Genomic DNA, 72,089 nt, shown 5'->3' with positions numbered 1-72,089 from the left:
GATTGGTGGGAGTCAGTGGGTGACTCGTTGGGAGCCTCAGCTATCGAGGCTATGACTTGGTCAGACTTTGTGACCAGGTTCAGGGCAAAGTTTGCGCCGGCTGTCGAGCTTCAGCAGTTGGCCAGGGAGTTTCTAGACATGAGACAGACGACGAAGACTGTGGCAGAGATCACCGCCAACTTCCGGGAGAGGGATTTGTTGGTGCCCCAGTATGCTGGTGACGAGGATATGAGGAGGACCCGCTATCACGACATGCTCCGGGATGATATCCAGGAGCACGTTAGTTTTTCAGCTTGCCCCACCTTGGACTCCATGATTACCAGGGCGAGGGAGAGGGAGATAGATTTGGAGTACATCCGGAAACGGAAGGCAGAAGAGGGTCAGTCAAGAGGGGCTTCGGGGAAGAAGCCCAAGGGATCAGATGCGGGGTCGAAAGGCCAACAGGGACGGGTACGCTACAGGAAATGCGGCAAGACGCACGAGGGAGCGTGTCGGTTGGGATCATCAGGCTGCTACAAGCGCGGCAAGTCTGGGCACTTTAGCAGGGATTGCACTGCTCCGACAGCAGTTATTTAGACATCGGAGTTGCTGTGTTTCCACTGCAACCAGAGGAGCCACAAGAAGGCCAATTGCCCCCAGTTGACAGTTTCAGCGCCGGTGAAGGTGCCAGCTCCAGCGACCCTGCGGATCATGGATGGCCGGCAGGGCAAGGCAGAGGCTCCGATGGTGAGGAGCCGAGCATTCCAGTTGACTACCGAGGAGGCACGCGCCGCACCCGATGTGGTGATGGGTATGATTCTTTCCCTCTCTTTTATTTTTATAATGTTATGATATTGATATGTGCTCCGTATGTATATGTATACATTAGGATCGTTCCATGTGAATGGCATCCCAGTTCAGGTGTTGTTCGACTCGGGTGCATCCTGATCATTTGTTTTCCTTGCGCTTAGCAAGAAGTTTCATGAGACTTCGGGCGAGTTAGATTGCTCTTTAGAGGTAGAGATTGCTGATAATCGATCGGTGCGAGCATCGATGGTGTTTCGAGATTGCGTGTTGCGTTTGTTTGAGGAGTGCTACTTGGTAGACTTGGTTCCCATTCCGTTGCGCGGGAACAAGGTGATTATAGGCATGGATTGGTTAAGCCCTAATGGGGCGGTGATAGATTGCGCGCAGCAGCTAGTGCGGGTTAGGACCCCAAGCGGGGGAGAGTTAGTGATTCATGGCGAGAGGCCGCAGTGTGGACCCGCAGTATGTTCAGCAGTGAGGGCGAGACACTACCTTCAGCAAGGATGCACAGGATATGTCGCGTATGTGATGGATACCCGGGAGGCGGGTAAGGCGACAGTGAGCGAGGTTCCGGTGGTGCGAGATTTCGCAGATGTTTTCCCAGAGGAGCTTCCTGGGATACCTCCGGAGCGACAGGTGGATTTTAGGATTGACCTCGTTCCTGGTGTGGCTCCGATAGCCAAGGCACCGTATCGGTTGGCTCCTCCTGAGATGCAGGAGTTGTCTACATAGCTGCAGGAGCTGTTAGACAAGGGATTCATTCGACCGAGTAGTTCACCCTAGGGAGCCCCGATTTTGTTCGTGAAGAAGAAGGACGGGTCACATCAGATGTGTATAGATTACCGGGAGCTAAACAAGGTAACGGTGAAGAACCGTTACCCGCTCCCGAGGAATGATGACCTCTTTGACCAGCTTCAGGGAGCATCTTGGTTCTCAAAGATTGATTTGCGTTCGGGTTATCATCAGATGAGGGTCAGGGAGGAGGATACGCAGAAGACCGCGTTTCGGACGCGCTATGGCCACTATGAGTTTGTGGTGATGCCGTTTGGGCTCACCAATGCTCCTGCCGCGTTCATGGACCTCATGAACCGCGTATGCAGACCGATGCTGGATCGGTCTGTGATAGTCTTTATCGATGACATCTTGGTTTATTCCAAGACTCAGGAGGAGCATGAGCAGCATCTGAGAGAGGTGTTGGAGACCCTGAGGAGGGAGAGCTTGTATGCCAAGTTCTCCAAGTGTGAGTTTTGGTTGCGCGAGGTGCAATTTCTCGAACACCTCGTCAACCAGAACGGGATTCTGGTCAATCCAGCCAAGGTCGAGGCCATGATGAGATGGGAGATTCCGAAGTCTCCATCTGAGATTTGGAGTTTCCTGGGATTAGCAGGCTACTATCGGAGATTTATTCAGGATTTCTCCAAGATAGCCGTACCCCTGACGCGGCTGACGAAGAAAGTCGTGGTCTTTCGGTGGGGACCCGAGCAGCAGGCTGCGTTTGAGACGCTGAGACAGAGACTGTGCGAGGCGCCGATCTTAGCCCTGCTAGAGGGCATAGAGGATTTTGCGGTATACTGCGACGCGTCCATTTCTGGGTTGGGTGTGGTACTGATGCAGAGGGGGCATGTCATTGCCTACGCTTCGAGGCAGCTTAAGCCTCACGAGGCGAACTACCCGATGCATGATTTGGAGTTGGGGGCGGTGGTTTTTGCCCTCAAGATTTGGCGGCATTACCTCTATGGGGTTCGATGTACCATCTACACGGACCACAAGAGTTTGAGGTACCTCATGGATCAGCCGAAACTGAACATGAGGCAGCGTCGGTGGTTGGACGTGGTGAAGGATTATGATTGTGAGATCCTTTACCACCTGGGGAAGGCCAACGTGGTGGCCGATGCGCTTAGCCGCAAGGCGGCGCCGATCAGGGATATGTGCATGAGGATGACCGTAGTGACTCCCTTGTTGGAGTAGATTCGGGAGGCCCAACATGAGGCTATCAAGGAGGAACATCGGAAGAGCGAGCGTGTGGTGATTCAGGTTTCCTCCTTTGATTATGGTAGCCGAGGACTATTGACACTACACCGTAGGGTGTGGGTGCCGTATCACGGAGGTGTGCGCTAGATTTTGATGGAGGAGGCGCACAACTCCTGATTCTCTATTCATCCCGGGGCGACGAAGATGTATAGGGATCTTCGTCTAGATTATTGGTGGCCCTGCATGAAACGGGATGTGGCATGGTACATTGAGCGCTGCTTGACCTACAGGAAGGTCAAGGCCGAACATCAGAGACCGCATGGCAAGATGCAGCCGTTGGACATTCCACTGTGGAAATGGGAAGATATCACGATGGATTTTATCACGAAGCTTCCCAGGACCGCGCGTGGAGTGGATTCGATTTGGGTCATCGTGGATCAATTGACCAAGAATGCTCACTTTATCCCGATTCAAGAGAGCATATCGGCCGAGAAATTGGCCGACATCTATATCAGGGAGATCGTGGCGCGGCACGGGATGCTAGTATCAGTTATCTCGGACAGGGATGTGCATTTTACTTCCAGATTTTGGAAGAGATTCCATGACGAGTTGGGCACTCGTTTGCATTTTAGCACCGCCTTTCACCCGCAGACAGATGGTCAGAGCGAGCGGACCATCCAGACTCTAGAGGATATGTTGCGGGCGTGCGTGCTAGACTTCGGGGGTAGCCGGGATACCTATCTTCCCCTGGCCGAGTTCTCCTACAACAATAGCTACCACGCGAGTATTGACCGTCCCCCATTCGAGATGTTGTACGGTCGGAGGTGCAGGACCCCGATATACTGGGGTGAAGTTGGCCAGAGGGTCATGGGGACCACCGAAGTGGTGCTCAAGACGACCGAGAGGATCCAGCAGGTTCGGAGCAGGCTTCAGACTGCTCAGAGTCGACAGAAGAGTTACGCCGACAAGCGTCGATCTGACTTGGAGTTCCAAGTTGGGGATATGGTTCTCCTGAAGGTGTCGCCTTGGAAAGGCATCATTCGATTCAGGAAGCAGGGCAAGTTGGGCCCGAGATTCATCGGACCGTTTAGGGTTGTAGCCCGGGTGGGCAAGGTGGCGTATAGGCTGGATCTGCCAGCCGAGCTCAGCCAGATCCACAGCACTTTCCATGTTTCTCAGCTGTGGAAGTGCCTAGTGGACGATTCAGCAGTTGTGCCGTTAGAGGATATTCAGGTTGATGACAGCCTGAATTACATTGAGCGCCCAGTCGCAATCCTTGACAGGAAGTCGAAGAATTTGAGGAACAAGAGGGTGGAGCTAGTGAAGGTGCAATGGAAGCACCGCAAGGGTTCAGAATGGACTTGGGAGCCGGTGGACGAGATGATGGAGCATTACCCCGAGCTGTTTCAGGATCGAGCAGCAGACTTCGAGGATGAAGTCTAAAATAAGTGGGGGAGATTTGTAGCACCTGGTTCCTGGTGCGTAAATTTTATTTGAGTATTTCTCTTCTTTTAGCCTTGGACTCGGCGAGTCATAGGTTCGACTCGCCGAGTAGATACGGGACCCGGGACACGTTTAAGTTGGTGACTCGGCGAGTCCATATTCCGGACTCGACGAGTCACCGTTGTTGGATGAAACCCTAAGTTTCAGGGGTTTGCACCCTATTTAAACTCTCTTTCCGCCCCAATCTCACCGCCATTCACCCTCAGAGCCCTATATCTCTCTCTAGCCTTGCTTCCTTGTGAGTTTGAAGTGTTTTTGTGGTGTTCCTGAAGTTTTTGAGGAGAAGGAAGAGTGAATCAAGAAGAGGAGAAGGAGGCCAAGCATCTCTGTGTCATTCCAACGTTTCCCCTGAGGTATAGCTCGTTTCCCCTCTGTTTTTAAGCTTATTTTCCCTTATAGCTCCATTAAAGTCATCTTTGAGCCATTTCCAAGATTGTGTATGTTTGAGGGCTTGTAATAAGCTGATTGAGCTTTAGATCTAGGCACGGTTGAGCTCCAGCAGCTCAGATCTACTGTCTTTTTGGAACCATATTGCATGAAAGCCCTAGATCTACCCCTTTTGGTGCATTTTGGACCTTAAAACCCTCATGGTGGTCTATTTACACGTAAAGTTGGAAACTTTACGTGATAACCAGGCCCTAGGAGCCCAGATCTATGTATGGCATGAGCTGGATTCAAGCATAATCGACCATATAGTAATTGCATGGTAACGACTCGGCGAGTCGTTCATCTGACTGGGCGAGTCGGTTCGCAAGTCTCCGAGTTTGTCCCCTTTTCGTAGTGTCGAGTGAGCAGTGAGGTACGGGGTGTGACTCTGTGAGTCGGAAGCTGAACTCATCTATGGAGGAACTCAGCGAGTTCAAGGCAATCTCCTTAGATCAAGAACGGACTCGGGCGAGCTGTTCATACAACTCGGCGAGTCGCAGCATAAGTGTTCATCGGATGAAGATGAACTCGACGAGTTGTTCATACAACTCGGCGAGTAGGATGAAGGATTTGAATATCAGTTTAGAAGGAGAACTCGTCGAGTCATTGTCTAACTCGACGAGTAGAAACGGGATTCAGGACAATCGTTTGGGTAGGGACTCGGCGAGTTGGAGAGCCAACTCGGCGAGTCGGGTCAACTAAAAGTTGACTCTGACTTTGACTTAGGGCATGATCAGGGGTAAAATGGTCATTTTACACAAAGGGCAGTTAGCAATGTTTGATTGAGTATGTTGTCGGAATTTCAGCCGGAGGATTTCCGGGGTAGCAGCAGCAGCAGCAGACAGTCAGTTCCCGATCAGATCAGCAACTACTTCGAGGTGACTTACCTTGCAGTAGCGGTGGGTCTACGGCCACAATGCCGGCCCACCAGTAGCAGTTGTATGTAGATGATTGTCTCTGTGATATTCATCTAAGGATTACTACTACCTGTGTTGTGTTTATGTGCTAGTATGATATGATGCTATGTGCTAGTGACAGTAGGGGGAGATAGTCCCCGAGATATCCTGTCGGTAGGGCCGAAGGGGTAGTCATACCCAGCCATGTTAGAGAGATACTGATATTGCGATACATGTTATGTAGTAGTAGTAGAGGGGAGAAATAGTTCCCCAGTATCCGGTCAAGAGGACCGAAGGGGAGGCCAGCACCCAGATATGCTAGGCAGTATCCGGTCGAGAGGACCGAAGGGGAGGCCAGTACCCAGATATGCTAGGCAATGTCCGGTCGAGAGGGCCGAAGGGGTAGGTCGGGCACCCAGATATGCCTGACAATATGTGTATGTTATGTGATTATATGGTATGTGGTATAGTGGGGGAACTCACTAAGCTTCGTGCTTACGGTTTTCAGTTTTGGTTTCAGGTACCTCCTCAGATAGGGGAAAGGAGTCGGCGCGGTAGCAGCATGTCACACACACTCACTCTCTTGTTTCCGCAGTTACAAGTTTATTCTGGGATTGATACTCTGATATTTGATTGATCGAATGTTGTGGTTTTCAATTTGATTTTCGATGTGAATGGTTTAATCAAACAATGTTTTAAATTTTAATGCTCTTATGTAATGTTTTATAACGAAATTTTTGGACGTGAAAATTGGGTTGTTAGAGTCTAAACAATTGAGACTATGATTACGACATCCCTTTTCATAGTTCTTAAAATTGTTTAGACACACAAGTGTGCTATCTGAGGGAGGTGTATGATTTTGATAAAGTTTTATCAAAACAATCAAGTATCAGAAATTTGAACTTTGGTAAGAAAGTCAGCTGATTTCTGAGTACATGTCAAAGCTAGTGGGAGCATAAGTGTTATGCTAATAATCATCATGTTAGTGGGACCATGATAATTATGATAAGTATTGCAAGTTAGCCATGTTAATTATAGAAAACAAAAGGTTTCAATTGGGAAAAAGTTGTTTTGCTATAATTAAGGGAGAGGAAATTATACTTCATCTCAAATCTAAAAGCTTAGATTGAGGTTTTAATCATATTTAGTCAAGAATATATATATATATATATATATATATATATATATATATATATATATATATATATATGAATGTTATGTTGGAATGGCTCAACATAAGAAAAATCTATATATGGGTCCATTATTTGCGTTCTAAAATTCGATTATGATTACGGTATCCCTTTTCATAATCTGAATTATGAGAACTTGGCAAATAGAAATGGAAATGTTATAGCAGAAGACTGGTTTAGTCTTTATGTGAGACATCACGAATCGTGTCCCATATGCTTCGGATATAGGATCGATTACATGTGCTATATTCATCCTTTCTAAAATTTTCCAAATGCCTGGGGCATTAAGAAGGGAAAAGGTCTAGAATTGGATATGACTAAAAGGATTAAACAATTGTCGAGGACAATCTAAGGTTTACCAAAGATTGGTTGGTCAAGGGCAGTTGGAAGTATAATGATAATTCTGGAAGGACCATATTGACATAATCTGTAAGGAGGCAACTCTTGTTCAGAAGTGATAGTCAAAATGGAATCTGGAAATGTTTCAAAGTTAGAAATTATTCAATCTGTGTAAAATTAGGAAACTTAATGCAAGAAGGATGCTTCCAAGGAGCTGATCTCCTTTGGAATGCTCTTTAATGTTTGTTGTCAAGTCCTTCTGACTTTGTGCATAATCATTACAAGAGGATCAATGCATATAAGTTTAGAATCTAACAGATTTCAGTAAATGGCATGAATTTGGAGTTCTTGCATTTGCAGTAAAGATTTGGGACTGTGAAATGAGAATCATTGGAGTTATGTTCAATTGATCTATTTCACAAAGTAAAGATCATAGACAAACATAATATGCATACTTGGTGTATGGCATGACTAGTGTTTAGAAAACATAGTGTACATGCTTGGAGCATGGGACAACTATTGTTTTAAATTCAAGAATAAAGTTAATAGCTGAAATAGTATACAATGAATAATGTGTAATCATATGGTGATTAATAAAAGGTGTTTTATTTATATTCATAGGTTTTGATACCATATTGGATTCAATTATTCTTGTGTTTCATTTTGCATGTTTTGACTTCCAGAATAAACTAGGTTATTCTTTCAGAATGACTAAGTTATTCAAACCATCCACAGTCGGTCATATGTTGGAAGTAGATATGAATTAAGACTGTCATGGGTTGGCTTGTAGAGGTCTAATGTGTTGGATAAAGGGCTACAACACTCATGAGTGCTCATAAGTTCTGAGTATTGGATTCAACCCGCGCTCATTGGAATCACTTCATGGATTTTATCACGGGTGATCATGAGACGATAATATATTATATTCTTCAAACCTAGAGATATGAGTTGTTACTATGAGTTGGTTGTACATTGATTGCACGAAAACGCATACGGTAACTCGGTGTTATAAAATGTGCCTTTGTGTATGATTCAACAAGTAGTAGAACTAGCCATATGAGTCGAAGTTTATCCATTCCTTTTACCTTCGGGATAAAAGCGATATCTGTGGGGCCCTCGATGATTTGATGATGACAAATGGAAGTGCTCGGCCGGGCCAGGACAGATTTGATTTGTTCAATTAGTCAGTCGTCATAAATCGGAAATCAGGAAACAACAAATGGACAGAGAGAATCATTATAATCCATGTCTCAGTCCATATGATATCTAGAATGCAGGAATATATGATCCCTTATCTAATGGACAAGTCATTGACAAAGGTGAGAGTTCACCTACAAGGTCAGAGTTCGACAGAAGCTTTTGAGAGCTACGATTGCCAGTCGGTTCCTGAAGTCATACGCAATAATAGTTTTAGACTTATCCAAGTGGGAGACTGTTGGATTAATGTCTAAGTCCATAACTATAATTGGTAAGACTTGACCCGACCCAGCATGGTCCATTTGGGTTGCATGGCATCATGCACTTGGATAGATTAAAATGAGAGAAATAAGATTATGCAAATCATGCACTAGTATATTAATAATAAGAATAATAAGATTATTTAATTAGTATTGATCAAGAATTAATCTAGGATTAATTAAGTGATCAAAAGAAGGCTAATTAAATATATGAGTTGATTGTGCAAATCATCCATAACTTATATAGCGGGCCAAAGCTCCATGGATAATCAAGTTGGGTTAAACCCATAGGATGCTCCAGGGATGCTCCATGGAGGTTACATAACCCATGGGTCATGGAAATGAAAGGTGATGACAATTAGGGTTTACATGGTGTAACCCTAATTGTAACACACTATATAAGCATCATATTATTCACGAAAATCGGCTACTAGTGAGTGTAAAAGAAGGGCTACACGATTTCATGGAGTGTTCAAGTTTCTCTCAAGTTATTCCAAGTGTATTTGGTGATGTGTGAACAATTTGAGGTGTCACACTTGGGGCACTAGGCACTCAAGCTTCATGAAGACTTTCTACATAAATAGGTATGTATTCTATCTTGTTATATTCATTGTTTTGTATGCTAGATTAGGATAATACCTTGGACGTTCATAATTGCATGTATAATAGAGAAAACATAGATCCAAGGTATTTAGGGTTGCATGTACACTTAGGAGTGTTAGAATGCACAAAACCCAACATATATCTCCTTTGCGGGTGGAGAAGGTGGTAAAATCACTCAACGAGGAACTTTCTCAAATGGGGTTTTAAGTTTCGAGAATGTTAATTTTGGTCCCGAGCTAAAGCATAGTTTGTTAAGTGTTTCTCAGATCTGTGATAAGGGCTATTCTACGCATTTCACTGATAAGGAATGCATGATTCTCAAGCCATGCTTTGTTATCCCAGAAGAGTGGATTCTTGTAAAATCTAAAAGGGATGGAAATGCCTATATCGTTGATATGAAGAGCAATCTTCCAGAAAAAGTTACGTCCCTTTTCTCCAAGATCTCCGAACAAACTGCAATGCTGTGGCACAGAAGACTAGGTCATGCTAATACCAACAATCTGAATCGTCTTGCGAAAAATGAGATGGTGTGTGGATTTCCTGTCAAAGACTTCATCACGTTTGAAAATTGTGTGTCATGCACACAAGGAAAGCATCATAGAAAACCACACTTGCCAAAACAGGTCAACTCAATTAGCCAGGTGCTTCAATTGCTACATATGGATTTGTTTGGTCCAGTAAACGTTCTCAGCATCAACAAAAGTTCTTATTGTCTGGTTGTGATTGATGATTTCTCTTGGTTTACATGGGTTTTCTTTCTATCCAACAAAGCTGGAGTTGCTGATTTGATCAAGAAGTTTATTGTATTAGTAGAGAACCAAACTAACGATCGTGTAAAGGCGCTTCGTACCGACAACAGAACAGAGTTCAAGAATTCTATACTCGATCACTTTTGCGTAGAAAAGGGTATCCTGCGTCAATTCAGTTCTGCTCACACACCCCAACAAAATGGTGTTGCTGAAAGGAGGAACAGAACTTTAAAGGACGCTGCAAGGACGATGCTGTGTGATTCAAAGCTACCGGTTTTCTTTTGGGTCGAGGCGATAAACATTGCCTGTTATGTTCAAAATCGAGTGTTGATCAACAAAGCTCAGATGAAGACCCCGTATGAGATTCTCTATGGTCACAAGCCATCAGTCAGTCATTTCCGTGTATTTGGTTGTCCTTGCAATCTTCTTCACTTAGATGCCAACCCGAAGTTTAATGCAAAGGTCGATGATTGTTACTTCATAGGGTATGATCCTCGCACTGCCTATAGAGTCTACAATAAGAAGACAAAACATATTGTGGAATCGCATGACATGCGTCGGTTGGAAGAAAATGAGACGGACGCTAGAGTGGGTCCGGATTGGCTGTTTGATTGCACATCGCTATTCAAATCAATAAATGTGTCCTCGAGTGGCTCATCTGGATCTGTTTCTAGTTTGAAGAATTTTATGAAGTCGAAGACAAAGAAGTTGTCTACAGACCTCCATCTGCATCCTCTTCTTCATTCAAGAGGAAGTCTCCGGTTTCGTCTGAGGGGTAGTCCTCTGTTATGTCTGAGGGGGAGTCCACTGCTATGCCTGAGGGGGAGTCCTCTGCTACACCAGAGGGGGAGTCATCTGCACAACTTGATAGTCCTAAATCTCCAGTCCGAAATGATACTCCTGATGCTGAAGCTACACCATCTACACCTATGGAGAGAGAGTTCATGCCTAATAACGCTTCCGCAACCACCTCAACCTTTATGGAACTACTCTTTCCTGAATTTATCTCAAATGAGTTTGTGGCAAAGCCTTTTGGAGCGGATCAATCAGGAAATTAAGGAGGTATCAACATTCACACTCTTCCTGTCTCTCTCAATGATATCAGCCAAGAGATACCTTCAAGAATTCAATGCGATCATCCGATCGATAACATCATTGGTCAGCTGGGTGACGGTATTAAAACAAGAAGTCAGAGTGGAGATGTTAATACTTGTCTCTACTTTGCTTTATTTCTCAAATAGAGCCCAAGAATGTTGAAATGGCTCTGAATGAACCCAGCCGGGTAGATGCAATGCATGAGGAACTGCATCAATTTGAAAAACTCGGTGCTTGGAAGTTAGTTGAGTTACTAAAGGGCAAGAAGTCTCTTGACACAAGATGGGATTATCTCAATAAGCAGGACGATTCAGGGGTTATTGTACGAAATAAAGCTCGATTGGTAGTTCGAGGGTTTCGGCAAGTCGAGGGTCTTGATTACACTGAAGTTTTTACTCCAGTAGCTCTCCTGGAGGATATTCGTATCTTTCTAGCATATGCTTCTTACATGAACTTTACCGTGTATCAAATGGACGTCAAGACTGCCTTCTTGTATGCCAAGGTGAAGGAAGAAATCTATGCTGATCAACCTCCTAGGTTCGTTGACTCAAAATATCGTAATCATGTATACAAGTTGGACAAGGCATTGTATGGGTTACATCAAGATCCTCGAGCGTGGTACGTAACTCTAACTAAGCATTTGCTCGAGCATGGCTATTCTCGTGGCACCATCGATCAGAATTTGTTTATCAAGCATGTCGGCAATGATCAAATTCTTGTGCAAATCTATGTTGACGACATTATCTTTGGGTCGACCAGTCCGTAGCTCTACAAAGAATTCGAAGGTGTAATGAAGAAGCGGTTCGAGATGAGTTCATTGGGAGAAATGACCATGTTTTTGGGGCTTTAGGTTAAACAGAATTCAACCGGAATCCTGCTACATCAAGCCAAGTATGTAGAGGATATTCTTGAGAAGTTTGGGTTTCACGATGCTAAATCTGCTTCAACACCAATGGCTGAATGACCTCTTCTGACTCCAGATCCTGAAGGCGAATCCATAGATCAGACTCACTATCGATCGATGATCGGATTGCTGATGTATCTTACTACAAGCCGACCTGACATCATGTTTGCAGTTTGTCAATGCACACGTTATCAGGCTAATCCTAAACTTTCACATCTTATTGCTCTCAACTGAATTTTTCGGTATATCAAAGGGAGCCCAAAATTGGGTCTTTGGTATCCGAAGAATTCTGAATTTGATCTTTACGCTTTTGCTGACATTAATTATGGAGGCTGCGATCTTGACAGGAAATCAACCTCTGGAGGATGTCAATACCTAGGTGACAGACTAGTTTCGTGGCAATGCAAGAAGCAACACACTGTCTCAACTTCCACAGCGGAGGCGGAATACATTGCTGCATCGGCCTACTGCTGTCAAGTTATCTGCATCCAACATCAGCTGTTGGACTACGGTTTGAATTATTTAGAAACACCCATCTATTGTGATAATGAAGCTGCTATTCAAATTGCCAAAAACCCAGTCCAACATTCTAAAACCAAACACATCGACATTAAAATTCATTTCATCAGAGACTGTTATGAACGTTTGCTAATCTGGCCGGAACAAGTCCACACTGATAATAATGTGGCGGATTTGTTCACAAAGCCATTTAACAAAGCTCGCTTCGATGTGCTTGTGGGTTTTCTAAAAATGATTCGTTTTGAGGATAAAGTTTTTTATTTATTTATTTTCTCTTTCTTCATTCTTCAATTTTATTTGTCATTCTTATTTTTGTTTTTTATTTTTTAATTTTTTATTTCTTAGGATAGATTAAATTTGAGCATTTCGTTTTCTTTTATTTTTACTCTCACCCATGCACAAATTTAGGGGGAGAAATAACCAAAAATCCAAAAACAATAAAAATTTTCAAAAATCCAGAAAATTAAAAATATTACTGATAGTTTTGTTTGTAGGAGTTGTGAAGGGAAATGAAATTAGTAAGTGATAACAGCCAATCTGATTCCGTGTAACGTACCTAAGTTGAATTGTCAATGCTCTGTGCCCGATGCGCTGGTAGGCACGAAAGATTTTAAATGGACTTGACTATGGAGAGTTGAACTTAATGAATTCAAGGACTTGACAAACTTTGACCTAATTAGATCCATTTAGCCTGACTTCACGACGCTCGAATAGGTTGAGCAAGGAGATATACATGGGAATCTACCGGTCACATTAAATAACCCGTATCTAGAACTGTGGATTCACTTTTCCTCGATGTGTGGATTCTGTCCTTAATTCCGGTTGGATGGGGCAACTGGTAAATTCCGGTGAATTAGTTCTGTAGAAAATTGTTTTCTTTCTTTCTGTCTGTTAGTCATATGCGTGATCAGGAGATCCATCCTAGACTGTAACATATGCAACTCTATTTCTCTGCATATTATATCTATGAAATTCTTCTTATCTGTTAGCCATATGCTATCTCCTTTGCGTGACTAACAATCCGACCTGGTACACAACATATGCAACCTTCTACTTTTCAATCCCTCTAAAACTATAAATAATAACAATCTTAATCTATCCTCTTTCCTAATGATTGTCTGCTCACCCGATGTAAGGAGTACTCTGGAAGTCCTTGATGGCTGGGGCATATCAGGAAGCGGGAAACACGTTCTAGGACAATTAAAATTGAACACATACAGATTGTCTGTAGATCTCGCTGCTCGATTTAGGTGGACAACAATATCCCTAGTTGTAGTTAGTTAAATGGTCATAAGAAAAATCTATTTAAGAATTAGGGCCAATCATGATAATAAAGTTATAATTAAATATATACATGTATCATGTCATTGGTAAATTGTCCAAATCTTGTAACAAATGTTTCATGTTTAAATGGACCACAATACTGCCGATCGATCAGATGAAGATGTGAAGATAAGAGTACCGACAAGTGAAATAAGGCTGTCCAACAACTTTGATCCCAACGTCACAAATTCCGTCACAGTAGTTAAATTTTAAGATTATATTTTAGTTGAAGTTAAATTACTGTAATTTTATTTTTATTTTTAATTTTTATTTTTATTTATTTTAAATTTATTTTTATTCTATCTTTAATTTTTATTTTTATTTATTTCATTTTAATTTAATTTTTTTGCGGTTAAAACTTATAAGTTTATTTTATTTTATTTTATTTTTATTCTTTTATGCATAGTTAGTTTATTTTAATTTTACCTTTAGAAAAATCCTCAGAAAGAATTGTTTTAAAATTTTTTACTGTGTTGGACTCTGCTCAATACTATGTGGTTATCAGGTAAATGGTAAATGAGTATAAAAAGGTGTTTACCGTCGGAATCTCCTTCATATCCTTGATTCCGGCCGCAAACGTCCCTCCCCCTCTCTCTCTCTTCAAAAAATTTCCGTCAAATCTTGCAAATCTAATCTGATAGTCTCGAAGGTAATGAGTTATGGATCAGGAATATGTATTTTATTGTGTGATTAACCGATTTGTCGAAGCAGAAATCCAGAAAAATGACACGACGGAGCTTACGGCCCAAGCTTACGGCCGCAAGATGCTTGCTGCCGCAAACTCCGAATGATTGATAGTCTACTGTCCCGATTTGCGACCGTAAATCCTTATTAACCGCAATCTTCATGTGTTGGTCATAAAATCTGTTCATCAACCGTAAACCTAGTTCATCGGCCGCAAACTAGGTTCTTGGACCGCGAACTGGTGTTGACCGCAAATTGGTGTTGACTGCAAATTTAGACTTGATTTAAATGAGAGTTTTTTTCATTTTTGACCCAAATTTAAAAAAAATTAATTAATTAATTAATATTATTATTTTTGGGATCAAAATTAAATTAAAACTCTTGTTGTTCGTTTGTTTTTTTTTTCTGTCTTACTTGGTATGGTTAAGTGTAGGATAATGATGAACCTCAAATTTACAGATATGCACAATCTTGCTATTGTCTTGGCGGATCCTCCAGTTGTTCACTCAGATCTTCGGTTGATGATTCACAGACTTCGGGAGTGCTGTTTGGCATCTGCTATTACAGTAAATCCTGTTGATTACCAAAATTTAATTAGAGAATTTCGGGCGACTGCCAACATGGATATGAGTGATGCCGGTCATTTTACTGTTAAAGCTATAGTTCAAGGACGCGAAATTGTGATTAACCTAATTTCCCTACGGATATTGGGATTGAAGACACTCAGAGAATTATAAGGAGAATGAGTTATGAAGGCACTTCACCTCCAACTTTAAAGAAGCTTTTACATCCGTATTGGACATTTTTAGCACACGTGTTCATTAGCTGCATTTCAGGGAGAAGATTGGGAGCAGATGAGATTTCTCAAAGGAATACTGGTGCAATTGTTTCTCTCGCCGCAGGAGTGAAGTTCAACTTTTCGAGATTCATCTTGGATGAGTTTGTTGTGAACATTCGAGCTTCAACTCGGGATACTTTCTTATTGTATCCCAGATTCATTCAGCTGTTCATTGATGCTCAGTTTCCGGATGTGAGAAAAGAAGGTGATATTTTGGATATGAAATCATTGGGTCCTCACACTGTAGGACTCATCAAACAGAATCGAAGAGGAAAGGTTATTTTTCAAGGAAAATACTCGCTTGAAAAGTTTGGAAAGTTCACTCAACTGAATGAACCTATAGAATCTTATGGTTCATCTGACCAGACTTCTTCTGAGAAGTCATCTCCAAACAACGCTATTATTGATGTATCTGATGATGAAAGTACTTAAAAGGAAGATACTCCTACTCCTGACGCTCATGTGGTAGAAGAACATGGCTTAATGTCTAATCGTGCTCAAGGTGATGTTTCGGGAATGAATGTGGAGTTTGAAGCAAATGTTGAGGGAGATAAAAATGATTCCTTTAGTGATCTTGATCTCACTGGTATTGATCATGATGATATTGCAGCTTCTCTAGCCAGTAGTGCTAATTTGGTGTCGAATGAGAAACTTTACATAATCTTTAACAGTGTCGATGAAGTTGTTCTTCCAAAAACGGAGACAAGGGAGTCTAATGAAGTTTTTGAAACTGCAACCCCTACTTCAAACCAAATGGCAAATATTTCCACTCCAATGGAGACGGTTATGGGATTTTCCCCTCCTGTTTCTGTTCCTCCTACTTCAGATCTATTTGTGAGTGATTCTGCAACAACACAGACTGGTCAACCCCCATTGAAAAGAAGAAGAATGGATCCGAGGCGAGTGAGCTAATTGCAAGTCTCGTTAGCGGCCTCCCAGTACCACCTACTACTACTCCCAGTCTTACCACAACCAAACTTTTTACTGTGGGTCCAGACACTGCATTTGATGTTGGTGGTTTCTCTAATGATCTAGGGGATGGTGGTTCTGGAGGAGACAACCTAACTATCTCAGGGCTACATAACGAGATATCAGTGTTGAGTCAGATAAACATTGAGCTTAACATTCGTGTGTCAGATCTTTAAGCTGAAAATTCAAAGCTTAATGATCTAGTGTCTGAGCTTCAATCTGATAATTCAAAGCTTGGTATGCAAGTAGCTGATCTTACTAAGGAAAAAGATCTAAAGTCAAAACAGATTTCTGATCTTCAAGATCACTTCAATCTCTTGACTTTAAGCTATTTTGAGCTAAAGAAGAAGCTTGAGGAAGAACTCGGTGATAAATACCAGACGTCTGCTGATGAATACAAGATCAATCTACATGTTCAAGCCTTTCCACTTACTTTGCCAACTGGTCAAACATCTGGAGCAGTTAATCGTGTTGAAGATGAGCCTCCTCAAGCCCCCCATGTTTCAGCAACCATTCGCGATGCACAAGAGGAAGCAGCTAAGAAAGGGCAATTGTTGTTTAAAAGAAACCCTAATCAGAACGCTTCTTGGGATGAACCTGCGATTACAATGACTGATCTTGAAGTTGTTCGATTCAGAGATACTTTCGGTGATAGATCGGGAATTTTTTCGTGGGGATTTCATGATCCTCTCAAGATGTGGATCGTGCTAAGGAAAAGTGGAAATTCTGAGCTTTATAGAGATAGTCATGATTTCAGTTCATGGACTAGAGTTGATCTGACCGAATTGTCTCGAGCTCCTTTCTCCAATCTCACAAACAATCCACAGGCGACTCGGTTCAAGCACTTCTTGAAGATCAAGTTAAGAAAGGGTTTCCTGCCATGAAAACTGTTGAGTCTGTTATAGTAGAGCATTCTGATATCATTGATCCTAAAACTGACAAGCCTCTGCAAGTTGTGATGTGGCCCGCAACCAAGCAGGTCAAATAGTTCCATGTGCTTCAAAATTATCAAGATGGATCTCTAAGTTCAATGGAGTGTTGGGTTTTCGATGAAATTACTTCCGCTGCGGTCATCAAGCTCAAGAATGGATGCATTCGACTCTATGATTGAAGAGATTTGTTACAATTCCAAAAATGGGATATTCATCACCTAAGCAACTTTCAGATTTTGGTTGCAGAGGATACTTTTGAGGATGTTGCGAAGGTGTATACAACTATGAGTGCTGAGATTCTTAACAAGCGTATGTGGAATAGGGCAATGGGGCAAGCAGACGTTATGGTAGTCAATAAAGGTTAACTTCAAGCTAGCACCAAACCAAGGGTGAGATTGAAGGGCCCAAATTAGTGGTTTGGTCTAGGCTTTGCAATGTAATAGTAGTTTGGTTTAGATGGAGTATGTTAGTAGGTGTTATAGCAAGTTTACGGTTTGTAATGAGTTTACGGCCGTAAACACCCTACGACCGTAAACTCTTCTCGGTCGTGGTCCCTATAAATAAAGGGTTAGTCAGACGTATTTTAGTTTTTGATGCCTTATTGTTCACGCCTTGTCTATCGAGTTGTACCGGACGTTTATAGCTATAGAACGTGTGTAAGCTTGGTTTATTCTCTTTTCGTCTCTATTCTTGTTTTGTGTGATTGTGTTTGCTATTGATCACTCGTAATATCCGTTCTTAGGACCATACAGCGGCAACAACGCTAATTTGTTGAGCGTGTCAAACCCAACAAATAAAGGGTACAAATGACTCCTTACACACTACTACTATGCACTAATAATGTAGTATAAGGTATGTAGGGTCGATCTACAGAGACACGAGACAAGTGTTTATACCTTTTTGCGTAAGGTACAAAAATGGTCATAGAATGGGGGAATTTATAAGGAATGATTTAAACTATAGAATAAAGTAATAAGTAAATGATTGATTTAACGAAGTAGATTCAAGATTTGTAAGGACTCCAACTCCATGCAAGACAAATTAGCAAGTTGATTCCACGGATGAAATGATATTTGTTCAATTCTATCTGAATTGGAACATGGAAATGCTAACAAGATCTAGCACCTCCCATTCACCACATTGATTAACCAAAATAAGATCTTTGATTAATCCTAACCTTACCAATCTAATCTAAACAAGCTCTTAGAATTAGGTTGAAAGATTGCATTAAACTTTATGTGAATGTTCCCAACAACACTCAATACTCCTCATAAGCTCGGGAGCATAAAAATGTGTGAATAAGATTTACACTAAATTCATTCAATAGAAATGAGTTTCGTGCTTGTTACCTAGTCCAATTTACAAAACAATTACAGATTTTGCAATTAGATAACTTGAATGATCTAAACCAAATTCAAATGGTCAATAAGAATCACAATTAGAATCAAACAATCGATTGAAACAAAATCAAATTCACTAGATAGAAAATTGAAAAAAAAAAAAAAACATCAAGTCATATGATTGAAATCACAACTAGAAGTCAAGACATAAAGTTGGAGGATCTAGGGTTCTAGCCACTCATGAGTAGAACAAGATCACAAATCAATAAAATGAAATTAAAGTTCTTACAAAATGAAATCAAATGTTCCCAAGTGTTAATCAACTTCAAAATCCTCAAGAAAATCGCCTTCTCTACTCGAAAAGTCGACCCGCTAAGTAAAAAGTCGGTTCCCCCCTTTTAAGAATGGTGAAAAACTGCTTTAAAACCCATGTTTACGTTTACACGGCCCGCGTAATTAACATTGTCATTTACACGGCCCGTGTAAACGCAAAAATATACTGCGCATAAATCTATGTTTACACGGCCCGTGTAAACGCAAGGCTTGCATTTACACGACCGTGTAAATCTCTGTAAAGCCAAAATCTTCATTTCTTTGATATCTTGCTCCTCGGTGCTCCGTAAGTCCTGAAATTTTGTCCGCAACTCTCATTTACCTCCTCCAACAATATCCTACCTCCAAAAGTCCCTGAAATATCACAAAATGCATTAGTTTAAGCCTATATGCAATGTACTTTGATGAAATAAAGCTACAAAATGGGTACATGAAATGTAACTAACAAATCTCCCCAAGCTTAAACCTTTCTTTTCCTCAAGAAAGAACAAGAAAATTTAAACCAGAGAAAATAAAATAAAAGAGAAGAAAAGAAAATCAAAGTTAAACTTTCTTTTGAAACTTGATGCAAGAAATCAAAACAAACATGAAAAAATATATCCAACCCAATTAACCCTGTTTTGTACCATAGTTAAGAATATACCTGTCATGCCTTGAGTCAACTTGGCTTTAGTTTCAAAATATTATATAACAATAGAAATAAGACCTTAGCCACTCCCTAATACAACCCAACAGAATCAAAGATCACCACACTTGTTCCTTCACCATATTAGCAAGTCAATTAATAGAACAACTTATGGTCTTACTCTCGTGAAATTGTATGTGACAAGACATGCTCAATCATCTTTGTTTCACAAATTATAACAATGATCGACCCCAGCTATTTGTTGATCAAAAACAATCTTTTTCTAAAAAATCTTTTCTAAAAATTCCTTAATATTTACCCAAATTGGTTACAAGATTCAAACCACTTACTCCAGTGAAAGTAATTAACATTCAGTCCCAATGTCATAAGTTCAAATCCAAGTCCAAGGGAATCTTTTGGCAGCCAAATATTTTTCCTTAACATAATATACAATTAAACTATAAACACAACTATATACAAACTTCCTAATTACATTTTTTTTACAAATAAAGCTCATGGATTTCTTTAAAATCCGTGTAATGGGCTTCCAACCAACACATCCAGCTCAAATGACCTTAGTGTGCTAGATTTAAAAGGATCCCTCGAGTTTACTTGCCTGAACCTCAAAGGCCACACATTAGCTTTATTTGGTTATTAAGTTCATGACTTTCTATGGAACCTGTGTAGCAAATTTTCAACTCAATCAGTCCCAAACAATTTAACTTTAGGTGATTAAGTTTAAAACACCCCTCAGAGTTTACTTGTTCGAGTCCCAAAGGTCACAGATTAACTTAATAATAATTTTTTATTATTATTATTTTTATTTTTTCATATAAATAAGATAATATATAACACTCTTATTAATTTATTTGCTAGGCCTCTTTCTTTATATTTCCATACTTGACTTTTCTATTGTGGGACATCTCACGGTCTATTACCGTGAGGGACTTCTAGACATTTTTCGGGGGACTAAAGGTCAACATGCAAAGACCCGTAGGTATAGTTGAAAGCTATGTCCCCAAGCACGGTATATAAAAGGGAATGAGTGGAAATGACTTTTTAGAGCGTTGGAAGGCTCGGAACATCGAGATTTTATTTTCTTTTTATGAACTTTTGAATTTGGCATATTAAGTTCAATTCAGCATTACAACTCATAAGACCGGTCATATGTCCCAAAGAATTAACTCATACCTGCTGTTATGCTCCAATGTTGACAATCTTCTCACTTTCTGTTTTGCACAAGTAACTTAGAGAAGTGTGTTCGTGTGTGATTAACTTGCTTTTAGATTTTTCAATAAAAGAGCAAGCCAATTTCAAGGCGCATGACTCATTTACCAGCTCAACTGTTTTGAAAAGATTCGGTTGCTTGGGATTGGATCGTTTTTTTTTTAATTATTAAATGAATGCAATGCAAAAATTTAGATGCAAAAAAAATGCAAAGAAAATGAAATGAAAATTAATGCAATATGTACAAATCTACATGCAACCTACATGCAACGGGATTTATGCATGGATGGATGCCCCTCCCCAAGATTAAAATATAGCATCGTCCTTGATGCTAGGAGAGAGGCATAGCCGGCCTATTGAGAATCGGATGGTGGAGGATGGTAGCTGGGTTGGGAATGGGTCCAAAACAGTCACAGATGCATACCAATTGAATTTTTAAGCAAAATATGAACGACTAAAGATATGGAAAGAATTTACCAAATCGTTCTTGGAGCCAGAGATTCATTTTCTAGGAATAAAAAATAAGTTTAAAACTATTTGGGACATTAAAAAAATCGAAATTTACCAAAGACTAAAAAGTTTTAAAAGAAAGGAAACAAATAACCCAGGGTTGCCTCCTGGTTAGTTGCCCTTGTTTTAAGTTGTTGGCTCGACTTGGCCCCTGAATGTGCTTTGTTCTAAGTAGGTGCGCCTTTATAACACATTAACCTTCTCGCCACTTCCTTCAATTGAAAACTTATCTTCTACCTAACTTTTTTTTCTTTTTTTTAAAGCACCTGCTCACAAAATGCTTGGCATAAACAATTAGTAACACCGTGTCCCCGGCGATGGCGCCAATTTCTTGAGCGTGTCAAACCCAACAAATAAAGGGTACAAATGACTCCTTAAACACTACTACTATGCACTAATAATGTAGTACATGGTAAGTAGGGTCGATCCACAGAGAAACGGGACAAGTGTATATACCTTTTTGCGTAAGATACAAAAATGGTCACATAATGGGGGAATTTATAAGCAATGATTTAAACTATAGAATAAAGCAATAAGTAAATGATTGATTTAATGAAGTAGATTCAAGATTTGTAAGGACTCCAAATCCATGCAAGACAAATTAGCAATGTGATTCCAAGGATGAAATCATATTTGTTCAATTCTATCTAAATTGGTACATGGAAATGCTAACAAGATCTAGCACCTCCCATTCACCACATTGATTAACCAAAATAAGCTCTTTGATTAATCCTAACCTTACCAATCTAATCTAAACAAGCTCTTAGGATTAGGTTGAAAGATTGCATTAAACTTTATGTGAATGTTCCCAACAACACTCAATACTCCTCATAAGCTCGGGAGCATAAGAATGTGTGAATAAGATTTACACTAAATTCATTCAATAGAAATCAGTTTAGTGCTTGTTATCTAGTCCAATTTACAAAACAATTACAGATTTTGCAATTATATAACTTGAATGATCTAACCCTAATTCAAATGGCCAATACGAATCACAATTAGAATCAAACATTCGATTGAAACAAAATCAAATTGACTAGATAGAAAATTGAAAGAAAACATCAAGTCATATGATTGAAATCACAACTAGAAGTCAAGACATAAAGTTGGAGGATCTAGGGTTCTAGCCACTCATGACTAGAACAAGATCACAAATCTAGAAAATGAAATTAAAGTTCTTACAAAATGAAATCAAATGTTCCCAAGTGTTAATCAACTTCAAAATCCTCAAGAAAATCGCCTTCTCTACTCCAAAAGTCGATCCCCTAAGTAAAAATTTGGTTCCCCCTTTTAAGAATGGTGAAAAACTGCTTTAAACCCCACGTTTACGTTTACACGGCCCGCATAAATTAACACTATCATTTACACGGCCTACGTAAACGCAAAAATATACTGCGCAAAGATCTATGTTTACACGGCCCATGTAAACGCAAGGCTTGCATTTACACGACCGTGTAAATCTCTGTAAAGCCAAAATCTTCATTTCTTTGATATCTTGCTCCTCGGTGCTCCGTAAGTCCTGAAATTTTGTCCGCAACTTTCGTTTACCTCCTCCAAAAATATCCTACCTCCAAAAGTCCTTGAAATATCACAAAAGTATTTGAATGAAATTGCCTCATGAAAAATCCTGAAAACCATGCAAAATGCATGAGTTTAAGCCTATATGCAATGTACTTTTATGAAATAAAGCTACAAAATGGGTACATGAAATGCAACTAACAAATCTCCCCAAGCTTAAACCTTTCTTGTCCTCGAGAAAGAACAAGAAAACTTAAACCGGAGAAAATAAAATAAAAGAGAAGAAAAGAAAATCAAATTTAAACTTTCTTTTGAAACTTGATGCAAGAAATCAAAACAAACATGAAAAAATATATCCAACCCAATTAACCCTGTTTTGTACCATAGTTGAGAATATACCTGTCATGCCTTGAGTCAACTTGGCTTTAGTTTCAAAATATTATATAACAATAGAAATAAGACCTTAGCCACTCCCTAATACAACCCAACAGAATCAAAGATCACCACATTTGTTCCCTCACCATATTAGCAAGTCAATTAATAGAACAAATTATGGTCTTACTCTCGTGAAATTGTATGTGACAAAACATGCTCAATCATCTTTGTTTCACAAATTATAACAATGATCGACCCCAGCTATTTGTTGATCAACAACAATCTTTTTTTGAAAAATCTTTTCTAAAAATTCCCTCATATTTACCCAAATTGGTTACAAGATTCAAACCACTTACTCCAGTCAAAGTAATTAACATTCAGTCCCAATGTCATAAGTTCAAATCCAAGTCCAAGGGAATCTTTTGGCAGCCAAATATTTTCCTAAACATAATATTCAATTAAACTATTATCACAACTATATACAAACTTCCTAATTACATTTTTTTACAAATAAAGCTCATGGATTTCTTTGAAATCCGTGTAACGGGCTTCCAACCAACACATCCAGATCAAATGGCCTTAGTGTGCTAGATTGAAAAGGATCCCTCGGGTTTGCTTGCTCAAACCTCAAAGGTGGGTTTGCTTGCCCAAACCTCAAAGGCTATAGATTAGCTTTTTTTGGTTATTAAGTTCATGACTTTCTATGGATCCCATGTAGCGAATTTTCGACTCTATCAGACATAAACAATTTAGCTTTAGGCGATTAGGTGTAAAACACCCCTCAGAGTTTACTTGTTCGAGTCCCAAAGGTCACAGATTAACTTAATAATAATTTATTATTATTATTATTATTATTATTTTTTCATATAAATAAGATAATATATAACACTCTTATTAATTTATTTGCTAGGCCTCTTTCTTTATATTTCCGTCCTTGACTTTTCTACTGTGGGACATCTCACGATCTATTACCGTGAGGAACTTCTAGACATTTTTCGGGGGACTAAAGGTCAACATGCAAAGACCCGTAGGTTATGTTGGAAGATATGTCCCCAAGCACGGTATATAAAAGGGAATGAGTAGAAATGACTTTTTTGAGCGTTGGAAGGCTCGGAACATTGAGATTTTGTATTCTTTTTACGAACTTTTGAATTCAGCATTTTAAGTTCAATTTAGCATTACTACTCATAAGACTGGTCATATGTCGCAAAGAATTAACTCATACCGGTTGTTATCCTCCAATATTGACAATCTTCTCACTTTATGTTTTGCACAAGTAGCTTTGGGAGGTGTGTTCGTGTGTGAGTAACTTGCTTTTAGATTTTTCAATAAAAAGAGCAAGCCAATTTCAAGGCACATGACTCATTTACCAGCTCAACTTTTTTGAAAAGATTCGGTTGCTTGGGATTGGATCTTTTTTTTTAATTATGCAACGACTGCAATGCAAAAAAAAATGCAAAGAAAATAATAAAAATTAGAAATAAAAGAAAATCTTTTTGGTTTTTGAAAAATTTTCCATAATGAAAAAAAATGAAAAAGAAAATGAAATGAAAATTAATGCAATATGTACAAAACTACATGCAACGGGATTTATGCATGGATGGATGTCCCTCTCCAAGCTTAAAATATAGCATCGTCCTCGATGCTTGGAGAGAGGCATAGCCGGCCAATTGAGAATCGGATGGTGGAGGATGGTAGTTGGGTTGGGAATGCATCCAAAACAGTCAGAGATGCATACCAATTGAATTTTGAAGCAAAATATGAACGACTAAAGATATGGAAAGAATTTACCAAATCGTTCTTGGAGCCTTGCAATTATGGTGAGAACCTCCTCTTCATCCTCCCCAAGCTATCCGTGAAGTATTTTTTGAGCCAGAGATTCATTTTCTAGGAATAAAAAATAAGTTTAAAACCATTTGGGACATTAAAAAAATCGAAATTTACCAAAGACTAAAAAGTTTTAAAAGAAAGGAAACAAATAACTCGGGGTTGCCTCCCGGTTAGCTGCCCTTGTTTTAAGTCGTTGGCTCGACTTGGCCCGTGAATGTGCTTTGTTCTAAGTAGGTGGGCCTTTACAACACATTAACCTTCTCGCCACTTCCTTCAGTTGAAAACTTATCTTCTACCTAACTTTTTTTTCTTTTTGTTTAAAGCACCTGCTCACAAAATGTTTGGCATAAACAATTAGTAACACCGTGTCCCCAACAACGACGCCAATTTGTTGAGCGTGTCAAACCCAACAAATAAAGGATACAAATGACTCCTTAAACACTACTACTATGCACTAATAATGTAGTACATGGTAAGTAGGGTCGATCCATAGAGACACGGGACAAATGTATATACCTTTTTGCGTAAGGTACAAAAATGGTCACAAAATGGGGGGAATTTATAAGCAATGATTTAAACTATAGAATAAAGCAATAAGTAAATGATTGATTTAATGAAGTAGATTCAAGATTTGTAAGGACTCCAACTACATGCAAGACAAATTAGCAATGTGATTCCAAGGATGAAATTATATTTGTTCAATTCTATCTAAATTGGTACATGGAAATTCTAACTAGATCTAACACCTCCCATTCACCACATTGATTAACCAAAATAAGATCTTTGATTAATCATAACCTTACCAATCTAATCTAAACAAGCTCTTAGAATTAGGTTGAAAGATTGCATTAAACTTTGTGTGAATGTTCCCAACAACACTCAATACTCCTCATAAGCTCGGGAGCATAAGAATGTGTGAATAAGATTTACACTAAATTCATTCAATAGAAATCAGTTTAGTGCTTGTTACCTAGTCTAATTCACAAAACAATTACGGATTTTGCAATTAGATAACTTGAATGATGTAACCCTAATTCAAATGGCCAATAAGAATCATAATTAGAATCAAACATTCGATTGAAACAAAATCAAATTTACTAGATAGAAAATTTAAAGAAAACATCAAGTCATAAGATTGAAATCACAACTAGAAGTCAAGACATAAAGTTGGAGGATCTAAGGTTCTAGCCACTCATGACTAGAACAAGATCACAAATCTAGAAAATGAAATTAAAGTTCTTACAAAATGAAATTAAATGTTCCCAAGTGTTAATCAACTTCAAAATCCTCAAGAAAACCGCCTTCTATACTCCAAAAGTCGACCCCCTATGTAAAAAGTCGGTTCCTTCTTTTAAGAATGGTGAAAAACTGCTTTAAAACCCACGTTTACGTTTACACGGCCCGCGTAAATTAACACTGTCATTTACACGGCCTGCGTAAACGCAAAAATATACTGCGCATAAATCTACATTTACACGGCCCTCGTAAATTCAAGGCTTGCATTTACACGGCCATGTAAATCTCTATAAAGCCAAAATCTTCATTTCTTTGATATCTTGCTCCTCGGTGCTCCGCAAGTCCTGAAATTTTGTCCACAATTTTTATTTACCTCCTCCAACAATATCCTACCTCCAAAAGTCCCTGAAATATTACAAAAGTATTTGAATGAAATTGCCTCATGAAAAATCCCGAAAAACATGCAAAATGCATGAGTTTAAGCCTATATGCAATGTACTTTTATGAAATAAAGCTACAAAATGGGTACAAGAAATGAACTTAACAAATTCTCTATGGTCACAAGCCATCTGTCATCCATTTCCGCGTATTTGGCTGCCCTTGTACCCTTCTTCACCTGGAGTCCAACCCGAAGTTTAGTGCCAAAGCTGATGACTGCTATTTTGTGGGGTATGCTGCTCGCACAGCGTACAGGGTCTACAACAAAAGAACAAAGCAAATCGTAGAATCCTTCGATGTGCGCTACTGGAGGACAATGAAATGGATGCTAGACTGGGTCTTGATTGGCTGTTTGGTTACACGTCATCGTTCAAATCGTTCAATGTGTGTTCAGATAGTTTCTCTGGTTCTACTTATGGTTCGAAGACTGTACTTGAAGATGAAGATGAAGAAGTTGTTTACAGACTGCCGATTGTGTCTTCTGCGATTCTAGCGGTGTATTCATCTGTTCCAATTACTTGTCCAAAATCTACAAGTCAACAAAACGCTCCAGATGCTAATGCTACACCTCTAACTCCTGATGAAAGATATTTCATGTCCAGAGATGCTTCCGCTATTACTCAAACTTTTATGGAACTTCTCTTTCCTGAGCAAATTGCGAATGAGTTTGTGACAGATCCTTCTAATGAGACAGGTTCGTCTGAAGTGAATCATTCAGCAAATGATGGAGTTATCAACATTCACAATCTTTCTGTTTCACTCAATGACATCAGCCAGGAGATACCTTCATGCATTCAACGCGATCATCCGATTGAAAATGTCATTGGCCAGCTGGGTGATGGTGTTAGAACAAGAAGTCAGAATGGAGATGTTAATACATGTCTCTATTCTTGCTTTATCTCTCAAATAGAGCCAACAAACGTTGAAATGGGTTTGAATGAGCCCAGCTGGGTAGATGCTATGCACGAAGAGTTAAATCAATTTGAAAAACTTGGGGTTTTGACGCTGGTTGAACTTCCTAAGGGAAAAAGTCTCTTGACACACGCTGGGTATACAGCAATAAGCAGGATGATTCCAGAGTCATATGTTGCTTCCTCTACTGATTGGAAGAGATCCGACCTGGAATGCAACATATGCAACTCTATCTCTTTGTATCTTCTTCTATGCTATGATTCCTACCTGTTAGCCATATGTTGTCTCCTTTTGCGTGATTAACAATCCGACCTGGTATACAACATATGCAACCTTCTACTTCCCAATTCCTCTAAACTCTAGTTAGGCATATGTTTCGCTCTCTGCATGATTGGAAGAGATCCGACCTGAGTGTACAACATATGCATTCTAAATCTATCTTCTCTCCTAATAATTGTCTGCTCATCTGATGTAAGGAGTACTCTGGATGACCTTGATTATTAGGGTATATCAGGAAGGGGGAAACACGTTCTAATACAATTAAAATTGAACATTTTATAGGTTGTCTGTAAATCTCACTGCTCAATTTAGGTGGACAACGATACCTTCGGTCGTCGTCAACTCAATAGTCTTTTAGGAATATTATCTAAGTTCATAAGATCTAATGACTTGTCACTTATAGTGTGTACAAAAATTTATCAAAAACCTTTCGTGTTTAAGTGGACCACAATACCAACGATCGACCAGACTTGGACATGAAGACAGAAGTATCGATAAGTGGATTAAAAATGTCTAACAACTTTGATCCCAGTATCACAAAATTATTTTTAGTATTAGAAAGAGGTGAAATTAGTTTAAAATTCCTGTTAAATTTTAAAATTTTAAAATTTTAGTTTTAATCTTAATTTTAATTTTAATTTTATTTTATTTTTAATTTAATTTAATTTTATTTTTATTTTTATTTTTATTTTCTTAGTTCATTTTTTTCCTCAAAATGTTTTATTTTCTTTTTGGGTATTGGAATTTATTTTTCTAAGGCTTTATGAGTTGCAGCCCAATTTTTGGACAGGGTATATAAGGAATGTGTTCAGCCGAAAACTACTATGAGCTTTGAAGGTACAGTGATCCCGATCAAGGAAATGCTATTTTCGCTTCAAATCGACATGTTTTGAGTGGTTTAATCCATAAAAACCATTATCGGCGTTTATGGCCCGACAGTTTACGACTAGGCATTTACGGCCAGACGTTTACAGCCCGACAGTTTACGGCCATGAGTTTACAGCCGTAAACTTTCCTTTGACCGTAAACTCACTTTTAGTCAACCTAATCTTGATTTTTCAAATTCTTGTTCATTTAAAAGCCAAATTAAATTGTAAAATGAGAAAAACAACAACTTTTAAATGTTTAAATAAATTGTTTCCTTTTCTCACTTGGCTTGGTTTAGTGCAGATTGTAATAGCAGAACTTAAGTTTGCTGACAGTCATAATCTGGCTATTCTCTTGGCTGATCCTCCAGCTACCCACGGAGAATTCAAATCAATGATGCATGGATTGCGAGAATGTTGTCTGTCTACTGCACTGACTGTTAATCCATCTATATTTCAAGGCCTAATAAAAGAATTCTGGAAGACAGTAGATGTGAAGAATGGAAGTGATGGTACCGTTTATGTTGAAGCTACAGTCAAAGACTGCAAAATCATCATCACAGAACAGTTCATCAGGGATGTTCTTAAGATTGACGATCAAACTTCCCCTCTGAGATCGAGATCTCTCAAGTTGAAGAATTTCTTATCAAAATGGGATATGAAGGTGCTTTCCCTCCAACTTTGAAGAAGCTGTTGCAACCGTTCTGGAGATTCTTAGCTCATGTCTTTGTCAGCTGCATTTCCGGTAGAAAATCTGGTGCAGGTGAAATTTCTTTAAGGAATACTGGTGCTATCATCTCTCTGGCAGTAGGATTGAATTACAATTTCTCCAAATTCATTCTCCATGAGTTGATTGCAAACATCCAAGCAAAGACAAGGGACAAGTTCTTGTTATACCCTAGATTCATTCAAGTGTTCATTAACGAACAATTTCTCACAATGGCCAAAGACGAAGAAACTCTTGACATGAAATCTCTTGGGCCGAACACCGTCGGTTTAATGAAGCAAAACAGGAAGGGAAAAATAACTTTTAAAGGAAAGTATCACTTGGTGAAGTTCGGCTTGTTTGCTGATTCATGTGAGGCTTTTGAGTCTCATGTATCATCTGATCGCATGACCTCTGAAGATGATGTTAATCTGGTTTCTGATCACAAAGATGATGTAGATTCACCTGCTGCCATTGTAGCTGAAGAGCATGATCTACATTCGGTAAAAGTTGAGAGTGATTACATCGAGGGAACGACAGAGGATGCGATAGATAACGAAGAAGATGATGGTGATTCTTTTTCTAATTTGATCTTACTGGTTTTGACAAGGATGATATTTCCTTGAATTTTGGAGGCAATGAAAATCTTTTGTCAAATGAAGACCTCGATATGTTCTTTGAAAATATCTATCATGTTGCTCATCCAGCAACGGAGATAAAGGAGACAGAAGATGCTCTTAAAACAACACCTCCTTCTTCTAATCAAATGGTTGACACTTCAACTCCTATGGAGACAACCTCATGGACTCCTCCCCTTGAGGATGTCATTCCTACTGCTGAGCCAACACTAAGTGATTCATTGATGAGTCATCCCTCCTCGCCTTCATTGAAGAGGAGAATACGCGATCCAAGACAGGGAGTTCTTGTTCCAGAACTATCTCAAGGCCTTCCGACTCAACCAATAACTACTTCTTTTGCTGCTACTTCATCTATTCCATCCAATGAAGGTCCAAGTACTATTTTTGAGGTTGGTGGTTCTTCTGTTCCCCCATAATCATCTCCTTCTAGGCCTTATCATGAAGTTGTCTCTGAGAGACTTACTTTACATCTGACCCAAGAACAAAGCTCAGAGTCTTCCTCCCGAGCTAAAGGAATTTCTATAGAGGAAGGCCACTCAGGAGAAGATGATCCCACCATTCTTGGAGTTCAAAAGGAGATCAGCGTGCTTTATCAGAAGAATATTGAGCTTGATATTCGTGTGGCCAATCTTGAAGCTGAAAAGGCCCAACTAAAAATCTGTGTTGCAAATCTTGAAGCGGATAAAACTCTGAAATCTCAACAAATTTCTGATCTGCAAACACACATGGGAACGTTGACTGCATGTTATTTTGATCTAAAGAAGAAGTTGGCATAAGAGTTTGGCGACAAATTCAAATCCAATGCTGGTCAGTCATCTGTTCAAGATCCCCTTGTTAATCCGCCTATTGAAAGAACATCTCGGGTGGTAGATCGATTTGAGACCAAACCAGTTCAAGCACCAAATGTTGTTGCTCTTAAACGTGCAAAACTTGCAGCATCTGACAAGAAAAAGCAATTACTGTTCAAGAAGAGCTCAGATTAAAACACACCTGGAAATCAACCCAAAATCACTGTCACTGATCTTGAAAAGAAGAAATTTGGACACAGGTACGGTGATAGGACAGGAATTGTCTCATGGGGCTTTTCATGACGAGCTAAACATGTGGTTAGTAAGACGCAAAAGCACAAATGTGGAGTACTACAACGACTTCCATGATTTCAGTTCCTGGACTAGGGTTGATCTTTCAAAACTAGCAAGTGCTCCATTCGCGAACCCTTCAGGAGATCCAAAGGCAACTCATTTCAAGTTGTTCTTGGAGGATCAAGTAAAGAAGGGATTTTCTGGCATGAAAATTGTTGAGTCTTTTATTAAAAGCTTCCCTAAAGTATTGGATCCCAAGACACATAAGCCTTTTCAGACTGTTATGTGGCCACCAACCAATCAAGTCAGGCAGATTCTGGTGCTGCAGAACTTCAGTGATGGATCTCTTGCTAAAATGCTTTACTAGGTCTATGATGAAACAACTGTGACTGCTATCATAAAATTCCAAGATGGTTGCTTTCACCTGTCTGACAAAAGAGACCTACTTCAATTTGGAAAGTGGGATATTCATCAATTGTCTCTACATCAGATCAAGGTGGTTGAAGAGATTTTCGAGTCTGCTACTAAGGACTTCACATCAATGGTCGTCGAGATTATTGCAAAAGAGATGTGGTAAGGGGCAATGGGGGGGTCCGACGTGCTTATAATTGTAAAAGACCGAGTCATAGATAGCCCCAAACCAAGGGGGAGATTGAAGGGTCCATTTAATGATTTGGGCTAGGCTATTTAATGTATAGGTCTTATTGAGTCTTTTTCATGCAATTGATGTGTTATTGATGAGTTTACAGCTAGAGTTAGTTTACGGTCGTAAACCTATTTACGGCCAGTCCATCATTCCTACAGACGCTTTTACTCAAAACCAAGGCTCCAGACTATAGATCTAGCCCCCTAGGATGTATTTACCACGTAAAGTTGCCAAATTTACGTGCATGCAAGGCCTCAAAAGGCTAAAACACCCAAAACTAAGCTTAGGAAGAGGTTTAGGGCATGGAGAAGGTCCAAGACAAGATAATGTCACACCCTGTCACACCCCAAAACCAGAACGGAGGAAACGTTCTGGGGCGAAGGACGTCATGTACAGTATCACAACACAGAATAATAGTAAACAAGCAAACAACATCATCCATTGCATTAATAATGTATTTTAATACAAGTGTGTTCTGAACAGTTTATAAGACACCAAAATATGAATCAAAATAAAAGATGAGTCTTGAAAGTGCTCCATCTTCTCAAAAGTTGGCCTCAATCCCTATCTACTGATGACCTGAGAATACAAGTTATTTTGAAATAGTTTATCAGCTTTAAAGCTAGTGAGTTCATAAGTATTTTAGTGTCATTGTTTGTATGAAAATTTTTGTAAGTGTTTGAACATATGAGTTTGTAAATGTTTGTAGTAGTTGTTTGTATCTCCTAGAAAATCCTATATTTTCAACTAAAAGTAGCCTTCTACCAAGGAATCAAATGTGTTGTATGTTTGTTCATTGTAAAAGTAAGTATTCCTCATAAATATGACTATCATTTAATAAAATATAGTTTGTACATTACTGTTTATGTGAAGATCATAGAGTAGATGTAATGGGGAAAATAATGAAGTACTGTAGTTTTATGTTATAGTAACTACTACTGTACTAACAAACTTAAACCAATTGATAATCAAGGTATAATGTGATAAAATTGTAACCATACTTGATCGACCTAGTAAAACACGACGCTTGAAGACGTCAAAATGGTATGACATTCATCACCCGAAGACCTGCAGGTCCCACTGTAGCTAGCAACAAGGTGTAGGACGGTCAGTCCAGTATAGATCTATACACGAATTCATGCTCTCTCTTCAGAAGACTCTGGTTACAAAACGAGCCATGACAGAGATGCCATGCCCCGAAGTAGTGTCTCACATTTATGTTATAGTATGTATGTACTGTATGTACTAGTGTAGTGTATGTTCTCTCTGATTCTCATCATAGTATGCTCTTTTGTATAGTGTATTGTATGTATTGTTTCTCGTTATAGTATTTATTGACTCATGTATGAACTGACTCTTTGTATGTTTCATTGTACAAAAAAAAATAGTAAGTAGTATACCTCTAAACTATACCTATTATAGTTTACTAGAACTGTTGTTTAAACGACATAGTAAGTTTATACACCTTTGCTACCCAAAGGTGATGGAACTAAAGTAAAAGATTTATAACTATACATATATACATACTATATAACTAAGGATCAAACGACACTCGGACAAACAACAGGGTACTCTAAGTTCACAACCAAACAAGGAACATGAATTACAGTGAGTTATCAGTCCTAAGTCCTTCAAACCTTACTTATATAACTATATACGTATTAGACATGATTTTTACAATATATAAGTTTAAAAAGAAGTTTTGTAAAGAGTTTAACATGTAAAAGAGTTTGATAATCATTTTGAAGTAGTTTTGTTGACAAAACAATTAAAAGTATAGTAAATCCATTTGTTTGACAGTTATAAATCACATGTTATTGATATTATAGCAATAACGATTCAACTTGTATTACCCCCCCCCCCTCCCCACATAAAAGCATTTAATAACATTTAAAAGGTTAATTAAGGGGTATGAACTCACCTATAGTGAGTGATGCGATTGTAAGATCGGTTTAGGAAGTTGAGTGTCAATTGCGGACTTGAGCACAAACGAATCCTATTAACCATATAATGACATATATGTGTGTACAATTAGTGCTTGTAACAACTAATTATTGAATTAGGGCCACCTTAGGGACTAGTAAACATTTATATTGAAGTGTTACAACCATATATGATTGTATATAAGGGGTATATGGCTAAACAAGGGAGTGTATGGTCAAAATACACCATTTGGGTGTGTGTGTGCGGCCATGGTGTTTATGCGGCCGCACACTTCCCTTAAAGTGTGCCAAAACGTATTTTAAGGCCTTAGGACTCCTCTAGGAAGGTTTCTTACTTCATGCTCTAGCCTTATATGGAGTTCATTGCCATTTTAGGACCTAAAAATGGTGTCTGTGGTTGAACATGGTGTGTGCGGCCGTACACATGGTGTGTGCGGCCGTACACACCTGAAGATCATCATATTTGGCATTTTTCATGCATATATTCAAGTGTTCTTGGCATATAACAAGTTATGATTAGTGTATAAACGTTATAGAGGCTTGAAAGGGTGACTAGGGTCCAAAACTAGTGTGTGTTCTTGGTGTTCTTAGTGTCTTGACTAATAATGGATGTTTTCATGTATCAAAGTAAGGGGAAGGCTAGTTGAGGCCGTGTATTAATGAATCAAGGAAGCAATACTTACTTGATTTGAGTATTTGAAGAGAAATGTGGATGATACTTTAGAGAAAACTAGTTCCATCTTTGAAGGAGTGGTAAAAGTGTTCATAACTGACTAAGGCTCATATATATAGGTGGGAGTGTGTGGTTAGAATGGGTGTGCGGCCGCACAAACTTGTGTGTGGCCGTACACTCAAGTGTGCGGCCGCACACTCCATATATTGGAGTTTTTGGCCCGAGTTTGCTTGATATGCATCGTGTTATCTCATTTCTAGGCTCCTACTTTGATTATACTAGGTTTAGAACACTCAAATAGACCCTAAAAAGTGTTCAAAGATAGCAAAACGGGTCTAACTTTGATTGAATTGATCTATTGCACATGATAGAAATTTCGGGTTGTCACACACCCCCAAACCAAGGATGGAGGAAACGTCTGAGGGTGGTGGACTTCATGTATAGTATCATAATGAGTATAATAGTGATCAAAGCAATACAACCAATCATAAATATAATCGTAAAAGAATTACAAGGTTTCAAGTGTTATATATTTCAACGGTTGATTACAACATGATATAAAAATAGTTGTTCAATGTCGTAGCGTTCCATCCTCAAAAGCTTGTGGTTACCTGGTTTCATTGATTTCCTGAGAATACAAGTAGTTTTGAAAAAGTGTCAACAATTAAGTTGGTGAGTGCATAAGTTTTTTAGATGAAGACTTTGGAAACCTGTCTTTGTAATGAGTTGATATAAAAAGTGATTTTAAATCGACATAAAACCCTTTTTGATTTGTGAAAATCCCAGTATAAGTTATGTGTTTTTAACTCCCTATGTGAGTCGCTATAACCATACTATGACTAACTGAACCTGACACAACGTTTCTCAGGCGTCGAAATAGATAATGACATTTGTCACCCCAAACCTGCCGGTCTAGCTGTTGCATGCAGCTCGGGTGTGGTTTGTCAAACCCAATATAGATCTATACACAACTATCACGTTCTCTCTACAAGAGACTCTGGTTATAACTACCAGGAATTTTAACCCGTGATCTAGGAGTACAAAGAAGAATGACTCACAAGTTACGTTAACAAGTTTACGAGTAGTGTGCGTGAGTGTAAAACCTTTTTCTGTGGGAATAAAACCTTCCGAAATGTGTTTGTTGTGTTAATGGAAACATAAACTATACCTATTATAGCTTATCAAAAACATTTTGTAATGGTAGAAATCCTCTTTGTATATGATGTAAACCTTTATAATGAGGTAAAAGACATGTAATATAACCAACATGTATTTATATATGATAATACACACCTTGCTCAGCAAGTTACAAGGTGTAAATGAGTTATTAACAATTTGCTAGTTTTATCTTTTCTGTTCCTGTTTTGGAATAATTATAGAAAAATCATACGGAGTCGAAAAATGATTCCGTAAAATCTGAGAGTTTAGAAAATGTGTCTAGTTGATCATAAATTTTGTTATGATTTTTAGAAGTCTCTAACTGGTGTAAAAACGTTCATTTTTACAGACTAGTCTGAATTCGTTTCTGAAATGATAGGCAGTTTTGTAAAAATCACCATAAATTGTAGACATATCGTATGGAGATGTGCAAGTATTCATTTTAAAGGTATGAACCTGAAATATTTGCACCTAAAACAGTTTTGAAAAATAAAAAGTATAAGATGTTCATAACAGTCCGTAAATGGAGTTAAACTTTTCTTAAGAAAGGTGATGGATGAGTTTAGTTGTGTTCTAGGTGTTTTAACTTGTATTACCACTCCCTCCCCCCCCCCCCCCTTTAAAACTTAAGAAAAACATGAAAAGATAGGGGTATCAACTCACCTTGACTGATTTCAGAAGATGGATGTTGAAGAAAAGAAGTTTCCAAGTCAAGAACACTTGGGAGATGCTTGAAGTTTTGAAGATCTAGCAACAAGTATGATGATATTTTTGTAAGGAACCCAAGATTTGAGTGAAGGGATGTAAGATAATCAAGTGGAAGATGAATTACTTGCCAAAAGTAGATGAAAAGCTCAAAACCCCTGGAGAATCTCGAAATTCTTGGAGAGAAATGGAGAGAGAAAGGTGTTTAGCTTATTGTGAAAGACTGGACCTCTTAGAGGTGAGATAAGGAATTCCCAGCCCTTAATCAAGTTGGCTTGCTAGAGAAGGGTGAGAGGGGACAAAGAATAGACTAGGGGTGATGTGATTGGTGACTTAAAGCATGACCTGGCGTGTCACAAGTTGGTGAGAAAATTCAAGAATGCTTTAATGAGTCAAGATCTTATCCTTAGGAATAATAGATATTTTATCTTAGAAAATCTCTAAGATATAGATATTTTATGATCCTAGAGGGTTAAAATGTTAAAATATGGATTTGGGTGAAAAGCCCACGTTAAAATCACGAAAAACGGGCTCAAAACGCTAAAAGTATTGAAAATGGGGTAAAAGTTGCGAATATCCGAAGTTCAGGGTCGGAGGTTCGGTCCTAGCCATTCGAACCGAAAGTAGATGGGAACTGAAAGGAGGGTTCAGTCTTGAGCAGCTTCGCATGCGAACCTGGGGGGAAGCGAAATGGAGCGAAGGTAGTCTCGGACCCGAAGGTAGCATCTCGGACCAAAGGGTGAGTTCGAGTTTGGTCTATGCGAGGCTCGGTCCTCCTAGTTCGGTTCTTAAGGTTGTTCGGTCCAGGAGGCTTCTTAGGGTTTCGCCTCTAAGAGGTTCGGTTCTAAGAGGGTTCGGTCCTAATTGGCTGTTTTTCAAATAAACTTCCCGTTTTGCACGGTTTCTGACTAAGTTATGGGTCTGGATGCTCCAATTGATTTTAAAAAGTTAAGGGAGGTTATGAGGGAGATTTGGGAGAGATTTCACATACTTGGAGAGATTTGGGAGAGATTTCACATACATGGAGAGATTTGGGAGAGATTTCACATACATGGAGAGATCGAGAAGGACTTTGTTTGTGGCCTTTGCGAGGGTTTAACTTCGAAATGCAAGGTTTGTAAACCTCGTTTTGCCTTGTTATGAGCGTTATACGCCCTCGAAGGGTATGTATTAATGTTTTTATCGAGTAGTTCCATCTTTTATCCTAACTTGGGTGTAGCAGTCGAAGTTTGTACGCCAGTGGCCAATCCTGGCAAGGATTTCAAATGGTCCGGTGTATCTTGGATTTAGTTTCCCATGTTTACCAAAACGTATCGTTCTTTTCCACGGTGAGACCTTCAGTAGTACATGGTCACCAACCTAGAATTCGAAGGGTTTGATTCGCTTATCTGCATAGCTCTTTTGTCAATCTCGAGACGCTTTCAGACTTTCTTGAATTTGCACGATCTTTTCCATTGTCTCTCTTATGATTTCAGGGCCGTTGAGGGTGCTGTTAGGGACTTGCTCCTTCGCTAGCTGTGTATCTCCCACTTCAGCCCATCGCAGTGGTGATCTGCCCTTGCGGCTATAGAAAGCGTCGAATGGAGCGACCTTGATGTTAGGGTGATAGTTGTCGTCGTGTGAAAATTCAATGAGTGGTAAGTGGGCATCCCACGCTTTACCGAAGTCAATCGACCAAGCTATTAGCATGTCTTCCAAGGTTTGAATAGTTTCTTTTGATCTGCCCATCGGTTGTAGGAAACTCAAAGGCTTCTGTTCTTCTACCTTGACCTTGGCACAAGTTCGATACTAACCCACATGTGTAGCAATGTCAGCTTTCCTATTCGGCCACTGATGTTACTTTTTGAGGTCCAGATACCTCTTGTCTGAGCCTGGATGAATGGAGTAGCGAGTTTTCATGTGCTTTGTTCATGATGTCATTTTTTATTCCATCAACTTCGGTGTCTAGATCCGGTTCATGGGATAACATGCCCTGCCGCTCTTGCCTTCTAGGTTCTTATGATCGGTGAAGATTGTACACTTCGTGTCGTGGAGATAGTGCCTCTAGATCTCTAGGGCGAATACTACCGCTCCTAGTTCGAGGTCATGCGTGACCTAGCCAACCTCGTACATATTTAGTTGTCTTAAGTCATAAGTAATAACTTCTCCTTGGAGCATTGCATAGGGCCTGGTGTAGTGCTTCTCGTTTGATTAGATCGGTAGGGAGCATATGGGTTTAATTTACGCGACTAGAATTATTCGGATGGTAGAACGTTCACTCGCACTCCTAGGTAGCCTTGTCCCGAATTTCTTGGTAGGACTTGTACCTGGTCCATCTATCTTTAACTTGCGCATAAAGGTCGTATGTAATTAGAGTTGGTAAGACAGTTCGATGGGTGACTCTGCCCCAATTCCACAACCAGACAAGGAACAGGAAATAGGGCGGAAGCACACATCCAATGTCCGTAGAATCTTAATTATATATTATCCTCGCATATACATTTGTAGTGATAGACTAACCGTATTCGTCCCAAGCTTCCGTGCTTGATCTTGACCTGCTATACGAGTGATATTCTTGAAGGGTTTACTATAAATAATTTGAAAAGGTTATAGAAGGTATAACACACCTCCAGAGGGTGCTTTGGGTTTCGCAATTAAGGATAACCAGAGAATCAGAGTCAGATTTAGGGTTATGAGAGACAAGGGTTTCGATATTCAGCTGGTTAGGTGGAGGGTCTTCTCGTAACATATGCAATTGATAAGGTGATGATCCAAACCAATTCATATCGAATGACGACACCGGATTTTTTTCGATGACACATGTATTAAGTCGTATTCGTAAGAGGTATTTGTTAGAGTGATAGTGCATCTTGTGTTTCTTTTTAGTGTCTTCTGTTTTGATCGATGTTATTGTTATTGCAAATGATTTATACCACAGTAGCTAGTGCTGGTAGTAAGTGTGTTCTGATAGCTAGTAGTTATACTTTATATCGTGATCCCCGGCCGATCATTCTACGATCGATCGGTATATGCAAGTCATATGTCATTTGATATTGATGAAACCGAAAATTGAATGGCTCTACCCTAATCCCACCACTAGACATGGAACAGGAATTAGGACGGAATTATTCGCTTTAAGTCTGTAGTATTTTGATTATAATTAATCCTGATGTATACATCAATTCATCACAGCTCACTGGTAATGATCCTAAGGTCATATATGAGTGTCTTTGATTTGATTTAACAAGAGGGTATTTTAACTACTTTTGAAAGACGGTAATTTTTAGCGAACACACCGAATTCATTACAAACATATGGTACTTCAACGTTTTTGTTGTTGGAAACATTACAAAAGTCCTAATAAGTTTCCTTGTTGCTTCCGCTGGTTCAGTTGTCACACTCCTCCTGCTCCGCCGTTATTCTTCTCGGTTGGACAGTCTCTTTTGCAGTGTCCCATTTCACCACATAGGAAACATACTGGACTTACACAAGTATTGGTGGTTGAAGCGATGTGCTGGGTCGGGGTCCTGCAGAAGCGGACGGTATGTCCTTTCCTGTTGCAGTTGATACAATGTGGAATCCGGCAAGCTCCTGTGTGATGGTAGTTACACTTGTTACACTTTGGAAGTGTTCCCATATATTTCATGTCTGGTGCTTGAGTGACAGATGTTGTGGCTGATGTCGAGACAGGTGTTGTGACTGCTATCGTAATTGTAGGGGCAGCCATGGATTTCTATCTCTTAGCAAATTTTTGAGATGGGTTGCACTTTTTCCTGTCCCAAAACTTCCGTTTCTTGCTCTTAGGTTTGTGGTATGAGGTATTTTCGTTGGTAGACGCCCGCTGGTGTTTTTGATTGTTATTGCGGTTAGTATTTCTGGCACCATCTTCGCGCCCACTGGCATGGTTAGCATTGAGCGACGCCATGACGGCTGACGTGACTGCAGCTTGAAAATAGTAGAGTCTATTTGCAGGGTTGGTGCCTTGTTAGTTGGTTGGTTACCTCTTGGTGAAGACATAATTTTGTTACATGATGAAAAATGACTTCATGAGTGTGGATGATTACCTCAAGTGCATTCTTACAATTTATATTCACATATATAAATTTCTCACATTGCTGTACTATTCTTAGCATTTCTACTAAACACTCCTTAGATGGAGTTACGGAAATGGGTAGAAGTAGGTTTTGTACGAATGTTAAATTTACCCATCCTAGTTACTATCTTTACCCAAACACTCTTAGTGGAGGAGTTCTGATGGGATCCGGTGCATTAGTGCTGGTATGATCGCACACTATAGGTCTATGAAGAAGGCACCTTTCAACAAAAATGTTTAAAGGTGAGACGATAATGAGCTGTTAGATAGGGTTATGCGTCGTGAGTTGTCTAACTAAGTTTATCTTAGTTCTAAGTGTATTGTATTTCGATTTTTATGGTGTTCTGAAAGCAATTCGTAATGAACGTCTATATATAATAAACCCATGTATTTTTGTAGTTCTGTATCCAAGTGAAACCTTGTAATTTGATCCAACCTAGGTCCTTCTTACGACCATTTGATGTATGCTTAATGGTATGATTAAGACTTAATAGACCTTTGAGTCTGATGGGCCTGCCCTAAGCCCATTTTATTGATATGATTCTAGTAATTTTTGTTTCAGAGAAAATTTTGACCTCGATGCAGGTCTACACCACATCATTGTAAGGAAAAGTTTTGAAAACAAATAAATCCCACGATTAGAATAACCACTTAAATCGCAGGGTTGAGCTTACACATAGAATAGAGTAGCACCAATGCATACTCATGAACCTAATCTACAAGGTCTTGTGAGAAGTATGAACTCTACTCATGACAATCCGTCCCTTGCGATGCCTGAGACAAAGTCAATGCACCTTGCAGCTCTTCCAATCGACGCTTGGCTACAACCATTCTCTCTTCGAGTGTCGTGCGTCTACCCTATTACTCTTTTGCCTCCGTCCGAGCGGCAATAAAGTTCTTAAGAAGTTGGTCTCTGGAATAGCAGTCTCTTTCCAAGTCTCGGGTATGTGAGATGGTAGTGTCTGTAGTAGCGCGTAGTTTCCAAAATCGATTTGCAGTCTCTCTATTTTGATCCCCGATGTTCGCAATCTGCCGGGTCTTCACCGGGAGGGCTCTGTCAGTCGGTCCCCCATGATTGATGTCATAGAAACCTCGTTGGTCTCCAAATGGTGATCGTTGTCGTTGTTGTCGACTCCAACCCTCGATCACGGTTGCCCAACGGGGTACAGGTTCGATGTACTCGAAACGGTTTGCGGGAACCCTGGCTATGTACGGAGGGTTGATCACCGCCGGTTCCTCTTCTGATTCTGTCTCGTCTTCATCTTCACCCATCATTACTTCGATTTCTTCCTATTCAGATTCCTCTTCCTCATATTCCTCGGGTTCTACATTGGGGTCTTCTTTGGGTTCTTCCTCGAACATTTCTTCGGGATCCTCTCCGGGTTCTTCTCCTAACCGTCCACAATTTCCCTGGTTGGGATAGTAGGGTTCGTTTGGTAAGTAGAATCTTACCATGCTATACGTGCGAGAATAGGAGGGGTAGGAAGCATATATTAGTCGTATTCCTAGAATTACTTATAGGGGTTTGATCCTCATTAGTTACTTCTATAATGACATAGTGCATACTAATTACATATAACAAAGATATGATAGACATTCAAATAAGTGATCCTACCCTAGGTCCACATCCAAACAAGGAAAAGGAAGTAAGGCAATGACCACATATTCTAAGTCTATGATCTCTAAGTTATATATAACTTGAGAGTATCCACTTAGTGACTATAGACCTATTATTAAGGATCTGTTTAGTTTTCACAGAAGTTATAATATTACAAAATACTCCTATAGTATTTTAAATATTATGTTTGGTTCATAGCAAATTTCTTGTATGGGAAGTTTTTAGGCTTGTTTCTCACTACGACCATTCCCTAGCATACAATAGTCACACCTCGGATAAATATAGTTGATCATGCTATATTCATCCCAAGTCTGATTACATATCCCAAGGTCTACTCGTAGTGTCCAACGCCTCGTTTTAATTTTGTGTTTTCCTTAGACGTGACACTATACCGGTATGCATGTATGCACTTATACTTTTAACAAGAAACAATTTATTTCTAAAAAGTATAGTTATTTGAAACTGTTTAAATTAGAGACTTTTGTCCCAATGCATTTATAGTTCGTATATCATATGTGGTTCGATATACTTAGTTCACTATAAACAATGCTCTGATACCAATCTGTCACACCCCCAAACCCAGGATGGCAGAAACGTCCGAGGGTGGCGGACTTGATGTATAGTATCATAACAACGAGTATAACAGTGATCAAAGCAATACAACCAATCATAAATATAATCGGAAAACAATTACATGGTTTCAAGTGTTATAAATTTCAATGATTGATTACAACATGATATAAAAATAGTTATTCAACGTTGTAGTGTTCCATCCTCAAAAGCTTGTGGTTACCTGGTTTCGTTGATACCTGAGAATACAAGTAGTTTTGAAAAAGTGTCAACAATTAAGTTGGCGAGTTCATAAACTTTTTAGATGAAGAGTTTGGAAACCGATCTTTGTAATGAGTTGAGTGTTACCAAGAAAAATCCAATATTTTCCTTACAAAAGTGATCTGTGGTCTTTAATTCCATGACCAAAAGTGTATAGTAATATCCATACTTATTGATATAAAAAGTGATTTTAAATCGACATAAAACCCTTTTTGAATTGTGAAAATCCCCGTATAACTTTATGTGTTCTAAACTCCCTATGTGAGTCGCTATAACCATAATATCACTAACTGAACGTGTCACGGCGTTTCTCAGGTGTCGAAATAGATAATGACACTTGTTACCTCAAACCTTCCGGTCTAGCTGTTGCATGCAGCTCAGGTGTGGTTTGTCAAACCCAATATAGATCTATACACAACTATCACGTTCTCCCTACAAGAGACTCTGGTTATAACTACCAGGAATTTTAAACCGTACTCTAGAGTACTAAGAAGAATGTCTCACAATTTACATTAACAAGTTTACGTGTAGTGTGCGTGAGTGTAAAACCTTTTTCTGTGGGAATAAAACCTTCCGAAATGTGTTTGTTGTGTCAATGGAAACATAAACTATACCTATTATAGCTTATCAAAACTATTTTGTAATGGTAGAAATCCTCTTTGTATATGATGTAAACCTTTATAATGAGGTAAAAGACATGTAATATAACCAACATGTATTTATATATGATAATACACATCTTGCTCAGCAAGTTACAAGGTGTAAATGAGTTATTAACAATTTGCTAGTTTTATCTTTTCTGTTCCTGTTCTTGGAATAATTATAGAAAAATCAAACGGGGTCGAAAAATGATTCCGTAAAATCTGAGAGTTTTGAAAATTTGTCTAGTTTGTTCATAAATTTTATTATGATTTTTAGAAGTCTCTAATTGGTGTGAAAACGTTCATTTTTATAGATTGGTCTGAATTCATTTCTGAAATGATAGGAAGTTTTGTAAAAATTACCATAAATTGTAGAAACATCGTATGGAGATGTGCAAGTAGTCATTTTAATGGTATGAACCTGAAATATTTTCATCTAAAACAGTTTTGAGAAATAAAAAGTTTAAGATGTTCAAAACAGTCTGTGAATGGAGTTAAACTTTTCTTATGAAAGCTGATGGATGAGTTTACTTGTGTTCTAGGTGTTTTAACTTGTATTACCACCCCCCCCCCCTTTTAAACTTAAGAAAAAAATGAAAAGATAGGGGTATGAACTCACCATGACGGATTTCAGGAGATGGACGATGAAGAAAAGAAGTTTCCAAGTCAAGAACACTTGGGAGATGCTTGAAGATTTGAAGATCTAGCAACAAGTATGATGATATTTGTGTAAGGAACCCATGATTTGAGTGAAGGGGTGTAAGATAATCAAGTGGAAGATGAAATTTACTTACCAAAAGTAGATGAAAAGCTCAAAACCCCTGGAGAATCTCGAAATTCTTGGAGAGAAATGGAGAGAGAAAGTGTTTAGCTTATTGTGAAAGAATGGACCTCTTAGAGGTGAGATAAGGAATTCCCATCCCTTAATCAAGTTGGCTTGCTAGAGAAGGGTGAGAGGGGACAAGGAATAGACTAGGGGTGATGTGATTGGTGACTTAAAGAATGACATGGGGTTTCACAAGTTGGTGAGAAAAGTCAAGAATGCTTTAATGAGTCAAGATCTTATCCTTAGGAATAGTAGATATTTTATCTTAGAAAATCTCTAAGATATAGATATTTTATGATCCTAGAGGGTTAAAATGTTAAAATATGGATTTGGGTGAAAATCCCACGTTAAAATCACGTAAAACGGGCTCAAAACGCTAAAAGTATTGAGAATCGGGTAAAAGTTGTGAATATCTGAAGTTCAGGGTCGGAGGTTCGGTCCTAGCCATTAGAACCGAAAGTAGATGGGAATCGAGAGGAGGGTTCGGTCTTAAGCAGCTTCGCATGCGAACCTGGGGGGGAAGCGAAATGGAGCGAAGGTAGGTCTCGGACCCGAAGGTAGCATCTCGGACCGAAGGGTGAGTTCGGGTTTGGTCTATGTGAGGCTCGGTCCTCCTAGTTCGGTTCTTAAGGTTGTTCAGTCCAAGAGGCTTCTTAGGGTTTCGCTTCTTAGGGTTTCGCCTCTAAGAGGTTCGGCTCTAAGAGGGTTCGGCCCTAATTGGCTGTTTTTCAAATAAACTTCCCGTTTTGTGCGGTTTCTGACTAAGTTATGGGTCTGGATGCCCCAATTGATTTTAAAAAGTTAAGGGAGGTTATAAGGGAGATTTGGGAGAGATTTCACATACTTGGAGAGATTTGGGAGAGATTTCACATAGATGGAGAGATTTGGGAGAGATTTCACATACTTGGAGAGATTTGGGAGAGATTTCACATACTTGGAGAGATGTGGGATAGATTTCGGATAGAGAGAGATAGAGCGAGAGAGATCGAGAGGAAATTTATTTGTGGCCTTTGCGAGTGTTTAACTTCGAAGTGCAAGGTTTGTAAACCCCGTTTTGCCTTTTTATGAGCGTTATAAGCCCTCGAAGGGTATGTATTAATGTTTTTATCGAGTAGTTCCATCTCTTACCCTAACTTGGGTGTAGATTTTCTGAACATGTGAAACTTCTAAGTGATGCTTTGTATTAATATGGTACATTGTACAATAGTAAACATAAGGTAAACCCTAATATGCAAGGGTTAATTGTGTGACAACCCAAAGTTTATTCCGTTACATTACCCCGTTACCGTTAACGGAATATTCCACTGTATAAAGGTTCCGTTAATAAGAGGTCGTTAAATAAATAAATGTTTTATTTTTTTATGTTTTTATGTCGTTATAGTCGTAATAAGGTAAATGAAAACACTTAAATTACATTTCCAAAGTAATTTAGAAAAAGTTAGTTTTTATTATTACGACCACTAAATCGGGTGCGACCAAAAGCCCCGTATAACGACAGTATCGGGTAGAATCCCACTAAGCCCCAACTCCAACCCCTATATAAGGGTGAGTGGAGTCCATTGGAGACTTTTTACACTCTCCCCTCTCTCTCTATACAACTTAAATTCGAGCCAAAAATCGTCCGTTTCAAGCCCCAAACGAGTAGGTAAACTATCCTAACTCGTTGTATAACTTATCTAGCGTACAAATTCGAGTTTAAAACATAAGATAGGGACATAATCATGAGTTTACGGCCCAAGAACACTCTTGGGCCGTGAACACCAATTAATGGGGTTTTTAAGCCCCAAACCCCCTCTAAATTGTCCCTAAGGCTTAGATATGACTTGTAGGCTTATGGAATCGGGTTTAGAACACCTTGAACTAGAATTTGGAAGAGTAAACAAGAGTTTACTGCCCAAGAACATGCTTGGGCCGTAAACTCCTCTTCATGGGGAGTAAACTCATTTTTGTGTGTTAAAAATGCCCTTAAACACACCAATGGCCTTAGATTAAATTCTAGAATTGACCAACAACAAGCTAGGGACCTTAAATGCAATTAAAACAACTCCATAAGCAGTTTACGGCCGTAAACCACTCATGGAAGGGTACCTGGGCCGTAAACTCCCAGAAAGGGGTTATTTGGTGCCCTAAACTCCCCATTTGACTTGGAAAAATGCTTAGGAATTTACCCACTACCACCTAAGCCCTTAAAACACCAAAAGAAAGAGAGGGTACAGGAGCTTATGGTTGTAAGCTCCCTTGCTTATGGCCGTAAACTCCTCAAAGGGGCCATTTCATGCTTTAAACTCATTCACACTTTATGGTTTTGGACTTAGAATAATTCCATGAGCAAGTAGAAGCCTTAAAACACCCTAGAACCCATCACCATGAGTTTACGGCCGTAAACTCAGAGTGAGTAGTCCCTGGGCCGTAAACATGGTGTTAGGGGTTTACTCTTGGAGAGTAAACTCCATTCCTTAGCCATACACACCTTTAGACGCTACCCGGGGACACCCAAACACTTATCCAAAGTGCTTTCCGCTCCTGTGAGCGTGTATATTTGTTTAATTAGTATTAAATATACTAATTGTATGTGAACATATGTTATCATATGTTAAATAAGTCATTGTGTGTGTTCAAGTCCTTGCGTGACACCGAACGCCCAAACGGCACCTTCGTCGGACCTACTTACACCACGTGAGTTCATACCCCTGAATGAACCTTTTAAATGTTTTTACATGTTTTATTGGGGGGAATACAAGTTAAACATGCCAGTTATCATATCAATCACATGTGATTGATAACCCGCATGCTCAAGATTTTACCACACTGTACACTGTTTTACCGAGTAGGACACTATAATGGTTTTCAAAAAGGTTTTTCGTTTGTTTCAAAACTGTTATTTATACTGCTTGATTTAAAACTCACTTTAAACTGGTTTATAAAGGTTTTACAAGATTTTAATCAAAGTTCTCTTTCACAACGTATACTTTTACTTGTTTGTTACTGCTGCTTCGCTTTTACTTATTTAAAACTCCTACTTGATAACACATTTCCTTCGTGATACGCTTATACCGGATTTTTGTCTCTATATCGCTTATACTTGTAGCCTCTTATACTTGATAGACGCTCTTACTTCACTTATCGTCGTCTCCACTTCATGATACACTTACACTTGGTACACTTATACTTCACGATTCGATTATCCCACTCTGTACGCTTATACTTCACGACTCGGATGTTCCACTGTACGCTTATACTTCACGACTCGGATGTTCCACTGTACGCTTACACTTCACGACTCGGATGTTCCACTGTACGCTTATACTTCACGACTCGGATATTTCACTATACACTTATACTTCACAAGTCGGTTATTCCACACTGTACACTTGTACTTCATGATATGATTCCACTTGATACACACTCAAGCGTAGTTAGATATATGTCTGTGCTTGTATAGATGCATATAAATAATAATTGAAGGACTTAGGAAGGCTTGTCCGCCCTATTTCCTTTTCTTCGTTGAGATGTGGTCTGGTGGGATCGGATGTCCATCCGAAGGTCGTTTGATTCATTAGTTATATATTATGTACACAAGCATAGACATACGGGTTTTCTTCAGTCAATTTAGTTAAGAGTCTCTACCTCTAGGTCAGCACTTACATTAGAAACCCACTACCCACTGTTTGGAAGTCATTACCTACTATTTGGGATGCATCTTCGGGACACGGCCTTCTCCGTCATCTAGTTGGTAACCAGAGTCTCCTGTAGGGAGAGCGGACATTGTGTGTATAGATCTATACGGGATTGACACCCCCGCATCCTGACTGCTAGCTACAGTCCACGGCTCACCAAGCCAAGGGGTGACAAATGTCACATTATATAGACGCTTGTAGGGCGTCTGGTACTCTAGTGTCGGTTAGTATGGTTACGAGTATCCCGGGTAACCTTATAATTCATGGCCTTAAGGTAACAGTATTCACCGGCAATCTACACTGTATGCTGCTAACTCATTTTCAGAGTCTATGCAAGATGTATCTTTCATTTGATACTGTCTGCGGTCTGTATTCTTTGTTTTGACCTTGCAAGATGTATCTTTCATTTGATACTGTCTGCGGTCTATATTCTCTGTTTTGACCTTGCAAGATGTATCTTTCATTTGATACTGTCTGCGGTTTGTAATCACTGTTTTAGACCTTACCAGTTGTACCTCTCATTTGGTACCTCCTGGGGTCTGTGTCTTCTTTAGTTAGACTGAACCAGGCATGTCGTTCGTTCGATACCCTCCTAGGGTCTATGATTCCTTGCCTTAGTCAGCAGTCCTCACTGCTGAGGCGTATGTTATTCCCTGATGTCGTTGTTTTCTTTAATAATCAAATTCCATATCTTGATAATGATAGCAATTTAGGGAAAACTACTTTTTATCACATAACACTGACCAGTCTTGGTAGAAGGCTACTTTATTTAAAGAAAATATAGGATTTTCTGGAAAGAACTCTAATACACTGAAATCTTTTAAACTACTTCATTATAAGGTTATTTGAATAAAATGTCACTAAATACTTATGAACTCACCAGCATTGTAAAAATGCTGATACTCGCTTTTCAAATAACTTGTATTCTTAGGTTAGCATTAGACAGGTACATCCCCGGAGCAGTTGATGAAGATGGCTTAGTGCCTCGCTGTACTTACATATATATGTTTGTATTTCTTGTATTACTTTGGTGTTTTGTAATGTAACCATGTAGAACTATTACTATTAATGCAATGTTTTGTTTTACTTTGATTACTATAATGCATGTGTTGTGATACTTGACATGACGTCATCCACCCAGAACGTTTCCGCCATTCTGGTTTTGGGGTGTGACAGATTGTTATCAGAGCATTGTTTATAGTGAGCTAAGTATATCAATTCATAAAAGATATACAACCTATAAACACAAAGGGATAAAACACTCTGACCAAGAATTATACTTTAAAATATAACCATATTTTACCAAAGTATAACAACATCCAGAATCTAAACACTCGAACACAAGTATCACAAGAAGAACAATAATAAAAGTCTTCGGATGTTGAGCATTACCGTCAAACCTGGGCAGTTATGTAATCATAAGTTGGGATAAATGTAACCTGATCAACTACATTTATCCGAGATGCAATGAACGTGTGCTTGGGAGTGATAGTAGTGTACAACAGGTCTGAAACTTACCAACTAGGAATGCTAGAGCCAAACATAAAGTTAAAATACTATAGGAGTATTTTAGAACACTAAAAGATCCACACTAATCCAAGAATGAAACTCAGAAGATAAGAAACAAACAAGAATTAAAATACCATAGGGGTATTTTAGAATCCATAAACAACCTTGCGTGAATAACTAAAAAGATCCTTATTGATATACCTACAACTACAGAGGGTGTACTCCCAAGGTTATATATAATATGGATCCCATAGGCTAAGAATGTGTGGTTTCGCTCTATTTCCTTTTCCTCGTTGGGATGTGGTTCTAGAGTAGTATCACATATTCGAAGGCCTATCGGATCTAAGCTATATATGATTTGTATACCCTGTGTAATCGTAGCAGGACTCGATATGGATCATCCAGTGAAATGTTAATAATCTCTTAGGATTCTTTAGACATTTCCATTCTCGCACGAACCCTGTAGACAACCCTATCCACTTCAGTGCTCGGCAGATGAGTTGATACAGACCTAGAGAAGGTTCATTGAGAAGATTTCCTGTTTGGAAATAAATAAACTGGGTCGAGACTATTGAATTCACCAGGTGCCTATATTCTTTTAGGGACATCGGTGAGGAAATCCGCCTAAACTTCGGAGATTCCCATTCATCCATCATGAAGTGGTGACACCCAGAGTCGGAAATCGGAAGGAAGGCGGAGTGGAAATTCAATATGTCCATACGAGAAGGGAACCCTAGGAAGCCACCTGAAGGAAACCAACGCCGATTCCAATCAAAGATACGAGGCAGACCGAGGGAGCCAGTACATGGAACCCGGGAATTGTCTTCCCCTCGTGATTCATCACGCTAATACACCCATAAAATAATACAATTTAGTGAGTTAGTGGTTACACTACTCACACTATGTGTTAGGTAAATCGTCGTTTCCCGTTGCCAGATACACGATTAGGGCAGATCCTTGCATCTCTATTTGAGAGAATTTTAGCCATTTGCCCTTGTGAGCCTCTCTTTCCGCAGTTTTGTTCCGAACCGTTCTCAAATCTCTCCAAGTCGGAGATTGAAACCTTTCCCAGTACAAAGGTAACTTAGTAGGAACGACTATCATCATATGGCCTTTTTCCGATACTCATACACCCACTTCAATTACCAGGACTACATCATAGGGATGTAGGTCGACACTCAGACGACCAGTACCCAAGGCACGGGAAAATTTATGCCTAATACGTTCAGGACAGAAATGTCCAGGGTTAACCATCGTCTCTCATTACCTTGTATTCCTTTCCGTGTAGGAAAACCATCCCACCGAAGGAGCGTAACCAATCCACAAGCAAGAAACCTACTCTCTTATTTGATGAAGCTACATTCCAAGTTGCAGTCTCAGCAGCCGTAGCAACTATCATGGCTCACTTGAATTCTAACACCGCCAATGTTAGCAAGGGCCCTGTCGGGATTTCCAATCCCGACAATGGACAGCAGCAACCAACACTTCCATACTCAGCCACCCAAGAACCTCCACTGAACCCACTAAAGAGAAAACTCAAGATAGAGGAGGGAAGTACCTCGGCTCAAGGACCTTCCGATGGGCAACGAGCTGAGGCAGTCTATACCCCTGTCAATCCTTCCCTCCCGACTCCAAGAAGACCGTACCTAGGAGACCTTCCCTACTGCAGCAAGTGCAGCTACCATCATCATGGTGCCTGCCGGGAACTCTATTGTGCTAGGTGCCACATGTTGGGGCATACCGCTCGCGTCTGTAGAACCCTGGTTGAGTTCATTACATCAACCACCAATGTGGCGACCCGCACAGTTTGCCACATATGTGGTGAAATGGGAAACTTCAAGAAGGACTACCCAACCGAAGGAAAGACAAAGACACAGGAGGAGCCTAACTCTACTGCTTAGGGAGAAGCATCAAGACACTCGTTAGATTTTGGTACGTCTCTCGATCTCAGATAACTAAACTAAATACATTAAAAGATTAATTCAAAATGTAAATTCTCCCCAGTAAGGCGAAAGTCGCAGCACTGTTATAAGATTTAAAAATTCATCAGGTAAAACTATAATGGCTAAACATATACGTTACGACCATGTATATTTAAGATGGACAGACCTAGAGTGAGCGAATGCCGCCTCATTTCCAGTTCCTCGTTTGGTTGTAGATTTAGGGCGGGTTCGCTCAGTCAACAGTCCTCCCCACCTTAAATATACATGACTAGTATATGTGAGACGATTATAGAAATGCCTCTTGAGAATCCATTCATGAAAAGATACTCTACTTAGAAACACTTAGAACTCTCTATAGTTGTGCGTCAACTCTATCGGTCCAAGTATCCGCGGTAGTGATACATAGGACGAATCCTAAGACGCCTACAACTGGTGTGCCTGTTCGGCACATGACTCTATCGATCTTCACTTTATATCATGTCGGAGTGTGCCAACTTCGACGACTCTATTGATCATGGTTTGACTTCGTGCAACCATGTGTTCATCCTTAGTGTTGTGTAAAAAGAACTTTCTCCATATCCATGTCGGCAAATAAAGGTTCTCCCGAACCTAAAACCTAACACAAATAATCTAACCTAATGCGATCCGTCAATCGTCCCTCTTATCTCAAACCTTCCGAAGTAACCAAGAGAGGGTACCACGTGCCGTCGATCGACCCCTCGTAGTCAGATGAACACCGAAGTGAACGACATTGCAGATACTCCAGAAGACAACAACCATCCAAAGCGTACTTCATAGTTTCCCCAAAAAGACCCTTCGCACCTCGCACGTCAGGTTCGTAAGCATAGAGATTAGAACTCATAAGGAATGACGACCATAACAAGGTATATGCGTAAAGGTGGTATACAATTGAGATCAAAAAGATTTAAGGTGTGTGTTTCCTCCCTATTCCCTGTTCCTCATTGGGTTATGGGTTTGGGGTGGAGTCGCACAGCTGAACATCCTGCCGACCTCAATTATATACTGCTTGCATACACCCGGTATTTGTAGTTAGGCTAAGCATGAGCTCTACCACGAACCTCTTATAAAATCCCTTCACCCTATTCCATAACATAGGAGCCGGAATCAAGATAATCACTGCGGGTTGAGCTAGTAAAGTTCCGAGTGATGAGACCCTATACCCACAAGATTTGACCTAGACCGAGAAAACTCAGAACCTTTGGAAGAGTAGTTGCAGAAGATATTCGCACTACTCAGGAACCTCGTCCACCCAGTTATAGACAAGTGGTGCTTATCATCCTCCACCCTCTCGCAAGGAGGAAATCGTCGTCGCCCGATAGACGAAGAATCACACTTTCCGAAGTAAACACTAGATTACCGAGAACCACAGGATAACCTTCGCAGCCAAGCATACTTGATCAAAGAACGAAAGTAGTTGCATTAAGCCTCATGACCCTGATCCCGAAGAGGTTATAAACTTGACACCAGTCCTGGTGTTAGTCGAAGGGTTATGCAGGAGCATACACTTTCCACGCTAGAATAAACCACAGTCTTAGAGATTCATTGGACTATTAGGTGTTCCACGAATACTATCTCACGTAGAGATAGTAGAACCACCTCCCGAGATAGTCCAACACTCATCTGGTGAAACCTTATATTCTCGACCTCCAGGGTTTCCACATCTCAAGCTTCGTTAGTGCAGATTCCTTTTGCACAAGCTTGAGATAGACACTCTACAGCAAACCGATAACCATAGTCACGCAACCCACTCGACGATCTAAAAAGTCTCTATCAGCCAGTTGACAGAAAACACGAAACCAAAGACCACTCGAGATTCCTAAGAACCAACCTGAAGAAATACACACACAGTACGAGTGAGAACATTGGGAACTTCGGAATGGCGATCACGCCAGTGATGATCTTGCCATAGAAGTACACTATGTTCTGAGTACTGAAAAGCTCTACCATTCTGAGAGCTTAGGACCATATGAGAATTCTCATGGAGATTTGGTCCAACCCTATTCAGGCCGCTACTACCTTCGGATATACCACAAGATTCACACCTGGTCGATCCACTTCTTAGACTTGATATGTGATTTCCCGACAACACTCTTCGTGCCTCACTCATCTTGATAGAATCCATTGAGAACTCTAACCCTGTAGATACACCAATTGGAACCCACTAGCTACACGAGACGGAATCCGCATCCCGTACGTGAAGGTCTGTCGAAATGACAAACATAGACTAGAGTTCGCTTGAGAATGCGAGGACAACCATATAGGAAGTACTCTCTTACCTCTACTTGGCCATTCATACCTACTTCCTTGCCTAGACCTGAATTTTGGGACGAAATTCCCTCTAACGGGGGGATGATGTGACAACCCAAAGTTTATTCCGTTAGATTACCCCGTTACCGTTAACGGAATATTCCACTGTATAAAGGTTCCGTTAATAAGAGGTCGTTAAATAAATAAATGTTTTATTTGTTTATGTTTTTATGTCGTTATAGTCGTAATAAGGTAAATGAAAACACTTAAATTACATTTCCAAAGTAATTTAGAAAAAGTTAGTTTTTATTATTACGACCACTAAATCGGGTGCGACCAAAAGCCCCGTATAACGACAGTATCGGGTAGAATCCCACTAAGCCCCAACTCCAACCCCTATATAAGGGTGAGTGGAGTCCATTGGAGACTTTTTACACTCTCCCCTCTCTCTCTATACAACTTAAATTCGAGCCAAAAATCGTCCGTTTCAAGCCCCAAACGAGTAGGTAAACTATCCTAACTCGTTGTATAACTTATCTAGCGTACAAATTCGAGTTTAAAACATAAGATAGGGACATAATCATGAGTTTACGGCCCAAGAACACTCTTGGGCCGTGAACACCAATTAATGGGGTTTTTAAGCCCCAAACCCCCTCTAAATTGTCCCTAAGGCTTAGATATGACTTGTAGGCTTATGGAATCGGGTTTAGAACACCTTGAACTAGAATTTGGAAGAGTAAACAAGAGTTTACTGCCCAAGAACATGCTTGGGCCGTAAACTCCTCTTCATGGGGAGTAAACTCATTTTTGTGTGTTAAAAATGCCCTTAAACACACCAATGGCCTTAGATTAAATTCTAGAATTGACCAACAACAAGCTAGGGACCTTAAATGCAATTAAAACAACTCCATAAGCAGTTTACGGCCGTAAACCACTCATGGAAGGGTACCTGGGCTGTAAACTCCCAGAAAGGGGTTATTTGGTGCCCTAAACTCCCCATTTGACTTGGAAAAATGCTTAGGAATTTACCCACTACCACCTAAGCCCTTAAAACACCAAAAGAAAGAGGGTACAGGAGCTTATGGTTGTAAGCTCCCTTGCTTATGGCCGTAAACTCCTCAAAGGGGCCATTTCATGCTTTAAACTCATTCACACTTTATGGTTTTGGACTTAGAATAATTCCATGAGCAAGTAGAAGCCTTAAAACACCCTAGAACCCATCACCATGAGTTTACGGCCGTAAACTCAGAGTGAGTAGTCCCTGGGCCGTAAACGTGGTGTTAGGGGTTTACTCTTGGAGAGTAAACTCCATTCCTTAGCCATACACACCTTTAGACGCTACCCGGGGACACCCAAACACTTATCCAAAGTGCTTTCTGCTCCTGTGAGCGTGTATATTTGTTTAATTAGTATTAAATATACTAATTGTATGTGAACATATGTTATCATATGTTAAATAAGTCATTGTGTGTGTTCAAGTCCTTGCGTGACACCGAACGCCCAAACGGCACCTTCGTCGGACCTACGTACACCACGTGAGTTCATACCCCTGAATGAACCTTTTAAATGTTTTTACATGTTTTATTGGGGGGAATACAAGTTAAACATGCCAGTTATCATATCAATCACATGTGATTGATAATCCGCATACTCAAGATTTTACCACACTATACACTGTTTTACCGAGTAGGACACTATAATGGTTTTCAAAAAGGTTTTTCGTTTGTTTCAAGACTCTTATTTATACTGCTTGATTTAAAACTCACTTTAAACTGGTTTATTTAGGTTTTACAAGATTTTAATCAAAGTTCTCTTTCACAACGTATGCTTTTACTTGTTTGTTATTGCTGCTTCGCTTTTACTTATTTAAAACTCCTACTTGATAACGCATTTCCTTCGTGATACGCTTATACCGGTTTTTTGTCTCTATATCGCTTATACTTGTAGCCTCTTATACTTCATAGACGCTCTTACTTCACTTATCATCGTCTCCACTTCGTGATACACTTACACTTGGTACACTTATACTTCACGATTCGATTATCCCACTCTGTACGCTTCTAATTCACGACTCGAATGTTCCACTGTACGCTTATACTTCACGACTCAGATGTTCCACTGTACGCTTATACTTCACGACTCGGATGTTCTACTGTACGCTTATACTTCACGACTCGGATATTTCACTATACACTTATACTTCACAAGTCGGTTATTCCACACTGTACACTTGTACTTCATGATATGATTCCACTTGATACACACTCAAGCGTAGTTAGATATATGTCTGTGCTTGTATAGATGCATATAAATAATAATTGAAGGACTTAGGAAGGCTTGTCCGCCCTATTTCCTTTTCTTCATTGAGATGTGGTCTGGTGGGATCGGATGTCCATCCGAAGGTCGTTTGATTCATTAGTTATATATTATGTACACAAGCATAGACATACGGGTTTTCTTCAGTCAATTTAGTTAAGAGTCTCTACCTCTAGGTCAGCACTTACATTAGAAACCCACTACCCACTGTTTGGAAGTCATTACCTACTATTTGGGATGCATCTTCGGGACACGGCCTTCTCCGTCATCTAGTTGGTAACCAGAGTCTCCTGTAGGGAGAGCGGACATTGTGTGTATAGATCTATACGGGATTGACACCCCCGCATCCTGACTGCTAGCTAGAGTCCACGGCTCACCAAGCCAAGGGGTGACAAATGTCACATTATATAGACGCTTGTAGGGCGTCTGGTACTCTAGTGTCGGTTAGTATGGTTATGGGTATCCCAGGTTACCTTATAATTCATGGCCTTAAGGTAACAGTATTCACCGGCAATCTACACTGTATGCTGCTAACTCATTTTCAGAGTCGCACTGTTTTGACCTTGCAAGATGTATCTTTCATTTGATACTGTCTGCGGTCTGTATTCTCTGTTTTGACCTTGCAAGATGTATCTTTCATTTGATACTGTCTGCAGTCTGTATTCTCTATTTTGACCTTGCAAGATGTATCTTTCATTTAATATTGTCTGCGGTCTGTAATCACTGTTTAAGACCTTACCAGTTGTACCTTTCATTTGGTACCTCCTGGGGTCTGTGTCTTCTTTAGTTAGACTGAACCAGACGTGTCGTTCGTTCGATACCCTCCTGGGGTCTATGATTCCTTGCCCTAGTCAGCAGTCCTCACTGCTGAGGCGTATGTTATTCCCTGATGTCGTTGTTTTCTTTAATAATCAAATTCAATATCATGATAATGATAGCAATTTAGGGAAAACTACTTTTTATCACATAACACTGACCAGTCTTGATAGAAGGCTACTTTATTTAAAGAAAATATAGGATTTTCTTGAAAGAACTCTTATACACTGAAATCTTTTAAACTACTTCATTATAAGGTTATTTGAATAAAATGTCACTAAATACTTATGAACTCACCAGCATTGTAAAAATGTTGATACTCGCTTTTCAAATAACTTGTATTCGCAGGTTAGCATTAGACAGGTACATCCCCGGAGCAGTTGATGAAGATGGCTTAGTGCCTCGCTGTACTTACATATATCTGTCTGTATTTCTTGTATTACCTTGGTGTTTTGTAATGTAACCATGTAGAACTATTACTATTAATGCAATGTTTTGTTGTACTTTGATTACTATAATGCATGTGTTGTGATACTTGACATGACGTCATCCACCCAGAACGTTTCCGTCGTTCCGGTTTTGGGGTGTGACAAATTGAGTTGACCGGTTTGACTTGTTGACTTTATTTGACTTTGACTTGACCAGAAATTGACGGTTGTCATAGATAAATTAGACAAATTCATGTCCATGGGGCCTAGAGGAGTCCAAATATGATACCATGTCCTTATGACAAGTTCAGAACCGAGAGTGACTCCATTCTGCACTAAAAATGACCATATTCTTGCATAAGGGAAGATCTAAGCAATAAGAGGTCAAGGTAAAGACTTTTTACCTCCAAATGGATGCCAAAACCAAGTAAATGTCGGATCTACTACTTATCCCTTTACTCCAACCTCTTCAAACTTCAAAACCCTTTCAAAAGAGCAAAAAATAACTTCCTAAGCTCACACACACAAGGAAGTAGTAAAGCACAACTAGGGTTTTCTTCTCTGGGCAATGAGGTGATACAGGAGGCCAAAGAATGTGGGTTAACTCCTTTAAATAGGGTGCAAACTCTAAAAATTAGGGTTTTCCCATTAATCTCCAACTCGTCGAGTTGGGGTCCTCCATCTTGTCGAGTAGGTTCCAAAATCCATGCAGCATACTTAGCTACTACACGACGAGTTACAGCCTCCAACTCGTCGAGTAGATCTTGTGAAATATACAAAATCCTTAAATTTCATACCTGAGAATCGGGATGTTACACAACACGGCATGTCTAAATTGAAGAAACGCGACTTTCTTTAAGGTCAACACGGTGTGTTTATCGACCAACATGGCGTATTGGCAGTTGGTTGAGAAAACCCTAATTTCCAGGGTTTTGCACCATATATAATCTCCTTAAGTCCCAAGGGTGGTCTTTTATCAGCCTCCAACTCCCCATATCGACCCTTGAGAACCCTAATCATCTCCCCCTCTTATTGTGAGCTAGTGTGGTGTTTTTGGAGCCAAAGAAGGAAGAAGTTGGAAGAAAGAAGTAAGGATCCGACAAGCAAGTCCCTCATCTTTCAGCTTGGCACTTTTCCGGACCTTTGTAAGCGTCCAAGATAATCATTCCATGTTACTAGATCTTGGGTTTTGTCCCTTTAGTTTCTTATTCTTGAGAGTTGGAAGGGTTAGATCTCATAAAGTTTGAAACTTTATGAATCCCCAGGTCAAGGTGACATTGTAGAGTATTGGATATGGCTTATAGTTGAGTTTTGATATCATTTATTGAGTTTAATTCATAATCCTCATTATTGACCTAATATGAGCTCAAGACATGCATTGGACATGCATGTTTATAAAGCACTGACCTTTGGGATGGTTTTAGTGCTAGAACCTCTTCTAAAGAGTATTGGGCATCAGCTTTAAGGATTGAGTGCTTATTGGTTAAGTCCTTGCATCTTCTAGCCTTATAGATGGGTTTTGGACCCTTTGGAGTTGTTCCAAAGGATAAAGTCGGAAACTTTATCCTTCTTCATATGATTTTGGTCCAGATCTAAGCTTTAGACCTCTAGGGTTTTCCTGACTGTTTGGTTGCAGGAGGAACACGGTGTGTATGCAAGGCAACACAACGCATTGGAGTCAACATGGACTGTTGACTTTGACCAAGTTTAACCTTGAGGGGTATTTTGGGTATTTTTGTATTTTGGGATTTTGATGGTTTTTGTTCATTTGGATGGTAGGTATTGGTTGGAGCTGATATTCGGAGTCGGGATCTCATCAACTATGGATTAGAACGAGAGGTGAGTTTTCCTCGCTACATTTTCGGGTCGAAGGCACTAAGGTCGGCCCACTAGTTTGATAACCTGGTATTGTTGATATGTTGAGTATGGGATAGATATGCATGCTAGTTTTGATATGCTAGTCTGATTGATCTGTAGGACTACCTATGATTCTATCTTCCCGATTATCTGTATATTTTTGTTATCTATCGGTATATTGTGTTGGGTTGAGATTGTACTGCTTCGTGCTGTAGCCAACAAACCCTGGAGCATTCTAGATATGTGTTGAGGGCCGGGTACGGGATGCCAGACTCATACTGAGGGATCAGTAGCATTCCAGATACGAGTTGTGGACCCGATGGTATGTCATACTCGTACCGAGGGCTTGAGGGTATTAGAGCAATCCATATATGAGTTGAGGGTCAAGTAGGGCATGCCAGACTCATACTGAGGGCTCAGTAGCATTCCAGATGCGATCTGAGGACCAGTTCGTATGCCAGATTCGTACTGAGGGCTGAACATTGTATGCCAGTCTAATTACTAATTGGGATAGGGAGCAAGCCAAACATAAGTTATGGGCCCTGGGGCAACCCAAACCAATGTTGTGGGCTCAAGAGCAAGCCATATATGAGCTGTGGTCCCGATAGGCAAGCCAGACTCATATTATGGGCTCAAGGGTAATCTAATCTTTTAGATGTGAACCCAGTACATGTTGTTATATTATGTGTGCTATTTGATTTTGTATTGGTACTTTGGGGGCACTTGCTAAGCTTCATGCTTACAGTTTTGGTTTATTGTTTCTGGTACTTCAGTGGACCGTGGCAAGGCGAATGCATGAACGTACACATCCTTGGTTTTACAACTAATTGGATCATGGGAGACTCTGATTTTAAATAATGTTTTAGAAATAATAGTTCGTAAACACTTTTATTAGTAAAGGGGTTTCTTTTGAAAGGTTTAAATTTATTAAAGTTTTTGGAATGTTACCTCAAGAGAGTATAAAAGCAAGTGTTCTTCAAGGCTTGAGAAGAAAATGAGAGAGAGAGAGAGAGAGAGAGAGAGAGAACATGCATCCTAGCATGTTACGGTTTTGTATGTGTGTTAAGCTAGGAGAATGAAAGCCTCACTCTCATGCATATAGCATACACAATACTCATGGGTTTGTATTATGCACCCATGCACCTACTAGATACATTGCTCTTCTTTTGAATAAACTTGTCAAAAGACAACTCCATCTTTTGTCTCTTAATTTTCAAAAATAAGAAAGGCAAAAGAAGACAAAAGTTTTTATATTTTTTAAACCAAGTTTATAAAATATAAACTTTAACTTTTTGGTAAAAGACAAAAGAATTTATCTAGTCCAAAATGGTGTGCATTACTTATAAATTGTAACATACACGTTCAGTTATCGTGTACTGTAAATTATAAAAGTGAATAATATTACGAAATATTATGTGAATTTGAATGTTGAGTTCTAACAGATGGATTTTACTAGAAATGAAGTAAAACTATGCTTAGAATCATTCAGAAAGTATTGGAAGTCTTATGAGATTCCAATCAAATGTCAAATAGTGAAATTTAGCAAAAATATAAAATTTTAAATAAGTAAAATTTTATTATTGAAAGTTGTAGATAATCTTGTTAGAAACATTTAGGCAAAAACCTCATCGAAATCAGAGTTATAACGAGGAATTATGACCAATCGAAGATCGGCGACAAAACCGGCACGACGCCGAGTGAGGTAAAAAGTGAGTTTTTGATAAACTACTTTTTAGCCTTATTAATCTAGATAAAAGTCATAGTATTCGTTAAACCGAGAAGTTCCATAAAAAGAACGACAAAATCTGACTTCGTATGAGGAAGTTATGATTTTTCTAAGTTTCAGCTTAGCAGTAGACAACTAAAAACTCGAATTTTAGATCGAGTGATTTTTAGCCGACACAACCTAAACGAGAATTGAATATCTCGTCAATGGTAATACAACAGTAAAAATTCTGACGAAAACGGATCTCATATGAAGAAGTTATGAATTTTTAACGGATTTTATAGTCCCAGTCTGTTAAAGATAATAATATAAAAAAAAGTCAAAATTAGCCGGGGAAGTCTAAACAAAAGTTGTAGAGAATAATTTTACCTACGCGTGCATGTAAAGAACGTCAAAAATGGAGCATGTATGTGAAAGTTATGGATTTTAGAAGATTTGGGCAAAATTTCCGAGAAACCTCACATGGATAAGGCTAATGTCGGTGAGTCGCCCACTGAGTCCGACGCGTGTCACTTGCTGATTTGACCGAGGATGCGGTCCAATGGCCTTCTGATGCGCCTCTCTTCTGACTTCGCCCCGTGTCCAAAGTGTTGGACCAGTCCAAAGCGCACACCTATTCCGACCCTCGCATCCGAACCTCACCCTTCTGCCGCGTATACCGAGCCTCGCAGCTTCGCAGCCACATGCCCTCTTCTTCTTGCTTCGGATCCGTGGCTCTCACCTATATAAAGGGTTCAAGACCTCCCGGTTCTTGTTGGAATTTTTGCCACTTTTCACCCCTAATTTCATATTTCTACTACTTTGACATCCCCCGAATCCCTTATATTAATTTTAGCACCCGAAACATGTCCCGAAGTTCCCAAGAAGCCCGAAAAATTTACCTTTCTAACCCTCGCAAGGCCCAATTATCAACAAAACTCCCGGTTTTCAACAAACAAAGTCATATTTAGAGCCAAAGTGCTGCCCAAATTAATATTTTAGCCCCCGGTTATTTTACGGTGAGTTTAATATATAGGAATAATTGTATGTTATGTGTTATATGTGCTATGTGCTTATTAGTGTTATTATTCCGGGTTATTTTCCCGTGTTATTTTATTCGCTATTTTTAATAGCAAAGAAATATCTTTGACCATATGATCAGTGAAAGGTCTTAGATTCACGTTGGTACTGGTATGTAGCCTCTAGCCATGTAGAACATGCCTCCGTAAGAGAATGATTTCTATTCTATGGTATTGGCAGAAGGTTAAACAAGGCTATAAGCCCGAAATCTACCAAAATGTTAATCTGAAGTTGTATGTCTTCTGTGTCATTTGGGCCAAAGCTTTATTAATGTATATCAAGTATGGAAATTGTTATGTCTCATTGATTGTATATCTTTGAATCAAATCAATGATTGATATGAAAAGTTTGACACATGATTCACATATGCCCTTGTTGTTCCTTGTTCCTCTTTGCTTCTTCCATATTGAAGTATATATATTGCATAACGTTATATTGTATCTATTATTGAACTCACTAAGCGTCACTGCTTACCCTCTCAATGTTTAACAAATTGCAGGAGATAAGCATCCAGTATAGTTATATACTAATAGAAGATTTTTGAATAGTTTGAAACTATTGTATTGATAGAAGATTATAAATAGTTTGAAATTATTGTATTTTGCACTCTCATATATATAAAACTATAGAATCTTAGGAAGTAATGTAATATATAACACTTTGAAATAGTCAGTTTGTATCCAGTAGTATGTAACCTCTTTATCAATGTAAAATATTGTTTTTATTAATATGCAAGTAGCATGCTTTGGAGTAACTATATTGTCAAGTATGAAAGTTTGGGTCTTTCAGAAATACGAAGGTGAGGGTCTTTCAATCATGGTATCGGAGCAGTGGTTTGAGTGAACTAAATTCCACGGATTGGTATTTAGACTTAAACTATTGGAATTTCAATATATGAACAGATTCGTTTTAAGTATATGGATACAAACTATAGGAAATATTTAAGTAACAGTATTAGGTAATGATAAACCCTAATGTTTTAAAATACAATGTTACTCCATATTGCAGAGAAATGGTTGAACAGGTTAGTAGCCATACCCCTAAGGTTGGTGGAGGTCCTCAACTCGAGGAAGTGAATACTCCAGTATCTCCTCATGAGGAGCGACTCTTGGGTAAACTTACCAGTGTTATTTGGCAGACTCTCAATGAATACAAAAAGAATGGTGATAAAGGAAAAGAGAAAGCCACTGGAGAATCTTCAAAAGGAGAGGTGAAGCATCCCTCGTTCAAAGATTTCAAGAGTAGTGGTGCTACAAAGTTTTTCGGTGTTCTTAATCCCGTTATTGTTCTTACCTGGATCCAGAACACAAAGAAAGTATTTCGTATTTCTCATGTGGATAATGAAGACAAGGCTAACTATGTATCCACAATGCTCATCGGAGAAGCCTTGGTCTGGTGGGAAGCAACATATGAAGCTCTTAACGGGTTTGACTAGGAGAATTTAGCCTGGGAAATGTTTAAAACTCGTTTGCTAGAGAAGTATTGTCCTCTAGACATGAGGAGGATATTGGAGAAGGAATTCCTCGAGCTTAAACAGGGAGGAATGACTGTGAATGAGTATGCAACTCAGTTTAATCAAAGAGCAAGGTTTGCTACAAAGTATATTCCAACTGAAGACAAGAAAATTCAGTTATTCATGGAGGGATTATGACACGAAATCCACGATTTTGTTGCCAATCAAGAAGTTCTGTCATTCGATAAATCCGTTGAGTATGCTCGAAGACGCGAGCATGACTTAGAAATACGTGGTGCCACTTTTACTGTTCCGAAGCATCCACGTACTGAAAGAACTGTTCCTGTTCCTTCTTTTCTACCAGCTCAATCTGTTCGGACTGAACCTGGTAATCAAGTGCAAACTCAAAATGCCTCTCGTGGACGTGGTAGATCGCAATCTTTTTCTATTCAATCACCTTCATGTCGTATTTGTGGAAGGAATCATCCGGGCCAATGCAAAATAGACAAGGAATCCATTGTCTGTTATGGATGTGGAGAAAGGGGACATATAAAGCCAGCTTGCCCAAGAAAGGATGCTACTTGCTATGCATGTGGTATTGCTGGCCACAAGAAGCGTTTTTGCCCTACTCTTACTATTCAGATGACGGGAAGTCAAGCTTCTGTTCAACAAACGGCGAGAAGTCAAGTCCCTGCTCAACAATCAAAGGGTACTCCAACTAAAAAGGAGGAGGTGCCAAAAGCTAAGGGTCGTGCATTCCAGATTACATCATAGGAAGCACGCGAGGACCCGAATGTTGTGACGGGTACATTTCTTGTCAACTCTAGACCTGCTCACATCTTATTTGATTATGGTGCCTCAGATTCTTTTGTGTCTTATGAATTTGCTCATTCCTTTCAAATTGCTTTCTATGTACTCGCGCAACCATTTCACGTTGATATTGCAGGAAGTATATCATTACTTGCTGATAAAGTCTATAGGGATTGTGTTATAGAAATTGAAGGCTATAATTTTCTTGCTAACATGATCCCTATCTCCTTGCCCAATTTTGATATTATTCTCGGTATGGATTGGTTATCAAAGAACCATGCAGAACTCTTGTGCTATGAAAAGATAGTACGCATTCCTATTGAATGGGAGAATCCTATCTATGTCTACGGTGAACAAAGAATCTTAAAAATAATCTCTTTCCTCAAAGCTCGTAAATTCATATCGAAAGGGTGTTCTATCTATCTGGCCTACTCAGTTGACGTCTCAAAAGAGGAGAAGAAAACGGTAAATGATGTTCCCTTTGTTAACAAATATCCTGATGTTTATCCCTGATGACTTGCCTGGACTTCCTCCAGACAGGCAAGTAGAATTTCGAATTGACCTTGTGACTGGTGCTGCTCCGATTGCAAAGACTCCTTATCGTCTCGTGCTAGTAAAGATGAAAGAAATGATGATCCAACTGCAGGAATACTTGACAAAGGCTTTAACCGACCGAGTACCTCTCCCTAGGGTGCTCTGATATTTTTTGTCAAGAAGAAGGATGGATCGATGCGGATGTGCATTGATTATCGTGAGTTGAATAAGGTGACTATCAAGAACAAGTACCCACTACCTCGCATTGATGATTTATTTGATCAACTTCAGGGTGTTAGCTATTTCTCGAAGATTGATTTAAGATCTGGCTATCATCAGTTGAAAGTTCACGAGCAGGATGTACCGAAGACTGCTTTTCATACTCGATATGGGCATTATGAATTCCTTGTCATGTCGTTCGGTCTTACAAATGCTCCTGCTGTATTCATGGATATGATGAATCCGGTATGCCGCCCAATGCTCGATAAATCTGTCATCGTATTCATTGACGATATTCTAATCTATTCCAAGTCTGAAGCTGATCATGCCCTTAATATTCGTGCAGTATTAGAACTTCTTCGAAAGGAGAAACTATATGCTAAATTCTCGAAATGTGAATTTTGGCTTTTCCAGGTTCAATTTCTCGGCCATGTTATTTCTAGTGACGTTGTATCAGCAGATCCTATCAAAATTGAAGCTATTCAAAAGTGGGAAGTGCCTCGTAATGCTTCCAAAATTCGCAGTTTCTTGGGTCTCGCAGGATATTACCGGAGATTCATTAAAGACTTTTCTCGTATAGCCGTGTGTCTCACGAGTCTTACACAGAAGGAAGTAAAGTTCGAATGAGGTGAAGCCTAAGAAAAAGCTTTCTCAACTCTAAAAGATCTTTTGACTCATGCTCCAATCTTATCACTCCCAAAAGGTGATGATGATTTCTCCGTATATAGCGATGCTTCAAGATTGGGACTCGATTGTGTGTTGATGCAACATGGTAAAGTGATAGCCTATGCCTCAACACAACTGAAAGATTATGAAAAGAATTATCCCACTCATGATCTCGAACTCGCTGCAGTGGTATTTGCCCTGAAACTTTGGAGGCATTATCTTTTTGGTACAAAATGCCAATTATTTACCGACCAAAAAAGTCTCAAGTGCATATTTAGTCAGCAAACTTTGAATATGAGACAACAACGATGGAGCTGATCAAAGATTATGGCTGTGAAATTCTATATCATCCTGGAAAAGCCAACATAGTTGCCGATGCACTTAGCAGAAAAGTTTATCGTAATAGTATGTGTTATGCTATCACTCATCCACAGTAAAATTCACTATTCTAGATGAACTAGAGAAATGGCAAGAAGAGGCCCTAAATCCAGAAAATGTGAAGAAAGAAGGGATGATACATTATAATGATGCTTTACTTGATGATCCGCGATGATTAAAAGTATTCAAGAATCGGCTATGGATTCCAAAGATTGGTGGATTAAGTCAGAAGATTTTAGATGAAGCCCATAAATCTAAACTGTCAATACATCCTGGTACAAGTAAAATGTACTACGATGTAAGAGCTGATTATTGGTGGCCTGGATTAAAGAGAGACATTGGAAGATATGTACAGGAATGCTTAGTATGCTTACAAGTCAAAGTAGAGCACCAAAAGCCTTATGGAACCCCAGAAAGTCTTAGTGTTCCTGTATGGAAATGGGAAGAACTGTCCATGGATTTTATTACCAAATTGCCAAAGACTTCTAGACAGCATGATAGCATTTGGGTAATCGTCGACCGCCTGACTAAAAGCGCTCATTTTCTTGCCATGCGTGAAATGGTTCCAATGGAGAAGTGCGCACAAGTATACTTGGATGAAATTGTTGCAAGACACGGTGTGCCACTAAAGATCATTTTCGATCGTGATACTCGCTTCACTTCTCACTTTTGGGCGAGTATGCAACGTGAATTGGGATCTCGTGTTGCTCTCAGCACAACTTATCATCCCCATACAGAAGCTCAGACGGAGAGAACAATCCAAACAGGAGAAGATATGCTTCGTGCATGTGTCGTGGAGTTCGGTGGTAACTGGGATAAATACTTACCTCTTGTCGAATTTTCATATAATAACAGTTACCACGCTTCAATCAAAATGCCACCATATGAAGCATTATATGGTCGCAAATTTCGTACGCCATTGTGTTGGCGAGACATAGGACAGAAGATCCTTGGAGGCCCTGAAATGATTCAAGACACCACCGACAAGATTCAAATTATATGAGAAGGAATGAAAGCGGCCCAGGATCGACAGAAGTCCTATACAGAAAAGAGGAGATGACCCATAGAATTCCAGGTGGGTGATTTCGTAATGCAAAAAGTATCCCCGTGGAAATGCATTATGCGATTTGGGAAGAAAAGAAAACTAAGCCCTAGATTTGTTGGTCCTTTCAAAATCATCCAGAGAGTTGGTAAACAAGCATACCGCTTGGAATTGCCGGAAGATTTTGCAGGTATTCATGATGTGTTTCATGTGAGCTATCTGCGTAAATGCTTGAGCATCTATGATGAGACATTTCCATTATCCGAGGTGAAATTGGATAATAAGTTAAGATATGTAGAAGAGCCTAAAGAGATCGTGAATGAAAGAACAACTAATCTACATAATAAAGAAGTAGATTTGGTGCTTGTCAAATGGAAACACCATCAATTCCCAAACTATACTTAGGAGAATAAGAATGAGATAAGAGCAAAATATCCCCATTTATTTTAATGGGCAAATGTCATATTAACCCAACAAACTTTTCCCATTTGTTTTAAAAGGTAACTAAAGTTTTTTTTATCACTTTTAGGGAATAAAGTCCAATTTCAAGTGTTTAAAACATCATTTTAGAATAAACAACCTGATAAGCCGGTTGTTTGTGGACCCCATAGCTTAAATAAATGACATGTATCATTTAGGTTAAATTTTGGTAAAACAAAAAATCCCCCCACCATCTAGATGTCGCATGCGTTCCCTTCCTCTCAACTTCACATCTTCTTCTTCGATTCCGACATAGCCTGTTGCTAGTGTCCGCCTCGGCCACAGTCGATGTCGGAGGGATTTGGAAGAGAAACCAATGACGACGAAAGTGATGACATCACCTTTGTACCGAGAGAGAAGAGAAGCAAAAGGGCATAGAAAAAGAGCTTAAGATCAGCAATACAATTCCAAACAAAAACAATAAATAGGTTGGGTATAGTCGTTCATCTACTCCACTTATATGTACATTCCTTTAGTGGCTTTTGAACAATTAGTGGAGTAATATAAAATTTTAGGTCAATTTCTCGATTTGCTTGAATTATTTGAAATTCCTTTATGTGGGTGTTGAACATTTGAAATTTAAGTTTCTATGTAGATATCTTATTTAGTAGCAATAAGCTTGATTCTTGGCTGTTGAAATCGCTCCTTTTGCATTTTCTTGATTGTGCATCACTTCTTTGAAATTCAAGGGAAACACAGCAGTGTTTCTTTTACCATTTTCATGGATTCAATAATGAATAGAAAAACAGATGAAAATTGGTCTTGTCGCCATCTTTAATTGGTCCTTTGTTCGTAATAATCAGCCTAGGTAACCCGATTTTCATCTTTTCATTCCAAAAACATATGAAAATTTGTTTAAATAGGATTGGAATTTGAATATTGATCAGTTTATTTCTAGATTTAATATGGATGAGACAAGATTATGATGATGATTAAGAATAAAGTCCAGGGTCTCAACAAAGAAAACTGGAATCAAAATCATCCAAATCGATAAAGTAGTGTTGAGAAAATGTTCCGTAGGTGTTCCGTGTTGGAATCGGTCAAATATGATATCCACTCTCCAAGAAATAGAAATGAAGAAACGGGAGACTATCAATGGTGACAAAGTGAAGTAGTGAACAGGTAAAAAACGAAGTTGGTGAGGTGTTTGTCCACACTAGCATCTTCTATCACATGTAGCATTCTAAATTCTTATAGCCGGTATAGGGACCAGATGAACAGGTAAAAAACGAGTTTATTCCCTAAAAGTGAAAAAAACCTTTAGTGACCATTTAAAACAAATGGAAAAAGTTCGTTGGGTTAATATGATATTTGCCCTATTTTAATCGATGAAATTTCAGGGACGAAATTCTCAAAAGTAGGAGGTATTTGTAACATACACGTTCAGTTATCATGTATTGTAAATTATAAAAGAGAATAATATTACAAAATATTATGTGAATTTGAATGTTGAGCTCTAAGAAATGGATTTTACTAGAAATGAAGTAAAACTATGCTTAGAATCATTCATAAAGTATTGGAAGTCTTATGAGATTCCAATCAAATGTCAAATAGTGAAATTTATCGGAAATATAAAATTTGAAATAAGTAAAATTTTATTATTGAAAGTTGTAGATAATCTTGTTAGAAACATTTAGGCAAAAACCTCATCGAAATCCGAGTTATAACGAAGAAGTTATGACCAATCGAAGATCCGCAACAAAACCGGCACGGCGCCGAGTGACGTAAAAAGTGAGTTTTTAATAAACTACTTTTTAACCTTAGTAATCTAAATGAAAGTTGTAGTATTCGTTAAACCGAGAAGTTCGATAAAAAGAACGCCAAAATCTGACTTTGTATGAAGAAGTTATGATTTTTCTAAGCTTTAGCTTAGCAGTAGACAACTAAAAACTCGAACTTTAGATCAAGTGATTTTTAGCCGACACTACCTAAACGAGAATTGAAGATCTCGTCAATAGTAGTACAACGGTAAAAATTCTGACGAAAACGGATGTCGGATGAAGAAGTTATGAAATTTTAACGGATTTTCCAGTACCGGTCTGTTAAAAATAAATTAAAAATTAGTCGACGAAGTCTAAACAAAAGTTTTAGAGCATAATTTTACCTACGCGTGCATATAAAGAACGTCAAAAACGGAGCCCATATGTGAATGTTATGGATTTTAGAAGATTTGGGCACAATTTCCAAGAAACCTCGGTGAGTCACCTGCTGAGTCTGATGCGTGTCGCTTGCTGATTTGACCGAGGATGCGGTCCAATGGCCTTCCGACGCGCCTCGCTTCAAACTTCGCCCTGTGTCTGAAGTGCTGGACCAATCTGAAGTGCACACCTGTTCCGACCCTCGCATCCGAACCTCGCCCTTCTGCCACGTATACCGAGCCTCGCAGCTTCGCAGCCACTTGCCCTTTTCTTCTTGCTTTGGATCCGAGGCTCGCACCTATATAAAGGGTGCGAGACCTCCCGGTTCTTGTTGGAATTTTTGCCACTTTTCACCCTTAATTTCATATTTCTACTACTTTGACATCCCCCGAAGCCCCCGATATAACTTTAGCACCCAAAACACGTCCCGAAGTTCCCGAGAAGCCCGAAAAATTTATCTTTTCGGTTTTGAAGCCCAACCCTCGCAAGGTCCGGTTATCAAGAAAACTCCCGGTTTTCAACAAAGAAAGTCATATTTAGAGTCAAAGTGCTGCCCAAATTAATATTTTAGCCCCCGGTTATTTCACGATGAGTTTAATATATAGGAATAATTGTATGTTATGTGTTATATGTTCTATGTGCTTATCAGTGTTATTATTCCGGGTTATTTTCCCGTGTTATTTTATTCGCTATTTTTAATAGCAAAGAAATACCTTTGACCATATGATCACCAAAAGGACTTAGATTCACGTTGGTACTTGTATGTAGCCTCTGGCCATGTAGAACATGTCTCCGTAAGAGAATGATTTCTATTCTATGGTATTGGCAGAAGGTTAGACAAGGCTATAAGCCCGAAATCTACCAAAATGTCCATCTGAAGTTGTATGTCTTCTGTGCCATTTGGGCCAAAGCTTTATTGATGTATATCAAGTATAGAAATTGTTATGTCTCATTGATTGTATATCTTTGAATCAAATCAATGATTGATATGAAAAGTTTGACACATGATTCGCATATGCCCTTGTTGTTCCTTGTTCCTCTTTGCTTCTGCCATATTGAAGTATATATATGGCATAACGTTATATTGTATCTATTATTGAACCCACTAAGCGTCACCGCTTACCCTCTCAATGTTTAACAATTTGCAGGAGATAAGCATCCAATATAGTTATATACTGATAGAAGATTTTTGAATAGTTTGAAACTATTGTATTGATAGAAGATTATGAATAGTTTGAAACTATTATATTTTGCACGTCCATATGTATAAAACTATTAAATCCTGGAAAGTTATGTAATATATAACACTTTGAAATAGTCGGTTTGTATCCAGTAGTTTGTAACCTCTTTATCAATGTAAAATATTGTTTTTATGAATATGCAAGTAGCATGTTTTGGAGTAATTATATTGTCAAGTATGAAAGTTTGGGTCTTTTAGAAATACGAAAGTGAGGGTCTTTCATTAATTCATACCATATGAATTACATAATGTTACTTGCTAATGAAAATTATTATTTCCTAGAAATAAATAATTTCCAATTTAATTATAAGAGTTTCTTGATTATTTAATAAAATCAATTTCAAATAAATAATCAATTATATCAATTTGTTGTTAGTGTGACACTTTAGTATCATATGTTAGTTATCAGTATAACTTTAATATGATTCTTGAGCATACTAGATCTTTCACTATGAATAACTCGAAGTTATTAAGGAGAAGTTTAAAAAAAACTAACAAAATAGGCAAAAATCACAAAGTTTATGAGCTCGAAGATCTTAGACTTTCAAAATGTATTATGCCCTTCTGATGAAGATGAAGATCCTATACACGAGGATACAACGCATCTATCAAATATAAAGCCTTAGTCATTATCTTTCATTAATTTTTGGTATTATTTTCACATCAACTTTACTTATTACTGATTTGATTGTTAGTCTATTATAGTTAATCATTTTAACATTTAGACTTGACGATTTTCGAATATTATTCATTTATTTATTAATAGTTTTTTATTTTGTGCCTTTACATGAGTTTCAATATATATATATATATATATATATATATATATATATATATATATATATATATATATATATATATATATATATATATGAACTTAAATTTGTTCCATTTTCAATTGTTATTATTGTTGAAGACGAGTCTTAGATATTAAATATTAATCCTAAAAATTACATATCAGAGACCGAATGAATCAATCATTGTAATTATTTTTAGTCCCAAAAACACATATCAAGGACTAAAGTATAGTGTATATGAGACTGACATTCTGTCCTTGATAACTCATATCAGAGAATAATATGACATGTAATAGGGATCTAGATGAATTTTAATGTAGACTAAACGATATCTCATCAAGGAATGATATTTTGTCCCTAAAGAATAGTACTAGAGACTAACATGGCATGAGGGAAACATGTCTGAAACAAATGGGCTAGTATCAATGAGTAATATTTAGTCCATGAAAGATAGTTTTAAAGACTGATATGCAATAAATGATGACCCAAAAGAAACACATCGGAGGCTGAATGAGATTGTA

Source organism: Lactuca serriola, chromosome 6 (genome assembly GCF_051521515.1).
Source record: "Lactuca serriola cultivar US96UC23 chromosome 6, Lser_US96UC23_V15, whole genome shotgun sequence".
Classification (NCBI taxonomy): domain Eukaryota; kingdom Viridiplantae; phylum Streptophyta; class Magnoliopsida; order Asterales; family Asteraceae; genus Lactuca; species Lactuca serriola.
Note: the sequence above shows the minus strand (reverse complement) of the source record.